At 39.5% G+C, this 60,948-nt stretch overlaps 3 protein-coding genes across 3 annotated transcripts; 2 read left to right on the top strand and 1 right to left on the bottom strand.

Annotated features, from left to right (window-relative positions):
- Positions 1-2,778: 2,778 nt before the first annotated feature.
- On the top strand, positions 2,779-7,165 carry irf1b (interferon regulatory factor 1b). The gene is made up of 10 exons (XM_079214573.1): positions 2,779-2,896; positions 3,576-3,669; positions 4,492-4,591; positions 4,678-4,845; positions 4,992-5,032; positions 5,220-5,346; positions 5,486-5,602; positions 5,733-5,761; positions 5,937-6,048; positions 6,448-7,165. Exons 2-10 carry the CDS (start codon positions 3,583-3,585, stop codon positions 6,537-6,539), a joined length of 873 nt encoding a protein of 290 aa, XP_079070699.1. The 5' UTR covers positions 2,779-2,896; positions 3,576-3,582; the 3' UTR covers positions 6,540-7,165.
- A 24,375-nt stretch (positions 7,166-31,540) lies between these two features.
- Positions 31,541-40,546, top strand: ube2b (ubiquitin-conjugating enzyme E2B (RAD6 homolog)). Its single transcript, XM_079213948.1, has 6 exons — positions 31,541-31,701; positions 34,735-34,815; positions 35,367-35,392; positions 36,134-36,223; positions 37,048-37,136; positions 39,107-40,546. Exons 1-6 carry the CDS (start codon positions 31,658-31,660, stop codon positions 39,233-39,235), a joined length of 459 nt encoding a protein of 152 aa, XP_079070074.1. The 5' UTR covers positions 31,541-31,657; the 3' UTR covers positions 39,236-40,546.
- Positions 40,547-40,688: 142 nt separating this feature from the next.
- Positions 40,689-42,662, bottom strand: cdkn2aipnl (CDKN2A interacting protein N-terminal like). Its single transcript, XM_079213949.1, has 3 exons — positions 42,445-42,662; positions 41,662-41,767; positions 40,689-40,915 (listed from the first exon to the last, which is right to left on the bottom strand). Exons 1-3 carry the CDS (start codon positions 42,654-42,656, stop codon positions 40,907-40,909), a joined length of 327 nt encoding a protein of 108 aa, XP_079070075.1. The 5' UTR covers positions 42,657-42,662; the 3' UTR covers positions 40,689-40,906.
- Positions 42,663-60,948: the final 18,286 nt, after the last annotated feature.

Genomic DNA, 60,948 nt, shown 5'->3' with positions numbered 1-60,948 from the left:
TTTGACTTTTAAGTTAATCAACTTTTGAGGCAATCGATTGCCTCTATTTTTTTAGTTATGGTAACTTATTCGGGTTTACAGTGCACCATTGAAGTAATTAAAGTGACCAAAGTGATTGAAGTTATTAAGTGTTTTTGTGGTCTTCTACGAGCTCAGCTAGTTGTGCAGCCTGACAGTAGCAGGAAGGAAGGACTTTGCGGTACCTCTCCCTCACACACCGAACATAAAAAACATAAAACACATCGAGAAAAAAACCCACACAAAACATCCAGAAAATAACTTGGTATTAAATTAAAGATATGCACAAAAAATTGTCAAAACTCAGATCTAATGGGGTGAAATATGTCATCTGAAGAGGTAGATAATGAACCACCATGAGCTCAGTGTGATGCTAACTAGCGGCGGCTTTGACTTGACCCGGTGTCCCTGACGTCATGCTGGTCTCCCCCCAGCCTCACATTGCTGAAATAAACAAGCTTTCGTGATACAAGCAGACAGTGAAATGCCTTTGAAATAATGTTATTTAACATATAGGTTAAGTATTCGTATTAACCTATAAATAACCTTGCAGCCATTTTGACAGATGTCTTTTGAGAGTAAACACAGCTGTAATAAATAACCTCAAATAAGGACTCTGGTCTTTGTGTTCGCTGCTCACTGGGTCGGATGTGACCCACTGAATAGAAAGTGACTTTAAATACTTTTAGTCCGTCAGTTAACCCTGTTGTGAAATGTCGAAATAGCTGCTTTGAAAATGAATGAATCAGCAGCTGGGTGGTGACCCAACCCCTCACAACCCCTTTTGGACCCCTTTGGACCCGCCATGATCAGCACAGCACTCTGTTTACATTACCCCAAACAAGCCAGAATTAAAAACCCAGCCATGTGCATAAACTACGTTTGTTTTCATTACAGAATTAAATGTTGTATAGAAAAACAGAAAAAGTGATATCGTTAAAGACATATATTTTAAATAAATAAATTAAAAGTGTGTGTGTTTTGCATCAGCCAATACAGTGAATTCTTATAATTCCCATGTTTTTCCCCACACTGCTGTGTTTCATCAACAGGGAATCGAGAACAATTAATGGGATGATGCCCCATCCAGATGTCAGCCTTCATTTGGAAAATCCCACAGATTGAACTGAAAACTCCACTGGAAAACTCCCTGCTCTTCCCTTCAGAGGCGCGCCCGAGCGCGCAGCCGGCGTGAGCGCGCAAACACCAACACGCGGGAAGCCCCTAGATGGACAGCGGCACCGGGAGCTGCGACGACATCTATGGGGGTTCCCAAAACCCCCATGGAGAGCACGTGAGCCACGAGTGCACCCATGATGTTTTACAACGGGAGTTGTTGGTTTTTCACTTGCAAAACGCGAGATAAACCGAGCAATTCTTAAGAAATAATGAAATATTAAAATAGTATGTGCTGTCAATTACATGTTGTGTGTGTGTGTGTGTGTGTGTGTGTGTGTGTGTGTGTGTGTGTGTGTGTGTGTGTGTGTGTGTGTGTGTGCACGCATTGGTTATTACACGAGCTCTTGGGCAATAATTATCACATATATGGATGATAAGGAGGTTTTATTGAGTCCACATAGCAGCTGCTGCTGCTGCTGCTGCTGCTCCTGCACCGTGCATGCGCAGTTTGCGTGCATGTCCCACATGCCACCAAGTCCTGCAGCGCCCCTGCCGGCCTCTAAAATCACTACATCATTTCTTGTAAATGCCCTATTTCTCAGTTGGGATGGTGTTTATACTAAAGGGCTTGTCCCCGCACATGCTTATCGTGCCTGGCGTGTGTTGCCTTTGGCATCTGGAGTATGAATGCTCGTGCATGTTTACGTGTAGTTGTAATTTGATAAGCATTTTTTTCCAAATTCTAATAAGGTACACAATCTGAAAACTACATATTTCTATCACATATTCTATCACAACTGGTTTAAACAAACGTAATTATCATATACATGTACTACAAGGCCTATACGACACATTAACATACAATATATAAAACTATTGCCTATATCATCCTTATATAAGCAATACAATACCTGCAAATGATAACATTTTTGCAATAGGCATGGCATTTTTCAGAGTCTGTATAACTATGCGGTTACATATAAAAGGGCTCTCGCTCATGTTGGAGGGTCTACGTGCTGCGAGCAGCCAGCAAGAGTTGTTATTGAACTTCCTCCTTGCGTTCAACAGCATGATTTCTCGGAAACCGATCTGCAGCTGAACGGGACAGGCAGCTGCGCATGCGCCGCTGTAAGAAATATCAACCTGAACTGTAACTTAATTTAGACACGTACACCAGTCTGTGTCTTATAATAAAATCACTTTGTTGTGTTTGACGTGTGTTTGACGTGTGTGTGTGTGTGTGTGTGTGTGTGTGTGTGTGTGTGTGTGTGTGTATGAGGGGGGGAGGGGGGGGCGTCTATATGCAGAGATGACATCATTTGTTTACAATGTGACTTGTTTTGGTTGAAAGATGTTTATGTTGCCGAATAAACAATAAGGAGTTTGTTGTCAACTGCAACTGATCTGATCTGTCTTCCTGTGTTCACAACGTGCATACGTAACAGAAGTTGCATGAGTATGAAGCACCAATTCAATAGGAATTCTTTGAAAACACAGAATGTGATTTGGATTTGTTGTTGTCTTCCGGGGTGAACATTTCTCACAGTGTGCGCGTCTCCTGGCCCAGCCCGGGGAAAACCCTCCAGATCGTCACACAAGCATATAAAGCGGGCGTCCTCTCCGTGAGCAGCAGTCAGTGACCGTCTCAAGTGGATAACTCACAGCGAGGAGAAGCTTCTTTAGGACAAACCTAAACCAACCGGACTGTCCTCGTGCATTCTTTGTCCTCTCTTTACGGATCACAGCACAAGCAGATTCTGTAAGTGAGCTGATATTTATCACTTCTGTTTGCACCAGATGTCTCATGATTACTTTTTTTTATTTTTGTTATTGCCGCTAGCTAATATTGAGACGTAGGACACCTTTAGCACACGAACAGGGATACAAAGATGCCTCTAACATCTGTTGGTTTTAGTTTTTAGTAATTGGCGCTTAGGTACAATTATTTGCACACCACGCGCTCAACAGTTAATTCAACTGAGAAGAAGTGACTTGTTTTATTTATTTCTAAACCTACATGTGTGCGCGCGGCCGTGCAGGAGAAGGAGGTGTGAGGTATTCGCGCGCGCATGGGGTCTTTTTGGCTCACGTCTCCAAATCGACCCCTCCCCCCCGCCCCCCCATACAAATACTTTTCAACTGTAAAATTAGTCCACGTGCATTTGAAAAACTGTCTTGAACGCTAAAGCCACAAAAGCCTAATCAGGAAACGTATTGAGTTTTTTTCTCCGGTCTTTTGTGACCTTCATAAGTAGCGCCGACTCCCACGCGTAAACGCCCCCCTGTTCGCCTTCTTGCCCCGGCCGTGAACTCCTCGCGTCCTCCCGCCTCGGCCAGCAGGCAGCAGTAAATCTACACTGCGGGAGGAGACTTCCTCTCGCGCACTATCTGTATATCTTGCATTCCTCATTTCCTCTTTTGTTCGCTGCATATTTCAGGTCCAACATGCCCGTGTCGAGGATGAGGATGAGGCCGTGGATCGAGAAACAGATCGAGTCCAACGCCATCTCGGGCTTGGGCTGGATGGACAGGGTGAGAGCTTTTTTTTATTTCCTGAAAAAAAGAAGAAAGAAAAAAGGCATTTACTGTGTGGTCATTATACCGACATGAGTACAGAAACAGATATCCCGAAATGTATTTGTTGTAGAACAAAAATATCATCTTGGCCAAGAAGGATGTGAGGGAAGGCTGCACGCTCGTTGTTGTTGTTTTTTAGTTTGATAATCACACAATATCGACATGTTAGCTTTAGCGTAGCAGCTTGACTGAAGTCGGGATGGATTTTGTGCTGTGCAGAAAGAAAAAAATCCAGTGTTATGGTGGAAAGTTTTAAGAAAAAAGGAAACCGTCTGAAACCAAACAGCTTCTGGTACTCCAAGATACACACTCACCAAGATACACACTCACCAAAATACTCACCAAGAGTTAGATGTGACCCAAAGCTTGGTCTCTATTTCACAGATATTACAGCATATTCTATTTCTACTTTATCTGCGGGTGAGAAATGGGACGAGCATGTCAAAGAGAATTGTAGACCCTCTTCCTAACATAGTATGCTGTGGTTCAAAATAGAGTGCTGTGTTTGGTGTGTGTGGGTGTGTGTGTGTGTGTGTGTGTGTGTGTGTGTGTGTGTGTGTGTGTGTGTGTGTGTCTCTGACCTCTCTGGCCACTATGTCTGCGATGCAAAGCATATTGTAACACAATTATGGCTTTGTAGTAGAAAACTGCCAACAGTAGCCAGAGTTAGATGCCCGGTTTGAATGGCAGCTTTGCAGTGTTTGAAGAAACGTTTTGGTTTGCTCCACGCCAAATTCCTCGATCCAACTCAGTATTTCCTTCCGTGTTCCTTTACAGGATAAGACGATGTTCTCCATCCCCTGGAAGCATGCAGCTCGCCACGGCTGGGAGATGGAGAAGGACGCGAATCTGTTCAAACAATGGGCCATTCACACAGGTGGGCAAGCGCGTAGATACAGGACTGTACTTCTATGGAGGGCGGGGTCAAAAGGATAGGGAGACTAAACAAAGTGCACCGTGCAGGCAAACATGTGGAGGGCCAGGTCTGTGACCCCAAGACGTGGAAAGCCAACTTCCGCTGTGCGATGAACTCGCTGCCCGACATCGAGGAGGTGAAAGACAAGAGCATCAACAAGGGCCACCAAGCCGTGCGCGTCTTCAGGATGCTGCCCGCCAGCCCCAAATCTAGAGGTGAGACAGGAAGCAAGCTTTTTTCTTAAAAAATATGAATCACCATTGTGCGTGCAGCAGCTGCCAGCTCTCTTTTTTTTACATATCAAATCAGTTTGTTCTTTGGTGAAAAATAAAATCTAAACGTCTTTCTTTCTTCTGCACAGACAAACGATGCAATGCAAAGGAAACGAAGCCGAGAAGGAAGGTAAAGATCTCTTTTGACCATTTTATATTTATGCTGACTTTAGTATTTTGTTACGCTTGTTACAGTCAGAAGTCGATTGACATAAAAAAACACATACTATATATTTTATTAAGCCCATTCAGCTGTTTGTATTTCCTCATGGTCGTGTCCTAAATCTCACCGGATGTGACTTTCTCTGCCTCCGCAGAACTCAATGATCAAGAGGGAGGAAGACGAGGACTCCAGCGACACGCCCATGCACGAGTCGATGCAGCAAGATGCTTCGTCCACTCAGGAGAACACAGTCGACAGCACGGTGCAAACTGAGAAGCCAGGTGAGGGGACAAAATATAAATACTGGATAGTGAAACACTGTCATTTCAGTCGTAACTGTGTACTTGAAGCCATTGGATCTGTCACTCAAACGCAGGAGCATCGAGTGTATTTAACGCTGACCGTCTGGCATCTTTCCAGATTTCTCGTTTGTGCCTCCGTCCGAAGTCCCCGAATGGAGTTTGTCGGTCGAGATCGACTCTGGCTTTTCAAACGACTTCAGCCAGAGATTCGAAGTTTCGCCCGAGCACAGCTCTGGTAAGACAACAATGCATGCGTGGCACGCTTTAATTGTTTAAATGAAAGCTCAGATAGATGATATCGAGGTGCCATACTCACTGTCCCCTCTTCTTCCTCCCCTCTCTCTCTCGTTGCTGTGATCTTCCAGACTACGACTATCCCGCCGACATGGTCCAGGTAAGCACAGGACTATCTACTGTGACCTGCATGCTTTTTCATTGACAGGAATACCCATGTTTGTCTTAGTCGGCCTGCTTGCCGTGTACATTAATACCCAAAATATTAAGACTGTTTGGGGTTGGCGGGGTGAGACAAAAAGATAGCCATACTCAGTCCAGTGTTGCTCTTTCAGATTTGTCAGCAACTGGAGAAAGACTGGATCATGAGCAGTTTTGACGGCACGGGGTTCCTGAGCAATGAAGCATGCACCAGTCCAGGCAGCCAGTGGAGTGAATCGTCCTCAGGTAAATGTCTCTCGTAGATGTAACAAGCTGTTACACACAGTACACAGCAGAGCGCTGTTCGGTCCTCGTGTGAAACGGTCCTCGTTATTTCAACTCAAAACAGCAATCTTTTCCTCAACCTAGCCAAGTAGTTTGGTTGCCTAAACCTAACCAAGTAGTTTTGAGTAGTTGTGTTGCCTCAACCTAACCAAGTAGTTGTGTTGCTAATAATGAATTATGAACGTGGTACTCCAGCGCTTATGTAGTATGGCACACACGGAGTCTGAGCAAACACTAGCTCCTACATTTCCCAGAATGCAGCAAAGTCCAACTTTTAAGGTCACTTCCTGAAATGTTTTAGTACTTAATAACATAACAACGTTCTGCTGACCTTTGATGTTTCTCCTTTTTGCTTTCCAGTCGACGAGCTAGAGGAAACACCGCAGTACACGACTCTGGGCACAGACAACCCAGCCGCCACAGACGACATATGGAAGAGCTTCTTCCAGTAGGCGTCCATCTTCTGAGATACCTTCAGGACAAAAGGACAGGAGAGTGCTTTTTGACACTTTTGGACTTTAAAAAAGGGCTCATCCTGTCCACCTCGTTTATTCCGAGACCCTCTTCCCAGCCGAATCAACCGTCAACCCGAAGATCCCCTAAACCTTTATGTGACGTTGGGAAGAGCTCTGCTGCATTTGAGGGACTCTAAACGCTGTTCATTGTCAATGTTTTTGGCTGGTTCAAGGCATTTTTGATGCTCAATTTCTTTTTGTGATTGTGGATTGTAATAAAACAGGAGTCGTTTTTTCGCTCAGGCAGAACATGCACAAGATAATACTCATAATTACGCACGAGGGAGACAATACTTACCTCGAAATGCCGGCTACATAAACAGTGCGCTCAACATTTGACATCTAGTTAATATGTAAAATACAGTAATTCACATTATCATTTTTTTTTCCGTTATGTGCATTGTGCTCAAGTATGTTTCAGTTTAGAAAAATGTCTTAACTTCTGGTAAAAGCTCTTATAAATCGTGCAGTTCTTTGCTTAAAGCAGTTGTAGCTAATGTTTGTAAATAGTTGTTTTTTTGTTTCTGTGTGGTTTTGTAAAATAAATCTAAATGTGAATGAATATTACTTTTTATTATACGTTTTTAAGTCCTACAGTGAAGTCAAATCAATGACTGACCTCATGATAAGATATTTGGTCCATAAAGATATATGGACATTTTTGATTAGGAATTACCCCTTGAGATGTACCATCTCGTTTTCAAGGGCGGTCCTCAACGACAATTACACAATAAAAGCAGAATTAGACAAAACATTTCACGAAACATAGCAAAATAATTAAACAATGCCAAAGAAATGTATGAATAAAAAAAATATAAATAACAAGTCAAGCAAAATTAGGAGATCAGTTATGGCATAAGGTAATAAAGTCACAACTGATCCTACAATAATATAAACAATAAACAATCGTTTGATGCAGAGAAAATATCATTTGTAAGTTTTAACGAAGGCGTAGTTGTAGAATCAATAATAAATTAGTTTTTCAATTATTTTTGCACTAGCACAAATTATAGAAATTGGTCAATAGTCGAGTATTCTCAAGTATGTGATTATTTAATCATAGAATGCTTAAAAAGCGACAAAAAAACGCATTAAAAATAACACATCTCTTTTCAATCGTGTATTTGTGACAAAACAGCATACAGGTGGTACACTGGTTTTAACGTTTCAAACCAGTGCAGTGAAAGAAAAAACCACAGCGCTGATGATTTATTAGATATAAAGTAAGTAGTTGCATCAGTTATCTTTCTTTCCCTTTTTGGGTTTTCTCCTGTAATCCCAACACTTTTTAAAGAAACAATGTCATTGCCCAACAAACTTCATTCATGCATGGTGAGTCTCAACAATAAACTCAACTACAAAACAAAAAGCAGAGAGGAATCTTAATTTGCAGCTGCTGTTTCCCTTCTTGATGAACCACAGAGCTGGCAGCACGCACGCACGCACGCACGCACGCACGCACGCACATATTCTTTTCATTCATCACATGAATCTTTACAGGTTTGACCAGGTTTCTTTTTTCTGCTGATGACCTTAAGCTGCATAAGACTTTGACTCGTTAGTCCACTTGAAAGATGAAAACAACGAGGCGACGATATCTGATAATGCTTCCAAAAACTACTTCAGGATTTACTGTTGCGTGAGATGGTGAATACGGTTTTTAAAAACTCAAGTCAAAGGTTTTTACAGAGGGGATTTGGGATATCTTTTTGTATCACTTTGTATCACTGAATCAGAAAATACTGTCAGCAGCCATAAAAAAACTATTTTTGCCATGTTTTTATTCGTAAAATGTTGTATGAATCAGGCTATGAATAATGTGTGAACAAACCCCTCTGCATAAACCCTCAGAATATATGTAGGAATGAAAGAGTAACGTTTGGTGGATGTAAGAGCTGCTGAAGTGGAGATTTCTGGATCAGAGTCTGAGAACAAACTCATTGAGAGAAAACGGACTTTAAAGAGATGTTTAGTTACATTACACACATTCTGAAGACTCTACAGGTGAATAGGGTCAAAACATTAACTCATAGATATCACCATGAAACGTAATCACTTCATTACTCACATTAAGAGGAGGATTTATTGTATTACAAATTTTATGAAATGTTACGTTTAAATATGCAAATTAGGCATCATATAACGCTAACCTTTGGTGATTTTAGGAGAAATCTACAGACGCAGACAAAAGTAGTAAAATAAACACCTGAATGTCTATTTTAGATGTTTTCTTTACTAGTCTGGAAGATGAAATGTCATGGAAGGAAAAAAGCTCAAAATCTTAAAATTGACCAGTGCATTAAAAACAATGTTGTCCGTGGATCAAAGTTCTGTGTATTTTTAGTTTTTTTTATCCCAAAGTACTTCATACTTTAATGTCTCATCCCCTCCTGAATAAACATCTTCAATTTTGGACCTCATTTTTTTGTGACCATATTCCCAAAAATGTCTTTCAACCATTAGATAAAAAGACAAGCTTGGGCAATAATTTACTGCGAACAATGACAGACGGATTATGGGGATTTAACACTGCAGCTTGCTAATCAAGTAGTTTGTGAACACCACAGAGTCTGTTATTGCAACTTTAGCCTTTGAAAACATAAACAGATGTTTTGCAGCTGCAGACGGGTGTCTCACCTTCACTTACAACCCTTTTTATTATTATTGACTTATTGACTTTTGGTGAAAAATGTTTTAAAGAAGCGCTTAAACTGCTTGTTTGTTTAAAAAAAAAGATTTATTTAGTTTTTTTGACAAATTATACAGACAAAAGTGTGAAACAGCAAATACACAGACATTGGCATAAAACGTTTATGAACCAGATGTTATGATTTGAGTATGGTCCAGAGTTGTGGTTGCTTTATATTTAGTGGGAGTATGCTTGTGTTCAGTATGAAAGTGTGTTGTCACGTATTCCGACCACAGAGGTATGACCGACGAGGAAGAAGAGGGAAATAAATATACAATATTATGTGTAGCTGTTAGCTTAAGCTTTAAGTACTTAAATTAGCAAAATTAAATATAAAAATGTATCCAGTCACAACACTTTGAGCCACTTTTGTTCAGTTTATTATGTCTTATTTCAGGTCTTCCACCATCAAGGATGAATATGTGTATTTATTGGTGGTTTAGGAGCTCATGTACTGAGTTTAGTCAACTGAAGACCGTAAGAAAAAAAAAAGGATGTGAAAGACTTCAGACATCGACTTCAGACCAAATGTTTACTGTCTGCCCATATTTTATTGCTGAATTCATATATTTGCACGATTCCCACGGTCTCTCTCCGTCTCAGTTTCAGACGTAGTTCCCTTCCAGACACTTTCTTCTTCCTCGTTCTGCTCCAGGCGTCGAGGTGGATGGCGACCGGACTGCTTCATCCATTGCTGTCCTGTCAGAAAAAGACCACAAAAACATCTCTGGCTTGTCATGTTGCAACTAGTCAAGCTTTTGGTGGCAACTAAAAAAGTGAAAATCAACAATGTGTAAGTTACGGTGCAAAGGGCTAGATATTTCTCCTTATGTCCTAATTTCCTCAAAGGTAGCACTCGATTGCCTCCATGCAGCTCTCAACATGGCGACGAGAATATAAAATAGAATATAGCCGGCCTTCTGTCGTGTTCACATCAAATGTAAAGCAACTAGTTTTCGCACACAATTTCATACAAATTAAATGTAAAGAACGGACGCAAATAGGGAAATGGAGGAAACAAATATTGTTATTATGTATGATGTGTATAAATGTATGTGTATAAACCACAGACTGATTTATGGTACAAACAAGGACGACAATGTCGTATTTACGCCGTTTATTTTGAGTGTTTATGGAGCAGCTACAATGTAGCAAAGCCTAGCACCCATCGATCTGAGCTCCTTTCAGAAAACAAGCATTTTAAAAGTTGTTTGCTCGTTGTCTTGTGGATAGACCAAACAAAGCACAAATTTCAACTTTTTACAAATCTGCATCATTATGTAGTAATTTCGGCATCCTTTTTTAAATCCAATTATTGCAATTAAGTCACAGCAAAATGGTTTATTTTGGTTCATACAGCACAACCGACATGTGACTCTCCGCGAGGCCACAAGCATTGCGATTAAACACAAATGATCCTACAATCAAACTCTTTGGTGTGAACTCGGCGTTATCCTTTAAATGCAACAGAAGTTAAAAAGATTACGGGTGTTACCAGGACTGAAGTGCCACGGTAATCTCTTCGAAAAAAAAAGGTGTGGTACTGTGGTGAAGATGCCAAAAAAAAAAAATGCGCAAAAGTGTTCCACCCTGTGCCATTAACAGACAAGATGGCAGCGAAAACACCTAGAACTAGACTGTGTGTGTGTGTGTGTGTGTGTGTGTGTGTGTGTGTGTGTGTGTGTGTGTGTGTGTGTGTGTGTCCGCGTGTCCGCGTGCGTCCGCGCGTGTGCGTGTGTAGAAGGGCACATAGAGAGAGATATCTCTGGTGCTTTCCATCTGGCTTGTCAGCTCATATCTACACTCTGATACACACACACACACACACACACAGTTTTTGTTCCTAAAACTGATGCTTTTATTGCCTAAATGTAACTTTCGTGGTTTTGTTGCCCAAACCTAACTGTTGGTTTAGTTTCCTAAACCTAACTGGTGGTTTTGTTGCCTAAACCTAACTGGAGGTGTTGTTGCATAACCCTAAATGTTGGTGTTGTTGCCTAAATGTAAGGGTTGGTGGTTTTGTTGCCAAAGCTAACTGTTGTTGCATACCCCTAACTGGTGGTTCTGTTGCCAAACCTAACTGTTGGTTTAGTTTCCTAAACCTAACTGGTGGTTTTGTTGCCTAAACCTAACTGGAGGTGTTGTTGCATAACCCTAAATGTTGGTGTTGTTGCCTAAATGTAAGGGTTGGTGGTTTTGTTGCCAAAGCTAACTGTTGTTGCATACCCCTAACTGGTGGTTCTGTTGCCAAACCTAACTGTTGGTTTAGTTTCCTAAACCTAACTGGTGGTTTTGTTGCCTAAACCTAACTGTTGGTACTGTTGCATAACCCTAAATGTTGGTGTTGTTGCCTAAATTTAAGTGTTGGTGGTTTTGTTGCCAAACCTAACTGTTGTTGCATAACCCTAATTGGTGGTTTTGTTGCCTAAACCTAACTTTTGGTTCTGATCCAGAAATCTCCACTTCAGCAGCTCTTATAAACCACAGACTGATTTATGGTACAAACAAGGACGACAATGTCGTATTTACGCCGTTTATTTTGAGTGTTGATGGAGCAGCTACAATGTAGCAAAGCCTAGCACCCATCGATCTGAGCTCCTTTCAGAAAACAAGCATTTTAAAAGTTGTTTGCTCGTTGTCTTGTGGATAGACCAAACAAAGCACAAATTTCAACTTTTTACAAATCTGCATCATTATGTAGTAATTTCGGCATCCTTTTTTAAATCCAATTATTGCAATTAAGTCACAGCAAAATGGTTTATTTTGGTTCATACAGCACAACCGACATGTGACTCTCCGCGAGGCCACAAGCATTGGGATTAAACACAAATGATCCTACAATCAAACTCTTTGGTGTGAACTCGGCGTTATCCTTTAAATGCAACAGAAGTTAAAAAGATTACGGGTGTTACCAGGACTGAAGTGCCACGGTAATCTCTTCGAAAAAAAAGGTGTGGTACTGTGGTGAAGATGCCAAAAAAAAAAAATGCGTAAAAGTGTTCCACCCTGTGCCATTAACAGACAAGATGGCAGCGAAAACACCTAGAACTAGACTGTGTGTGTGTGTGTGTGTGTGTGTGTGTGTGTGTGTGTCCGCGTGCGTCCGCGCGTGTGCGTGTGTAGAAGGGCACATAGAGAGAGATATCTCTGGTGCTTTCCATCTGGCTTGTCAGCTCATATCTACACTCTGATACACACACACACACACACACACAGTTTTTGTTCCTAAAACTGATGCTTTTATTGCCTAAATATAACTTTCGTGGTTTTGTTGCCCAAACCTAACTGTTGGTTTAGTTTCCTAAACCTAACTGGTGGTTTTGTTGCCTAAACCTAACTGGAGGTGTTGTTGCATAACCCTAAATGTTGGTGTTGTTGCCTAAATGTAAGGGTTGGTGGTTTTGTTGCCAAAGCTAACTGTTGTTGCATACCCCTAACTGGTGGTTCTGTTGCCAAACCTAACTGTTGGTTTAGTTTCCTAAACCTAACTGGTGGTTTTGTTGCCTAAACCTAACTGTTGGTACTGTTGCATAACCCTAAATGTTGGTGTTGTTGCCTAAATTTAAGTGTTGGTGGTTTTGTTGCCAAACCTAACTGTTGTTGCATAACCCTAATTGGTGGTTTTGTTGCCTAAACCTAACTTTTGGTTTTGTTGCCTGAAACTAACTGTTGGGTTTGTTGTAACATCGTCCTGAAAAAAAAAAGGTTGTGCCGAGAGACACAAGATAAAACCTGAATGTTGCAATTTATTTTCATTAACTGAAAACACATTTTTAAAGTTTTAAAGTTGTAAGACAAAAACACAGACAACTCCCAGAGGGAATAAATCAAGAGAGAAGTAGTCATTTTCTATATACTTCCATACAACCAGAGGAGTCGCCCCCTGGTGGACATTAGAAATAATGCATTATTGTGCATGTTTAGTTTAAACATGCACAAAAAAAAGTCTCAGATTTTACTTTAACACAAACATTTCTCCCATTTTGCTGGTAAGAGGTTCCATACACTTTAAAACCATGTGATTATCATGTCATCATTATGTGGCTCAGGATGTAAATGGTGTGATTTCATTAGAAAAATGCATTCACATTCATTAACTAACACAATAATGCTGAATGGCCAAATGAGATTAAAATGAGTGTGTCCAGCATTGACAATATTCATCTGGTTTACCAATACGTAGGCTTGCTTATAATGCATCATAAATCCAAATTAATATACCATATACTTCATGTACCCCACATGTGCTAGTATATCACTCACAGATGTGTAGGTTTGATACTTAACACTTCTTCCACCACTGCCCTTATTAAATAAACTATAAATAGACAGTCAAAACAAACATGGGTGTACCACTAATCTGTCTATCAATCATCAACATTCCTGGTTTAATAACTACGAACTCTCCAGATGAAGGAAGGAGCCACGTGTAACACCAGACAAGGAGGATTTTCAGGTTTGGAGATTCCTTCTCGTGTGATTTAATGAACTTGTTGAATTCAAATATCTGCAGCTGCACACACACACGTATGCTATACACACCAACACACATTAGCAGAATACACACACAGACAATAGCACTAAAGCAGTGACAATAAACGTTTGCATGCATGGCAGTTAAACAACAATTTGCTCTGAAACTATTTTAGTCAAAATTGGGGGAGACCAGTGGACAATGTTTATATTGTTTAGTTAAATTATCCTTTTTATGTGCTATTGAATAAAAGAAAAAAAAGAGGAGTGGCTGTCAGTTGGATTAAAGGTGTAGAAGAAGAAGTGGAAGGTTTCTTAAGGGGAAAATAGCTTTTGCATTTATTCGTGCTGCCTGCTGCCATTGTTGCTTTAAAACATTCCCTCTGAACCGACCTCTGAAATTAGTTAGTTTATTTATTATAAAAACAGAAACTCACAATCACAAATTCACTAAAAACCAACCGTTGACAAGACATTTCTCTGAATGTCAGTTTGAAGGTGGAAACAACACAGAAAAGGCCTGATTTATTTTTGGTGAATTGAGGGATGTGTTCACAAAATAATCCAGTTTATTTAATGTTTAATCTTATAATCTCGTAAATGTGTGAGTTTTTTTTGTTAATTTGAGAATAATACGTTTGTATTTTGTTTCCTCATACCTTTACTACTTAACCCCCTTCTCAGAATCTGTAATTATTAGTATATTTTTGTTTACCTACAATAGAACTATTGAAGGATTGACAAAGCTTGAAAACGTAAAAGTCAGCTACTCTGCTTTTCATTCAGAAACTCTCTTAATCACATATCTTGTCATAGAGGCCAAAAGAAAAGAGAGAGAGAGACAGAGAAAAGAGAGAGAGAAAGAGACACTGCCAATGTTCACCTACTTTACGATTTGATGACTGAACTAATTATTAAACTCTATGTTAACACCAAAACTAAAATCCTTTCAGTTACGTATTAGTTTCATTGTGACTCACAGCAGTACACTCACATCCACACACCGAGAAGCATATCATCATCTGATTTTGTACAAATACTAAGATGTTGAGAGGTTAACTTCCCATTTTAAAACCGTGGTTTTATGACTGTCGGAGATCTGGTTTCACATATATCATGTGAAACGGATCATTTACTACATCAGATGTTATGGGTTTTTCATCGCAGACGTTTTTGAGAAGCCAAGGTCTCCTCCAGTCTCACTACAGGAGAGACGTATGGCGGACGTTGTCATTTTTAAGAGACAGCCGAAAACAAAGGCAGGAAGCAGAATGCAGAAGTTGGCCAATTGGGGGGGTCTTATCTCAGTAATCTATGCGATAATCTGATACTAAACAAGTTGTTTGTTAAAAGTCAGATTTATGTAATTGCTTTCTGCTTCAGACAAAATCATCTATATCATCTTCCTATATTTTTAACTAGATTAATAAATATCAAGGTGTAACCGCTCTGCTGATCTAAAGGGAAGGCATATAAAAAAAATGTCTCTATTGCACATTTTAGGCTTTTTACATGTAATTTACTGCCACGACAGCGGTCATCTTTTAGCAAAAAAAACAAAAAACACGTAGTAATTTGGTGAAAAAAACATTATGCTTATTCTTAAAATACGCACCAAACTAAGTTTAATACGAACGTAAACAACGTACCAGGAAACACGTCAAAAACATCCCAAATTAAACTTAAAGGTGCAAGATCCGAGATTGGGAGCATTTTGATTTCCTCTAAACGGTTATAACAACTCAAACTACGGCGAAATTGCTTTGCGGCCGCCGTTATGTTGAGGCAGCAACACCAAGGTTTGGTAAAAACATCCTGGTTGGGCTGAAGATAACTCCGAGGTCTATGTGAAATAAGTAAGGAAAACAACTTAACGTGAAAACACGTCACAAACAAAATATAACTTGCCTCTTTGTTTGTTTCCACGCTCCTACAATATAGCATTTTTTTTACTCATTAATTACATTTTGCTTTGGGTGGTTATAAGGCTTTGCCTTTTGAGTATGTTTTTTAGTTGTCATGTGTTTTTTTATATCAAAAAGTTTGACAGAAATCAGCCTCACAATCAGGCAGTATGGTCATGTATCATCTCCAATAAACGGCTTCTGCCAGCCTTTGAAGGTGCAAGGTACGAGCCTGGGAGCATTTCGATTGCCTTTCTGGCGGCAAGCAGCTAACAGCGCAAACTACGGCGAACGTGCTGACAGAGCTAACGGTTTTAATCTGAGGGGGAGCCGGAGGGCGGGCGCTACACGTTCTCAAGGACGTAGTCGGTCAGGAAGGCCTAGCCGGCCGTATGAGAGCACTGCAGAACGGCGGCCGTGGGCTAACCAGTGGGGTTCGAACACGTCTCTGTCACATTTTAAACTACTGTTCCTTTACCTTTACATACCTTTACATTGCGGTCAGTCCAGACGACATGGCGTACAAATGACACGCACAATGCAAGAAAGGCGTTATTAGTGCACGCAAAAAATGCTGACACATCGACTTTTCAACACTTTTAATACACTGACACCAGCTGATGTGGGATAATAACTGAATCGTGCATGGAGACATGAATAATCATCAGTGTCATTATGGTATCTGAGGTCATGGGGTTTGAGCTGAGGAGAAGAAAAGAGTTGATTCAGACTCATTTAATGGGTGCATTTTTTTTTTTTACTTGTTTGTGTGTGAAAATATTTATGGGTGTGTGTCTGATAGAGATAAGGAGGCAGGAAAGGAGGAAGGAAGTGTGTGTGTGTGTGTGTGTGTGTGTGTGTGTGTGTGTGTGTGTGTGTGTGTGTCTGAGAAAGAGAGAGAGAGAGAGAGAGAGGTTAGTCAGCTGATTTACTGGAAACACCAGAGCTGTCTTTAGTTGTAAATTGTAAGATAGCGTCTGTCCACCTAAGATTAAACTTGTAATCCTAGAACCCTGCTTCAGTTGGGTTTAAGTGAGGTTTGTTACATCTGGATTTACAATTCACAGTTCAAAGTTATTTTAAAAAACAGAGCTGTTTGCCTCTGATATGGATCTTGTTTAGTAACCACCGTGACTGTAAATCAAAACAACCTGCAGTTCTTTTTTTTTTGTAAATTGAAAATGGTGGGAGAGCATGACAAATGGACCATAACATATGAAATGTATTTTTATTTTATTAATAAACAACATGGCGACAGACGTTTGCCCAACTCAAGTCTTCTAAACGTCGGTTCTTAAACCAATGGGGGAAGTCATGGCGCCTACGTCCACTTCTAAATCATGCAAAATGTAATGTTCAATGAAAACAAATTCTGTGAAACATCTGTAAACAGGAGTTTGCCGAACATGTGTGTGTGTGTGTGTGTGTGTGTGTGTGTGTGTGTGTGTGTGTGTGTGTGTGTGTGTGTGTGTGCAGGTGACTGTATTGTAGACCAGTGCATTCATTAATCATTAATATATTACAATCGTAATGTCGTGTTAATGTTGTGTCATTATTAATTTTAATGTTATAGTATACTTTTGGGTTTCAATGTTGCTTTGGCAACCTTGTCTTCTTGAGAAAAGTCAGCTGACTTCCTGGAAACACAGAGAAGGTTGTCTGGGTTTGTCTTGGTGGTGTAACCCTGCTGCGGGCACCGTGCCATCCCGCCAGTGAATACACCCACTCGATATGTGTTGGTAGTGGTGTATGTGTGTGTGTGTGTGTGTGTGTGTGTGTGTGTGTGTGTAGGGGAGGGCTGAGGAAGAGTTAGAAAGGGTGGATCACGGGAGAGAGAGAGAGAGAGAACGAGAGAAGAGAAACAGTTTACAAGATTTGGCTGACTTACCAGAAAGACCAGAACCCTCTCGGTCACTCTTACACACACACACACACACACACACACACACACACACACACACACACACACACACACACACACACACACACACACACACACATACACACACATACACACACACACACACACACACACACACACACACACACACACACACACACACACACAGACACACATAGGGTTGGGGGTCATGTTTTATAATCTTATGGTTTTTATTATTATTGCTTATCATCACAGTGTCTTATTAGTTTTTAGTATTTAAACATATTTTCTTCATATTTTTATTGTTTTACCTTGATCAATTTAATCTGTGTTCTATTTTATGTTTTTTTTCTTCTTAATTAATTTGGTGTGTAATAGTCTTGCCGTCTTCCCAATCATTTATAAAGCTTTTGATTTGTTAGTGATGCTTTATGAATAAAACTTGATTGATCGATTGAACCTGAAGACCACGCCAGAGAAACGGTGACACGTCACAACCTGTCAGGACTTCCTCCAGCCAAACATACACAACTGTCATTTTGGTGTTTTTCTGCTTCATCTGAATCCTTTTTTCATATCTGATGAGTACGTGCTCCTGCAGTTGGACTTCTGACTTCAACAATCTGGTGAATTCTGTTTATGAATCATGAGTTGAGGAAGTCTTTTGGTTCCGAGCGAACCAAAAACCCATTGAAAGCTTGTGAAACGACAAGTCGATGTTGATGTTTTTGTCACATAATTTGCTGTGGTTGTTTTCAACCTCACGACCATCTACTCCTGTCTATTGTCCCTAAACTTAACCGGGTAGTTCTGTCTCTGTGAAGATGGAAGTTTATTTTGAAAAGACTGCATACATGTAATGAGCGGAAATGTACACGTGTAAGAAAACCCACAAAAGATGAGTAACTCTTCGTAATCTACCTATATTTATGTTTAGCCAGAAGTGTTCTGTTTTTTTCTGAAATCTTATCTATGATTTATCTCCTGATGCTGTTTGTCTGCATTCTAGACTCGTCTTTTTTTGTATGTTGACTTTTTGTAAGCTCCTCCCACAATATGTAAATATTGACTCAACAGTATCCTTTAGTGTATCCTTTCCCTTTGCATTGCCTGTGCAGCTGTTTCTTTTCCTCTTCACCCTGAAGAAGACTATCGTGGTAAATCATCAAAATATCTTTTGCATTTATTTTCCTTTTTCACTTGTGCTTTCCCCGTGGTCAGCACATCTGCAACAACGGTGTGCATTCTCCACATCCACCCATCATTTCAATCAATCTACACGCATCTTAAAATTCCTTGCAGCAGCCAAGAGGTTTTAACGTTAATATCTATAAACCTGCTGTAAGTATTCAGCCAAATAGCTGCATGAAAAGTGATTGATGGAGGTGGATGTGGGTTTTTACACTTATTTGTTCATGACCGTCCTGTCCTCCTACAAGATCATGCAATCCTCCAACTGACCCCCCCTAACTATACAGGTTTTGTAAATGTAAGAGTACACCGAAGATGTCTCGGTATATCTAAGTGCAAAATGTTATCTGAGTCAGCAGATCTGGCAAAGCTGACCACACTGTAACTCAAAGAATGAGCTCCAGCTGTTTTCTAATTGAACAGAAATGACACTCTTGTCTTGCCAGGCAGGAAACACTGAAACATCCCAGTAAGTGTGTTAAAGCTAATTTTCAGATTAAAAAATAAACAAAATGGCATGGCGTGCCCTCCGTTTACCGTGAACGTCTTTGTGCTGCCGTGCCATCTGCTGTGGGTGCGGTCACAGGTGAGGATGGGCGAATTGCAAAGTCACAGAAATAAAAACAGAAGCAGAGAACAGGAAGAAGAGTGGAGCATGCAGGCTGCCAAACCTGTTCAAAAGCATACCGCAGATCTTTATTGATCGTTTTTTAGAAAAGCGCATTGGTGTGGTTTCTTCGTGCCTCAGTGTTTTTGTCAGCCGCTTATCTCGACCTGAGGTTTGTTGCCACAGTGGGAACTTTACCTCCTTTCAGCACCTTTTGCTGAATGGCCTCATTGTTGCTGAAGTCACCATATGTCACCTTGCAGGCGAATGTCTGATCTTCACTACAAATAAAAAAAGGAAATCAACATACAAAGATGGAGAATTAAAAAAAGAATCACGGAGACGAAACACAAATCACGTCTGTTTTAAGCAGCGTGTTCTCCGTCCCGGGGCGTCTGATGGCGACGCACACGGCACCCTTTGACCCCGACTACACTGTGACCAATCAAAAGGCTCCCAATAATCTGATCTAGTACCTTTAAGTTTAATTTGTGATGCTTGACATCGTACTTATTTTAAACCCAAACGCGGTGGTTTTCCTGAACCTAACTACGTTTTTTTTTGTGCTGACCCTGAGTGAGTGTTTTTGTTTGAGTTCACATAGTTAACCGCGTGTAAAGCAACGCCAACAAAGTGCCAGTTTGTGAGGAGTTGGAATGAGAACATTTGGGCCTTTCTAGCAAAACAAACCTTCTGTTTCCAGCCCAGCTGCAAAACTGCGAAGAGAATCTTTGATGGCACCTGACTTTATAAATATACCCCGATATGATGACACCATTGCCTTGGATTTAAATCACTGAAGTTAAAATTCTCTCCTGTAAGCAACACGGGGTCATGCATACAGGGCCAAATTTATCTAAGGAATCCACTCGTGCACTCACATATCCCACTTAAGGAAAACGTGCTATCGTCAGATAAGACAACCAAACACATGGTGCAATAAAAGGCCCTGCTGAGTCAAGAGCTTTGCAGTCTCTCTGCAGGCAGAGTGGCCCGCTCTGAACCAGAGGCTTGTTTCTGGTAAATCACGTGACTTTTATTTAGAGAAGGCTTTGCCGTGCAGTTCCACCATCTGACCAGAGGAGGCTGTCGCTGCTGGCGGGCGATGCTGAGGAGCCATTTCTTAGAAACCGGCCTTGAGGTGGGAAATCCAAATCTGGGTTTTGAACCCCTCCCTGCATGAATCACTCACTGGCTGAGCTGTTTGGGCACTGGTTTTTACAATAAGAAGCCACTGTAACAACAGCATTGAACCAAAAAATACAAAATAACCACAAAGTGTCATTGTGTTTTGTTCTCATAAATATTACTTTTTCTTCAGGGGAACTGAATCAGGCAGTTTATACTTGAATAACTACTTATTGTGTGAGTGGAAATACAGGAAAAGAGAGAAGCAGATTAGATTTGGATCAGATCAAACTCCAGAGAACCGGATTGGTTTAATTTATTGCATCATGTTAGATAAGTCATCAGAAAATTAACACAAAATCACCAGGATGCCAATACTAAACAAATAGATGTGACATTGCAGCATTGTTGTGACAGCGGCATCGACTCCGGGGGCAAATAGTCCACCGATTTATTGCCCTAATCAAGATTTGAATCAGGTTATGGTGCTCGTCGTATCAGACACACACACAACATGCTGGGAGAATGTCCTGTAAAACTAAAGCTGCACAGGACTTGGATCTTTGACAGTACAATGCCAGAATTAAGGATGATCACACAATGAGCTTGTGCAAAAAAAAGAAAAAGAAACAAGGTGGGCTTGTACTTTGCACATGCAAGGAATTTGACTCGGTGAAAGGTGCATAACAGTAAACATAGATATAGAATAAAACAATAAAATAATAAAAAAATGAAGTGAATGAAACCCGTCTGGTCCTCTGTCCTTCCCTTTTCTGTCTGATTAACTGTAACCAAACCTAACTACTTAACTATAATTGTACTTGTATTTTTACATTTATTATTTGTATTTCCTCTTATTTTTTACCTTATTTTTTGTTTGTTTGCTTTTCTTGTATGTCATATGGTGCATATTCATCAAATAATAAAATATAATACTAACAATACAAAGAAAAACAATACAAAGAAAAACAATCAACATAGTGCAATAATAGATAAATATGGTAAACAACGAGCCTTGATACTTTATGGATGGACCTGCGGCGGCTTGTTGCCTCGTTGTGTTAGATCATCAGACTAATGACAAACACAGAACACATTTCCATGGAAGGGACATGAATGCATTCCTGAGCCTCAAGCAGTCAAAGCTTTTCGTGCCACATAATTATCTTTTTGTCATCTTTGACTGCTTTGTGGCAGGTGCTTCTTTTTTTGTGGTTAAGTAAAGGCTGTGCCAGGTGACGGTATGAGGAAGTCCACGTTTGTGATATTGTCTAACACTGAGATACATGTTTGTTCAGCGCAGACGTGATGCGGTTATGTAAGAACTGGTTGAACTCAGAGGAGATCAAGTGTCACTGCTCCGGTTTAGAAACTGCATTTCCTGTTTTTACAGTAGGACTCTGGAGGGTGATTAGTGATAAAGAAGAAGAAGAAGAAGAAGAAGAAGAAGAAGAAGAAGAAGAAGAAGAAGAAGAAGAAGAAGAAGAAGAAGAAGAAGAAACATCTTCTTCACACACATGCAAATTCCAAATTCCAATATGTGTTTTAGGGTCAGAAGACAAGTTCACACAGACACACTATTAACAGAGAGTAAACACTTGTCAACTTCATGGTGGTTATATTTAAGGGCTTGGTCCCATCTAGTGGTGACTTAAGATACCATGTTTATTTAAAGCTGGGCTGTAGCTGCAGGGACATCTGGTGTTCATTTATAAAACTCTTCCTCTCCAATTATCGAAACAGTTTATCCTATTTAGGGTCGCGGGGCGCTGCAAGAGATCCCAGCTGAAGTCTGTTTAGTCAAGTCTCCTGAGCTGCATGTCTTTGGACTGTGTGAGGAAGCCGGAGAACCCGGAGGGAACCCATGCTGCCACGGGGAGAACCTGCAAACTCCACACAGCCCGGGGATCGAACCCATGGCCCTCTTGCTGTGAGGTGAAAGAGCTCCACTACTGCACGGCAATAAACAAAACTATTCCACAGTTAAATAAACAGTGTTGAAGTGCTCAGATTTTTACTTAAAGTGACAGTAAATAAAAATAAAATACATATTGGTACTCTCACCTGTCAAGCTTACCTATCAATCTAGATTGTTTTGGTGTGAGTTTCCTGGTCTTATTGGCATTATGAGTACTTTTATGTTGTATATTGATGATTGTTGATGTTATTTTCAGTGCAGGACCTGTACTTGTAATGGAGTATTTTTAATTTGCACTATCGCTACTTTTATTAGTAGCCTACCATTCGTTCATTACTTTTTTAAACTATCAAAACACTGAGATGTTCACATCCTTTAAAAACACTGGTTTCATATTTAACAACATGTTGTGAGTAAATAATACAATATGTTTTAAAATGTGGAGTAGAGGCATAAAGGAGCACAAGTAAAGACAAAAGTACAAAAAGGTTTCACCACCGTTTTTTGGATAACTTGCAAATTGCAGGTTTCAGAAAAGTACTGCTGAGAAGAAAAAAAAGTACAGCAAAAGTTAAAAAGACTCAAAAAAGATAAGGAACAAAACGCCATAAATGTGTTCTTATGTGAACTGAACCTCACAGTCTGGCATGCACACACTAACCCATCATATATATTATACTCTCTTCAAGATAGTTTTGTAAATAGATGGTTATGGCCCATTCGTTGGATATATCTCAATCAGAAGGGTCAAAGGGTTTCTTACTATTTATTTTGGAAAAAAAAACAAACGAGCAACAAATGAAAGAACAAAGAAATCTTTCCTGTTGCTGCCTCTCCTTCTTTGGAAATTAAAAAAAAAAAAAAATCTAGTCCCACACGCGTTGCATGCTGGTTCTATAACTGCCTACTCATTTAAATATGACCACTGGTTATAAATAAAACAAAAAAAACTGAATACTAAACAACAAAATAATTACATTTAAAATCTTCTCTAAAAAAAGCAAACATTTCAATAATTAAAGAATCAATAACCAACAACAAAGTGTGAACAGTCAACGTGCATGTAAAACGCTTAAAATACATATTGCGCATGCGCACAACGCATTTGGCGCCCTCTAGCAGTGCAGCGTTTGTCCACACCCAAACCAACTGCGCAGTCGTATTTAATAATGTGAAACGTACATGATAAAGGAATAAAGAAAGAAGCACTAAAGAGATAGACGTAAAGAGACAGAACATACAGAAGAAAGATGATCAGCTAGCTGATGCCGTCATTGTTTGAATTAAATGTCGTTTCACACTTTCACTTTCACAAGGGTTTGTTTAAAATAAGTATATTGTATAACCAGCCTCCATTCCCGAAGCACGATTGCATGTCGATGAAAGTGTCATTCAAATCACACCACATGAGGTTATTTCTTTCTTTCTGTTAAACATATCTCCATGTAAAACTGGGCGTAGCTCTGCAATAACAAATGTAATAAAAAACAACATGAAAGAGAAAAACACACCTTCGTTTTTGCAGCATTGGAATTATTCCACACGGAGCTGATGGTCTGCAGTACAATCCATCTCTAGACCTGGTGAACGGAGGAGCGTACAAAGAGGCAGACGGCTCGCTGCTTCTCACTGAGAGTAGTTTCACTTTCACTGGTGAGCTTCAGGGTGAACTCACACTGCACTGAGATCAGTTTACACTGCTGCTCCTTCACTTCACGGTGGAAGAGCACCAACAACATAATGCAGTTTTCTTAACAAGAGAAAACAGTGCAGCATTTATTATGTGTATAGCTTCCTGCTTGGTTGGAATTGAAAGTGAAATGAATGAAGACTTTCCATTGCATCAGAAGACACGTCTTATGGTGCTGCCCCACTTATATTTACTGGCTTTCACAAGTGGATCATAACTGAAAGTTTTTTTCATCCACTATATATATATATATATATATATATATATATATATATATATATATATATATATATATATATATATATATATATTTCACCATCTCAGATGTTAGCCATTGCGTAACAGCCATAATATTTGTATCTTTAAGAATCCAGGAACAAATGTAATAAACAAGACTGAACCCGTTTCACCGTGGCATTACAAATCAACCAGACTACTGTCAGAATTTTTTTTTACCACCTCACCGCCAGCGAGACCTGTATGCCACGTTACTTTAACACACTAATGCAGATGTACAGCAAATATTGATTAGCCATGATACGACTAACAAAGGTGGAAAGTATCCTAAAATAAGAGGTGTTTGGTGAATATGGTTAATGCCGATTGAGAAAGTGACTCACAATCATTCATTTAAGATAACACACCATGTTTTAATACAATTAGATGTTTGACAAAACAAAACGGCAGTATTTATTCATGACGCATGCGCGATGGCCAAGATTCTTGGCGACTTTCCGATTCTTGGTATCTCGCCAAAAGCTTTTTTTCTGCTTTTGCCTTTCTCAAAACAAAATACAGATCTGAACTCAACATTGAGCATGAATTTAGAGTGGCCATATCAAGTTTGCAACCCCGTTTAAAAAAGATTTGTAGTGAAAAGCAGGCTCATTGCAGCCACTAATACTGATAAAACTTGATGGCTCACAAAATCGGAAATTGGAACAAAAAAAAACATCTTTCACCCAGGAGACCGCAGTTCATGCTCGGTGTGTAACGAGTGCTTTAGTAACGCCACTATCATAGTCATTTCAACTAAAACTATCTTTTCCTATCCTAACCAAGTTATTTCCTCTGAAGACGGAAGATTCTTTTTGAAAGGACTGTTTGCATGTAACGAGCGGGAAATTGACATATGTTGCAAAACAAGAAAACCTTGGAAAAGGCAGTGGTGGGCCGTCAGGGCCTGGTAAAGCCTTCTCTGCTGGCCTAAACAGAATCACAAAGTTATAGATATTTTATAATTTAATTGTTTTTCACAAATACACAACACGTATTATAAATATTTTTCCCTATTAGCGCTGGGTGTATTCTTTGACGTGCCAGCTCCTGTGAAATGGCATGGATGTATGATTGGTCAGTGGCCCAGCGTGACCATTAACATGCGCTGTGATTGGTCAGTGGGGCAACATACGAAACAAGGAGAAGAAGAAGAAGCTAGAACCTAGAATCTCAGGTTGAAGCCTGAGAAACGGACTTGCTGGTGGATTTATTGATGACACCTTTCGCATAGAGGATTATGGAGGGTTATGTGCATGTGGTGAGTGAAAAATGACTTTTTGGCCATGTCATTATTACCTTGATTATATGTGTAAATTATACAATAAATGATTATTTCAGTCCTTTTACTTTAAAAAGTCACCTTTTATTTAATGTGTTACTTTGTGTTTGTTTGTAATTATGTAACCTTGTTTTGATAAGTAAGTTTGATCATTCACACCAAGTAATATTAACTAAACTACTGGATTGAATGTACAACCTGACACAACAAAGTAAAATGTATTCAATAATTTACTTAGTAATACAAGTGAACATGGCAACCTTGCACATACTCAGGGGGTGACTTCAGAGAAGAAGTTGCACTTTTCCTTTCAGCGAAACGACAACAGAAGAACTTATGAAAGGACGTCAAGGGTTAAACCTGTCCAGAGAAAGTTAAATGGATGGGAGCCACTGGGGTAGGTTATATGTTTAAATAACCCATTACATTCCTTTTTTACTCATCAGTGATAGTCTGTGTTTGAGCACTGAATACTTAACGCTAACAGCAACGTGACCGGGTCAGTTTAGGTTAGCTAGTGAGGCTATGGTGCTGGTTAACTTGCTTTACAGACGTGGCTCACACCGCTACGTTTTGTGGCAACGTTTTTTGGCAACGTTTTTGGCAACGTTTTTGGTTCACTTTAGCGCAGTGAGCTCTGTGCTGACAGTGCACAGCGCATCCCAGCGCATCCCAGCACAGCGCATCCCCAACAAACACACAGGTACAAACAGAGAAGTCATAGTTAACTGTAATGCTGTGTTCACACCAAACCTACGCCTGGTATGTGTACCTACGCCTGCTATAACAGCTGGGCGGCGCGCAACTCAGCATCACACAATTTCTTTTGCTAGAGTTGGAAAATGTCAACTCGCGCGAATTCGCCTCGCGTCGAACACTCTGTTCGCCCCTGATAATATAAATCGTTATATTCTGTAGATATTCTTCATTTCATTATTCTTATGTCTATAAGAGTTCAGGTTGTGTGAGGTCAGTTTAACAAATACTGTCTGTGAGAAACGTTCCACGCTTTGTAGAACAACACCCACACATGTTATCAGTATATTGACATTAGGGAAGCAGACTGGTCGTTGCACGTCCCATCCTTGTGAGAAAAGATGAGGACACGATTCTCCTCCTTCTATACTGGTTAGAGCCAATTAAATGTTAGATGTTCACGACGGGAAACCGTGTATTAAAGAGCCGAACTTCCGGCTGTTCGGGATGTTTTTTGGACGGTCAACCTGTGTGTTGACTGGACGACTCCCTGCCATCGCGATTGCAGCGCTTTTACTTTGCTTGTGATCAAGGAAAATAAATTCAGAGAATGAGAGAAGTTGTTTGGCTAAGTTCTTCCATAGGCTACACCAGGCATCCAATAATTAGTACGCGCTAACACACCACATCAAACGCGCTATTCGCGCGGCCTCAAACGCATCATTCGTGCTGCCCGGCGGAAAAAACGCTTTTTAGCAACCTGTTGCATCTGTGCATTGACTTTGCATGAAATCTGGTTGCGCGTCAAATTTGCATCGCGTTTGGTGTGAACGCAGCATAACGCTAACATCTTCATGGGTTTGTCTTAACGTTATATATTTTGTAAGCTGTTTCACAGAGGTATTGGTTTAAATATATTGTCATTTTGGAGGCTGTAATTTGTGTTGTTGCTCAATAGTACATATAACTGTGAGGACTACTGTATTAATTGTTTTAGCAAGGTGGATCATCGTGATTTTTTTTTTTCATCTTTTGTTTCAGATTCAGAAGAGGAGTTCAGAAGAATAAGGACAGTTCCTCTGGAGCGAAGCACTACCAAACTCTTGATGATATTTTGGACAAAAAAGAGGTTGCAGGGACTAAAATGAGGCCGATGCTGGATTCACTCAGCTTGATAAAGTTTAAAAATGAGATAATTGTGGTAAAATGATGTGTTACTGTTATGTAACATGAGCCCTGCTTTAAAGATATTTATTCATGTACAAGTCCATATGCCAGTTTAAACATTGTAGGATATCAGGAGGAATGTTAATTCAGACAAGCTAAATTCACTTTTGCCTGTTTAACAGCAATGTGTTGCAGGCAGAAGAGACGTCATCATCCGCTGCTGGATGGAGTTACTTTGAGAGTCTGGAGAGGAACTCCATCAATACCAGGTACATTCAGAAAATGTGGGGTGTTCTGATGATTATTCTGACCATAGTAAACTTATCTATGTAAAAGTAAATAAATCAGTAGATACCTAAATACTTACCCAGCATGTAACCAATGTCTTGCTGTGAGCATCTTATTTCTGTTGCATTATTGTTAATGTAGACTGTATTAATTGGCCACTTCAACCCAGTGAATAATCAGGAACTTAATAGAAAACATCTGTCATCTGTTGAACTCTGATTCACATGTTTTTGACAGGATGTCAGAGACGATGCCATCTAAGATGACTATGCTCATCATCTCTCAAAGATCTTTGTCCTACATGGAAATGCAGCCCATAAAGGCTTCCCCCTGTCCATGTGTCGGATGGACATAGAGGGAAAAGAAGTTCATGATGACTGTAAAAATGTGGAAAAGGCTTGCCTTCTGCTTTCTCTTTGCAATTAACTTGACTTTCCTACCAAAGTTGAAATACACATTTGAAATGTTTCAGAAGCTCTTTCTTCATGTTGCTTGATGCCCTGAAGATATCTCTCCAGACTATATAAGTTGTATTGGTGCCTGTCTGTAAACAGTTACCTCTTTCCATGTGTTGACAAATAAAGCAGCTTTCGTTTCATGTTTTGTGGAAACTTTACTGTTTTATTTAGCCCTGATTAATACATGCAATACATTTATGGATGACTTAAGTAAATATTATTTAATATTTTTCAATAGAAACAGTTAAGAAAAGCTAGTTATACCCATGAAATATTACATTATGTTTACAGGGGTTTTGTAATTAGATGCAAAGGTAGCCTGAGTAAAAATTACTATCGAGAGTACATTTTGGATAAAAGACAATTCTTACTAGTAAATGGCACTCCAAATGTTTTTCAGTGGAGCCTAAGTAAAGATTACTATCAAAGGCTGAGTAAATGTTATGTCTAAGGAAGTAATTTTCAAGTAGGGTCGAGGCACTCCCCCAAGAGCCTTGATAGTAGCGCATCATGTAAATGTCTTTTGCATTGCTTAAAGAGCATGCTTTTCATTCCTGGCTCTTGGGGGAGCCAGCAAAGACTAACGCCGCTACCCGGCCCTTTTGTCCGTCCGTGTGACCTACATTCTCTCAATTCCGAAACACTAACAGGGTAGCGGGTCTATTGATAGCCACTCTCTGGACTTGCTCGGGGGAAGCGGCCAAAAGAATGATTAAACTTAAATAGACAGTTATATTTGCTGCACCTTTGAGTGAGATTTTGCAGAAGCCCTGCAGAGGGACTGGCACTTTAAGCTCAGAGTGTAACTAAAAGTATTGAGCTGTGGTCTTGGTCGATGTCTGCAACAATCTCTGCTGTTTTTAAAAAGTCTAAGAGAAAGAGACAATTCTAGTCTGCAGTAACTTTACAATATGCTTATAATGTGATTACTGCCAATGAACCCACAAAACAGTGTAATGAAGCAGTTTGAATCCTTCTGTACGGTTGCATCTCCCGTTTTTTCTGCTTTAGTCATCGTATTTAATCAAGAGGAAAATGTAAAATTACAGCAGAACACATTCGGGCTGCAACTACTATTTTCAGTGATAAATATTGTATATAAAAGGGGAAAAATACAGAAGTAAAGAAATAAATAATTAAAAAATATGAAACATCGTGATTTTACTATCACAAAAGCAAATGAAAGCAGCAAATTCTCACAACCGAGAGGCTGGAATTAAGAACCTTTCACGATTTACATTTTATTGAAGAATCAATTATCAAAAAAGTTACTGTTTACTTTGTCTGACGATATATTAATCAGCTTCAGCTACAGAACTATGCATTTATAACTTCACATAATCTGTATAGATAGATATGCTCACTCGGGGACTCAACATGTTTTTTTTAAAAATTGATTTATGAAACCAACAAGGTAAACCAATTACAATGCCCAGGTCCCCGAACAAAAGAACGAAATGCAAGAAGAGCTGTTGAGCGGGAATTAAATGTAAAAAATATACATACAATAAAGATAAAGATGTAGATAAACGTATTATTATGACTGTGGGCATAATAGCACCGGAAGAGCATTGTGTTTCCAGTTAAGTATAGGCAATATTTGCAGTAAACATCCATTGTGGGAAACCCTGCAAAATATGTTTTGCCTTTTCTGAAAAGCACCTGAAAACTTCTTGCATTGAGGCCATGTGTTCAGGGATTTTTTTTGAGCTGAGGGAAAAGTAAAATATTAATTTAGAGTCAAATAGACCATACAGCAGGGGATGCTTTAGACCGGGGCTACAAGGTGATTGACAGGTCGCTACTACGACGTTGGGGAGTTGTCTGTGTTTTTTGTTTTACAACAAAAATGTCGGTGTTCTGTTGCACTTAGCTCCACCCTCTGGTGTCACTTCTGGTTGCAAAAACAAAAGGCTCGTTCGAGACGAGCCAGTTCTGCGCAGAATCGATCGGCGGTGATCGGCGCGCAATGCTTGCCGGTTAGATTTGCGGCCGACTTGCTCCCGACTTGCTCTGACGTCATGCACACGTGGTCAACGATACTCTCACGAGATCAAGTCGCCGTCGATTTCAGAGTCAGCCGCCGCAGTTGCTCTCAAATGACTGCTTGGCCCAGTGCATGATGGGAAGCACCTGGCTCTCGCCACATCAGAGAGCTGATTGGCTCTTCGATCTGACAGCAAACGCCACGTGTTGTAGAAAATCCTTATTTTATGTGTAGTTGTAATACTTAACCCTCGATTATTGACTATTCGTCTCATGTTTAATCTAAAAACACATCTTGTGTGGTTGATAATACAAAATCGTATTTTCATAACACATATCTAAACCAGTAGTAATGTATTTCACAGGCAGACATAAAAATACCAAAGGATGCAGCTACACAGTCATTTCTACATAAATATATATATTTATAAACACATATAATAAATCCAAACGTGATCTGTAAACTACAAGTAAACAAAAGTTCGGATCTAACAGGAAGTACTTTTTTCTGTGACTTCCTGTGTATACTTTGACGGCAGCTGACAACGACTTCATTGCAGTTTTTTGTCAACGCCTCCTGCTGCGGCCGCCTGCTCTCGTCTGGAGTCCAGGCGAGGCGCAGCTCTAACGAACGAGCCTAAAAACAAGATGGCGTCGGCTGAATTCTGAACTCGAGGCTTCAAAACATAAAAAAGGTTTTCTTTGCAGAAAGCCATGGAAAGCTCCTTGATTCTGAGGGCCTCAATTTATATTTGTGATCCTTTAGATTTCTGCCATCAAACTCTTCATCTTCATCGTTTGGATCATGCAGGCTGCAGAGCGTTTGTTGTTTACGTATCTTTGGTCATTACACATTATGTGGACAGACGGGAGGTTGTGTTTCCATATTTATTCATTTACAGTACCTTCAATTTCTTTTCCGACGCGTTCTTATTTTAACATGTTGCACTTTTAGTGAGTCTCTCTTAATTTGTTCCTGTTGTCTAGTAATTTTATTTGTCTTTTGTAAAGTCTTAATCACATTTAGCAAAAGTTGCAGAATAACAACAACAACAAATAACTAATAAACGACTAATAAACGATAATCATATATATATATATTTTTTGTTTTTGTTATATATGTAAAACAAATGATATATATATATATATTCATTTATATTTAGATATACTGTATAGTATAGTATATATATATATATATATAATATATATACTATTTTTTTTTTTTCGCCGACATGGTTCTGACGTTTAAAAAAAGGGGGCGGTACCTCCGCCGGCCAGCGTCGACGTCACCAGGAACAGCGAGCTAGCCAGTTGTTTTGGAAGAAGAAGAAGAATAAAAAGAAGTAGAAGAAGAAGAAACACCGGATTTTGATTTTGGTTTCTGGTCGTCTTTTGCTTTAGTTTGTTTAAACAATATATAATGTCGACACCGGCAAGGAGACGGCTTATGAGAGATTTTAAAAGGTATCGCAACGGTACACCCGTGTGTGTGTGTATGTTTGTGTGCGTTTCGGGTAGCTAGCTCAGTTAGCTTAGCATTAGCTCCTTTTCGGATAATGTTGTATTTAAAGCAGTGGCTCCGACTTATTGTGACATTAACTCGTTCGGTGTTATGTTGTGTCGCTGTACGGGAAGGTTGTGGGCTTGACAGGTGAGTTATTGTGCATTTTAAATCGTTTTTTGACGATATCCGATGAAGGCACTCAGAAAAATTACGTTTTGTTTGTTTGTGAGCTACCAATGGCTGGCTGAGGTATCTTAGGTGGCTTCACGGTACATGTGTCCGGATAAAAGACTCAACAATTAATGTTTTTGTCAAACGTGTGATTGTGAGGACAAGATGTGTCGCGGGAGAGTCACACCTGGCAAAGGGGTTGCTTGTAATACCTGCCATTCTCAATCTGTTGCCTGGCTCCATATGGCATCGTACTGTGTGTGTTATGCACACAAACACACACACACACACACACACACACACACACACACACACACACACACACACACACACACACACACACACACACCTGTCAGTGGAAAAAGAAGTTCCTAAGCTGTTCTTCTGAGAACAGTCGTTCAAGCAGGGTGAATAAGGTGTCGCTGGAGTGAAACCAACAACCGTTCGTCACCGTTTACTTTTTTTCTCTACTATTGCTCCTCGCACTACTTTAGGAAGGATATGGCTCTATAATGGCGTTTACTTTGTCTTTCTGTATCTGCAGATGTCTGGACTCGCTAAACTAGAGACCGTAGTCAACCAAGTTAACCAAGTTGTGTATGTTCGCTGACTTGACTGCTGGATATTTACCTTGATTACACCATTATTACAAACAGAAATTATTCTCTGGCTGCAACTGGCAAGTACATTTTGATTATCAATCCTTGTGTCATTGTGCACAATGTCAGAAAATATAATGAACATTTCCAAAGGTAGGTCCTCACAGTCCATAAACCCCCAATCTTAAATTTAAATGAATCAAATGAAAAACATGACAAATATTTTAATTATATAAAAAGAGAGAAAACCCACAAATATTCACGAGCGCCCACGTCACGTCACTACTTCCCCCAATCTGCCGTCTGTAGACTGATGGGTAATCCTCACGTTTCCCCAAGTCGAGTGAAGCAACCATCGGCAGAAAGCTCAGCCAGCAGAGAGCTCAGCCAGATTACAGTAAACAAGGTTAATTGCAGTGAGAGACTCGGACATGGATCCACGCACAGAGCGGCCTGCCTTTTTTATGGCTGCGAGTGATTAAACCAGCTTAAATCGCACGAGGAGTGGGGCTGTAAGCATAAATAGTCTGTGGTGATTCAGGACCTGCCCCACATGTGCTGTTGATGTGGGTTCCTTCTACTCTATTCTGAGTTTTACGGCTCAACACGCTGCCTTCATCTGTCATTTATAGGCTCCGCTGATCAATACTTTAACAAAGCGTAACGGCTGTTGACGGAAACTTAATTTAACAAATATGTTGTGTTTTTGATTTGTTGACGTCTTTGCTACTCGGCAGGTTGTTGCACTTCACCGAGTTTTCCTTTGTGGAGCTGGAGCTAATGATTGTTTTCATGAATGACTATTATTAGTTTATTATTAGTTGTGGTTATCCGATGATGAGTCATTTGTGCCGGACAAATCCTCATGCCGTGTTTCAAAATTGTCTTGGCTATTATGTCATCAATTAGAAACCCCAAAAGTATGAAGTATTTGAAACTGCCAAATAGTTAAAGGTCCTCAAAGACGACAACAGTGCTGACAGCTAACAGTGTTATTACCAACTATTTTTAATGATCAATTAATCGTTAATACCATTTTAAAAAGCCAGAGGTTTGCTTCCTCCAGTTCCTCCAATGCCTAATACTTTTCTCTGTTTCTATACACCAAGGTTTTGGACTGTTGTGTTCCTACTAAACTAATCATTTTAAGAATTCACCTCTTCACAGTTTTCACTATTTCTTTTTTTAGAATTTGTTTGCGAAATGTCAGAGCTGGATGATTTGGGGGGGGGGGGGGGGGGATATCTATGATTTGATTGATATTGCGCTACGATTCATGATGTCTGAGGAAATGAGGATGATTCTAATTTTCATTGAAAAAGAGAATAACTTGATTGGTTTGTGAGGATCTGAACCAAACAAAAGTCTGTAGAATACGATTTGTAGGATGGGACAAAAAGATTACAAAATATATTTTGCCTCTAACAACTAATTGACCTCCTACAATTTGGCTATCCCACGCGTCCACATTGTGATTTTCCGCCATAATCAACGCATCGATCTTCAGAACATTTCTTTGGGGTTTTCATGTTGTTGGGAGTTTGAGTTCCCGCTCAAGTACCCAGTTCATCTCTTTATTCCAAGCACACCGGCCTTTCTGCTGCTGCAGATGTAAAACGCATCCCATCCTCTGCACCAGATTTTTTTTTTCTGATGGCGAGTGTCCACAGCGTTTCGGAACTGGACTCCAGTTTCGGTCCTCTGTGTTTCGTTAAGATCAGCGACGAAGAGCAACAAAACACACATGCATCGAAGCAATCGGGAGCCTTTTATTGTCAAGATTCGGACATCTGTCTGTAATCCGGGTAGCCATAGGTGATCTCTGGTGAAGGTTGACCCTGTGGCTAAAGCTCTCTGGGCTCTGATCCTCCGGTCTCGTTTCTGCGGTTCTGCAGAGGAGTGTTAATGGTGCCACTCGTTAGGGCAGGATGGGCCGAGAGCAGCATTGTGTCGATACAGCAGCTCGTGTTTTGACTGATGATTATCCTGCAGTCAAGATGTTCATTAAAATCTTCACGCTCTCTCTCATCCTTGTTTCTCCCCCCTTGCCTCCCTTCTTCTTTCTCCCCATCTTTGTTTTTTCCCTACATCTGCTTCCATCCTCACTTTTACTTTTTTTTCTTTCCTCAATGTCTCACTTTCTTACTTCCTTCTTTTTTTTTTTACCACACCTCTCTCTCTCTTTGTCCATCTCCTGCATTTCTTTCTCTCCGTCCCTCCCAGACTTCAAGAAGATCCTCCCACCGGTGTGAGCGGAGCCCCGTCAGAGAACAACATCATGCTTTGGAACGCAGTTATTTTTGGGTGAGTCATGCTCTTAATCCGACTCCGCCCCGCTGTCTTTACTATGATTGTGATGCACGGATTCCAATATGATCGAGGCACAGAACAGTCTGGGGGGAAACGGCATGCTGGGAGACATTGTTGGGGATGGGAGTTTGTGTGTGTGACACATCTTGGGACACAATTTGAATTGCAATTGAAAGGAGAATGTTTTGTAATAAAAGCACACAAGTAGTATGACATTTTAAAAGTTAAAAGCAACACACAAAAAACGCATCAAGAGGACAAGCGATAGCAGAGTGATTGAAAGCTCAACTAGAAGCAACAACATCAAACCAGAGAGACACGCGCAGGTTTAAAATAGTTCCTCTGCTCATTCAAAGTCAAAGGGGAAGCTGCAGGAAACGTAAAACTGGTGAGCAGCTGTTTTAATTACACCGACGCTGAATGTGAGGAGTAAATACAGACTGTGGCTTCCCTGTAGGAAGGATCGTGTTTCCTACAGGGCTACGGCCTTATTCTAACGTTGGAGAGTTTTTGAATTTTGTAATAATTTCTCTCTCTCTCTGCAGGCCTGTGGCAACACCATTTGAAGACGGTAAGTTCTCTCAGTTTCATCCCAAAGCTCTGGATGTGATTCGGCTTCTCTCGTGCACTGATATTTTAGTGGAGTTTTGGTGGTTGTGTTGAGAAAAGTCCTAAACGATTACAAACCGTATTTCTGAGTGTGTTTAAGTCTGAAAACGGGTTTAAATCGTCTTCATTTAAGGCCATGTAGTACTTCAAATAGTTTGTTTATACGTGCAGTTTTCAGACTTAACCATTTTTCTAAAGTTATGGCCCTACACGCACATTTGAGGTTGACATCATCGTCGTCACAATCACTAAGGGTCTCTTCTAATATTCATATATGCAGAAGTACACAAAATCACATACAATAATTAAAAAATACAGTTTATTGCTCCTTGCTTTAAATAAACAGCTGACATCAGCAGCTGAACATCCATCAGAAGTGTCTCGTTGGTAATGAACTCTCAGTTCTGCTGTATAACCAGAGACCAGAGACGGCACACATTTATGCACACGCACACACTTTTCTTTTGTGTGTCTGTATTTATGACTCAAGTCCAGCAGGAGAAGCGCTCTATTAGTGTTCATTTTCTTCTCCTCGCGGGCTTCTTCGGCCTTTTATTCTTTTTATTCTCCCTCCGGTGAAGACTCGGTTTCTCTTTCCAGTCGAGGCGGCTGAATATTTTTAGGAACGCAATAGTTGTCTCTCACTCCGTCACATCTGTATTCTCCTCACAAAATGACCTGCTCCTCCTCTGTCTCTCTACAGGAACATTTAAGCTGCTGATAGAGTTTTCCGAGGAGTACCCAAACAAGCCTCCCACTGTTCGGTTTGTCTCCAGAATGTTTCACCCGAATGGTAAGCGGCACGGCTGTGGCCTTCTGAGTTTCTTTCCTCCTCCAAGCAGCTTCCTCCCCTTTGTCTCGTCCTCTGTCCATCATTTAAATTAATTCAGGAGGTCGCCTCTCACCGGTCGCTGAGGGAAGTGGACCTCCGTTTTAATTTTTTCACTTTTTTAATTCAGAGCAAAGATGACACAAGCTTCCGTACTTTCCCCTCAAACTTGTGATCATTATTTACTTATATTCTACTTCAGTGGTTCTCAAATGGGGTTACGTGGAGGCACTCCAGGGGGTACGTGAGATTTCTTTTTAAAATCTATTTAAAATTAGCATCCATTCAAAAATCCTTTTTAAAATTGTAATTGAATAAATATTCAATGAAGTGTAAGTTCATCAAATTATTTTTTTCAACCAAAAATGCTTTGTGTTTGTAAAAACCGACACGGCATCTTTTACAAAGCAACATAAAACAGATATGAGGGATGAATTATGAACTGTTTAACTTCCTCACATTAGCAACCACTTATGCTTTTTTCATCATAAATACAATTATTGTTTCCTATCATTTGAATCGTGTGACTAAAGTAAAAGGAAAACAAGACAACTAACTTCAGAGTGCTGGAAATTATTTTTGGGATGGCAAAATTGCCTAAAGCTGTGCAGCAATCTGCTATGAGAAATATGGATCACTTATGTGCTGTATTTGCTGCTTCCACCAGATCCTACGCTGTTTTTTATGTTTCATTTCAAATGTATTGCTTGCTTCAGACATTGTGATGAAACCCTCGTTGTCATCTTCACCGTCTTCTATGATTTCTTTTTCTTTCTCTCGTTCTCCAGTTTACGCAGACGGCAGTATATGTTTAGACATCCTTCAGAACCGCTGGAGCCCCACGTACGACGTGTCGTCCATACTCACCTCCATCCAGGTTGGTTTGATCACTTCTTTCTTGTCAGGACGTCGTCAGTTGGGGCGACTCAAGAAAGAGTTCTCCTGAGTTCTCATCAAACTGTGTCTTATTGGAGGTGGGTGTGTCTTATTGAAGGTAGGCGTGTCTCTGCTACAATCCCTGTTTTTTTCTGGCTGGCCAGCATTTCTGAGATTGGAGTGAGACACGGAGAAAAGTTGAGGTCATGCTCTTGGCAATAGAACATATTTGATGTGACGTGTCGAGTCTTGGTCAATCAGCGTTAAGATGTCTCCAGCGTCTTCATTTCCCTCAAACTTGTTTTTAATGGAAGCTAGTCAGCTTGCTATCACGCTAGCTAACGTGTTTGGGTTGTGTATTGTCGTTAGAGTTATGTAATGTTCTGTTACAGTTCAGTCTTGCTTGGAAAAAAACGTAACGTGGTGAAACATGCCGTAACCCCCCGGTCTGGTTCACTTCACGCTGTCACTCGTTAACGTTAAACCGGCACACCGACCGATCTGGCTGCAGTTTTTTTTTTTTAAATTTAAGTAGAATGAAGCAAATCACGTAGTTGGGCTTAGCCAACAACGTGATGTTGTGGTCATAAGAGGCCCAGATATTGATTAGATGATGTAGTCCATTTTTCAGAATGAAATGGTTTAAGGAAGAGGACTCTCTATATGTAGTGCAGCTAGATGCAGGGCTGAGATGAAGTGGAGGTGAAAACAGACGTGAGAGGAGCAGTACAGCTTCCCACTGTCCCAGGATTTCATACATATTGATAAAGCTATAAAGGGTATGCTAAATGCAGCCTCTGCTCCAGTAAAAAGGGCTCACATTTGGCAGATGTAAAGCAAACATGTGTATGTTTTTTGTGTTAGTCCATTTTTATTGTATTTTTTTTAATTAAGAGATGTTCAAGTGGCAACCCGTTTGTGCACTTTCTGAAGATGTTTTTCACTGAATTTGCACTGTCAGTTCTGTTTTTGAATAAAGGGTTGGAAATTAATGCATTTTTGTTTTTTTATCCGATTCATCGAAAAAAATAATCAATCAATTAATCAATTATTACAATAAGCGTTAGTTGCAGCCCTAATATGGGGTGAACATTTTTCGGGTGGACACAACCATTGAAGGGAGACATTTACTTCACAGGACGAGGCTCACATGTACTAGGAACATGTGGAAGTTCATAGCTCCATCATTTATATTTTTATTCGTGGTTTATTGACGATTCACTAATTTTTCACCAGATTTTGAGCCTTTTTTTTAGGATCCCACATGATAGCTGTTTTTCGTTTTATGAATTCTATAGGGGAAAATAAAATAACAGTACAATTTGCCTTGTATTGTTATATTTTAATGTATTTTGATGAGAATTATATTTTATCAAGTACATTATATCGGGTGAAATATACCCGACGTTAGTGATGGTGTTACTATTTGTAACGTTAGTGTTCTAGGGCTAAACACATCTGATGTTTTCTGTTCCCAAGACACCAGGGATGAGAGACGGAATAAATAAACAAATAATATATACAATAATAGTAATGAAGCTTTCCTCGTGAATACCCTGTAGAAACTTAAGCAGGAAAAAGCGGAGAGCCGATTAATCGCTGTTGGTGCATGTTATCGGGGGAGAGAGGATCCAATAGAGTGATTTTAATCTCATGAACGAGTGTTTAAGCGACAGGATTATGTAGAAGAGTATTCGTGCCGGATACGACACGAATACCCAGTTAATAGCCCACGTTCTCTAAACGCCATCCTTAGAATAATGCGTTTAAGGAAAAGAAAGTTCTCAAACTAAAACGTGTTTTTAAAGTCTTGTTGCGCTTTTGTGGATGAAGCGTCCTCGCACATAGGGACAGTTCTCAATATTCCACACCAAAAATAGAATGAATATGTAATGCTGATAAGACAAGTGGGTGTAAATATTGTTTCTGCTCATCCCAAATATTGTCATAACTTTAATTTTTCCCGTGCAGTCGCTGCTGGATGAGCCAAACCCCAACAGCCCGGCCAACAGTCAAGCAGCACAACTCTATCAGGAAAACAAGAGGGAGTACGAGAAGAGGGTGACGGCCATCGTGGAGCAGAGCTGGGTGGACGTCTGAGCTCCTCTTCCTCCTCCTCCTCTTATCATCCCTGTACTCCAGTCTTTCATTTTTACCTCATTGAGAAAGGAAAAAAAAACAGCAACTATATCAGAAGAACTCAAGTGCCACCCTAAAAAAAGACGACGACCCAGAATGGACATTAACATGCTTTCAATACATCTGAGGAAGACGAGTGAGGGTCAATCAAATCTTATGTTTGTATTTCTTGTCCTTAATTTCTTTTCTTTTTTTTATTGCATGATATGAAATAAGTTATTGCTAACAGAATTTGTAATATATCTTTGTTTTGTTGATGCAGTTAGTGTTTGGAGTTGTACAATTTTTATTTAATTTCTTTTCCTTTTTAGAAGTCTTCCTTTCCTTTCTTTTGGCGCGCACACAACTCGGCTGTTTGGAAAAGAGCAGGGCGACAACCGAACCAGCGTATTTTGGAAGAATAACTATCCCAAAAAGTAGTTTCTTGACGACCAATCGGGTCGTTTGCAGCACATCTGATATCTTTAGGAGTCGCGGTGGGTTCACAGACGTCACAGTCCGGTGCATCGTTTCGTTTATTAGAGAGGGAGCATTGAGAGTAAACATCCGCTGCGCTCGTCCTTCCTGCTTGTTGTCCCGTTGTCTCTTTTGTGTGTCATTATCAGCAGCAGAAGGAGCTCAGGGGTCCAGCGGAGTTTTGTGCGATTTCATGAGCTGTGTTCTATTATAGACCTTTTTTTATTGGTTTGTCACAGCTCACGGTTTAACTTTGGCGAACAGAAAGAAGATAAATGCAGAATGACAGTTGAATGTTGTCTGTGCTTTGGGTCCTCTTAAAACATGTTCTGATGTTTTTTTAACGACGGAAGACATTCAATCAAAAGCCTCAATCAAGTGGTCTTCGTACCGGCATTCGTCTCCTGTTTTATTTGTACGCGAAACCCAATTTTGAAAAGACCACACGAGCGTATTAAACCTCCGCTCCAGATCAATGACCCGATGGTCGTCACAAAATGGAGATTAGCTTTTCTGACGAAGTGAGCGGTTGTGTTGTGGCTCGAGATTTATTTCACAGGAAAAACAGACGGGATATGTTACAAAGATTTGGTGATTTAAACAAAACAAATTGTATACTTATAACAATATGCTGTATAAACATAATAAAATAAATTTTTCAGAGTTTTAAGTCAAGACTTAATTATTATCGTAACAGTTAGCCCTCATTTGTCCTGTTTTCTGACAAACTGTTCATTTATTTCCATTGTTTTCTTTGGTTATGATTAAAGTTGAAAAAATTCATTTTCAGAAGGAAAAAGATCAGCCTGCAGATGACTGAAAGTAATAATTAAAAAAGAAGCCCAAACAGAACTGTGCTGGAATGTTTTGCTTCAATGTTGTTACGACCAACTGAACACTGTGGCACTGTAGACTAGAGAAAAGTCCTTGATTGTTTATTTACTATGAAACAACGATCCCACAATAAGAAAGTATTTTATTTTACATCAGAAAAAGATCAAATGTCAACGACAAGTACGCTTTAAAAAACTAAGTAAAACACGGATGTACAAATGAGAGACAGACACACACAGCAACAGTCTTTCTGCTTTTGATAAAAGATTTGAGATGTTTACACATCCGGTGATTAAAAACGTGTAGAACCATGTGGTCCGAGCTCCGCTCCCACTGGGCCGGTCATCGACCCTGTGATGGAAAAGAAAAGACATCAAGGATGTTATCGTGCGTGTGCGTATAAAGACTAGGGATGGGTATCATTTGTTTTTTTTCCGATACCGGTGCTAAACCGATACTTTTAAAACGATACCGGTGCCTAAACCGCTACTTTTTTATTGCCAAGGCAATTTTTTTTTCTTCAAATTGAACAATATATTAACCTTTTAAAGTATACTATAAATACATACAAAACACTTGTCTTCAAACCTTTTAACTTCAAACTATAAACAATATATATTTAAAAAAAAAAGAACAGACAAGCATCAGGTGGCCTGATGGGACCGTGTGCAACAGAACTCAGAAACCGTTGGATTCTACAAACTGCTGCTTTACTGGACTACACGTCATCATTCTGTGTGTGCGCGCTGTGTGGTGTGTGAGCGCTGGAAGCCCCGCCCCCTCAAACCTCGCTCTGCATGCAGGCGGACAACAGAGAGCGGAGCAGAGAGTGTGCTCTGATCCGCCCTATTTTAATAGTATCGATACATCAAAATCCTATCGTTTTTAACGTGCGGGTACCGCGCTACCTTTTTAGTATCTATATACTGTGCAACATTATAGAGTAGTGTAAAAAAATAAAAATATTTAAATCGACTTAGGCACCGGAAAAAAGCACCGAAATCTGCGTTGCTTTTCGGTCCGGTAGGTACCGGACGTGTTGGAACCGGTGCCATATTGGCACCAATTCCCGGTACCCAACATTAATAAAGACAAACCTGCTGCTTCTTCATGATCTCGTCCCTCGTCTTGAAGACTGGTGCGTCCTCCACCACGACGCCTTCGCCCATGTCCTTCACTTTCTCCAGCAGCTCTGTGTTGTACCTGCCATTGGTGAAGAGAAATTTACATTATTATGTATTGTCTCTTAAGCGTTGCAGTAGCCAAAACTATCTTGAGTCTTCATTTTAATAGATTTTCTTTGTTTTACGTAGCAATGAATTCAAGTTTTCTGACATTGAATTGGCCAAAATATTAACCCAAGAAAACAATGAAGAAATTAATTAATGTTAAAAATATTTGGATTCTTTATATATATATGATAGAACATTTAAGTAAAGGGCGTGTATTATAAATGTATTAATTAGCTTTGTCAAATTCTATATTCACAAGTCTAAGTTTACAAGCCAAAGACCTATTTGGGTTTGTTTGTTTTTTACAAAGTTTGAAATGTATATAAAAACTCTGAAAGGCCATGAGAACAGTATCAGCATGCGTTGCCTGTGCTATGTTTCTAATTATACAATCACACTTTGTGCCGTTGTCTCCTTTTTTACTGTCTTTTTTTTTTTGCCGGCCATTTTGCTGTGTCGTCTTTCGGACACTGGGGGCAGCAGCGAGCACATCTACAGTTAAAATGAGACGAAGAAGAGCGCATAACCCGCAAAACACAGTTTTTAAACGTTGTATAAAATAATGTGTAACTTTTAGACACGACTTCAACCGTGATGAGTTTTTTACATTTTTTTCTAGGAAACAAATCAAGCCGCATGTTTACGCACCGACAGCCGAGGAAGACGTTGTTGGCCCAGACCATGGACAGGGAGACCAGCTGGTCCAGGTGCGGGTCCTCGAAGTCGCTGATGTTCCGCAGGATGAACTCCCGCCTCGCCTGCCAGTGCTTCTCGCTCTCCCAGTAGCCGCGAAACGTCTCCACTTGCTCCGCCAGGGCTCTGTTCTGCTGGATGAAATCCTCCACGTCTAGGTTCGCCATCTTTGATTCTTCCTTCTCAGGACGAGTCGACAAAAGGGTGACTTCCGGTCCGGTTCTTCGTTTTTTTTCAACAGCGCCACCCCACGGTGGAACCGAGCTGGACATGAAATACCTTCTGAACAGATTTGTTGTTGTTGGGTAAACAGCTGGATAAAACAAAAAGCACAATAAATAGAGAATTATAATAATATTTAATAAAATTAACTAACAATATTGTTTGCTTTGTTTTGTTAGTTAAATTAATTTAATATTATTCTATTACATTCTTCTGATATATTGTGCATTTGTGTTATTATTCAATTTTCTTGTATACATTTTTTACATTACATATATACATACATATATATAATTGTATAAAGGCTGCTGTTGCGAAGAATTGTCCCCTTGCAGGATTAATAAAGTGACTAACTATCTATCTTATATGGAGCTAAAAAGTCTTATCAACATCTCTGTACAAAATTCCAAATAATTAACCAAATCATTGTTTCTATTTATATTGTATATTCAGTGCATGTATTTAGCGTTTAAGTATTAACGACGTTACCATTCACAACACAGCAATGGCATACTACATCTGCAGGGCCCTATTTCTCGTACCTGGCTTACTGAGTTAGCGGGCTAATTTTCAGGATAAGATGACGTAGGTCAGGCTTTTCGGTTTCTCGAAGCAAGTTTAGATAAATCACCGTAGCAACACAGCCAAAAATGTAAACCTGCTCCCGAGCAGGCTTACTGAAATTCACTGGATAAGCTGGCCATTCCCACCGGACAAAAAAGGCAGCTCCCTTCCTCATTGATGAAGGAGCGATATTAGTTATCTTAGTTTTATAGGGAGAGAGTTCTTTCAGATCACCAGGATCCGTTCTCACATCAGGATGACTTCCTGTACGCAGCGCTATAGATTCTGCAGACAAGGAATCATTTATTTACGAGAGCTTCTCAAGCCGCTCAACACCACACGCCCATTGCCCGTCTCAAAGACATAGACTATCACCCACTGCATGTCGTGCTGTTCGTAGCGTTTATTTAGCGCTTAAGAAACTTATGGATGTGTTAAAGCACTCATAATTATATGACACTGTTATTAGTACACCATACATATCATTATTGGAGAAAATGATTAAGGTGATCGTGATAAGAATACAGAAAATCACACATAATTTCTTTTCACTGCTTCAATTGATTGAATTACTGATTATGAATAATACATACATACTGATCCGCCCATACACATATTCAAACTCCTAGTTACATGGTAATCTACACATACATGTATATACACATATATAGTACATGATACATACGCACATACAGTACATATACCTAGGGCTGCAACAACGAATCGATAAAATCGATAAAAATCGATTATCAAAAGTGTTGGCAACGAATTTCATTATCGATTCGTTGTGTCGCGCGATTATTACGCCGGGCAATAAGTCGCGGAGAAGAAAAAAAAGAGCGGAGCAGAGCAACTGGCCGGCCAGCGTTTCTGAGATTGGAGTGAGACACGAGAAAAGCTGAGGTTGTGATGTTCTCAAAAATAGAAGATCTTTGACAAGTCGAGTCTTGGCCATTCAGCGTCTTCATGTTCCTCAAACTTGTTTTTAATGGAAGCTAGTCAGCTTGCTATAACGTTAGCTAACGTGTTTGGGTTATGTATTGTCGTTAAAGTTCCGTTATGTTCCGTTACAGTTCAGTCTTGCTTGTAAAAAAACGTAACGTGATGAAACATGCCGTCACCCCCCCGGTCTGGTTCAGTTCACGCTGTCACTCGTTAACGTTAAACCGGCACACCGGCGGATCTGGCTGCAGGTTTTTTTGTTTTTTTTACTCAAAGTAGAATGAAGCAAATCACGTCGTTGGGCTTAGCCAACAACGTGACGTCGTGGTCATAAGAGACCCAGAATGAAAGAGTTTAAGGAAGAGGACGCTCTATATGTAGCAGTACAGCTTCCCTCTGTCCCAGTATTTCATACATATTGATAAAGCAGGGCATGCTAAATGCAGCCTCTGGAGGGATCAATTACAGTAAAAAGGGCTCACATTTGGCAGATGTACAGTATACATGTGTGTTTTTAGTGTTAGTCCATTTTGTTGTTTTAATTAACAGCTCAGGGATGTTCAAGGAGCAACCTGTTTGTGCACTTTCTGAAGATGTTTTGCACTGTCACTTCTGTTTTTGAATAAAGGGTTGGAAATGAACGCTTTTTTGATAAAAACATTTTTTTATCTGATTCATAGATTAATCGAAAAAATAATCAACCGATTAATCGATTATTAAAATAATCGTTAGTTGCAGCCCTACATATACCGTCATAAGTATATATTAATTGTATACTACTGCCAGCAGATACATTTAAATAAATATAATCTGATTGATTTTGGTGATGAAGCACTTAAAATTAGCCGATACATTTTCCCAACACTGACGCATTTAACTTGTCTGATATATTTGCGATGCTTGTGTCTCGCAGCGGGGGCGGTGTTAAGCTGCGTTCACACCAAAAACGTTGCAAACACGTTGCAAATATTCGCAACTCGTTTGCTGTGAATGATTAAGGTGATGAATTCCTCATATGCCTTCATGATCATCTCCTGCTTCTCAGCGGAGAAATAAAAAGAGGTTCCTTTGAGTTTATTTTCCATTGTACTGTTAGAACATCGTGATATCAGTGCTCGATTATTATCCCTTCTGAAGAAGAGCGGGCACGCGCATTTATCCAGATAACTGACGTCTGGTTAGAATTAACGAGACCATTTCAGCACGGATCAGCCGTGAAGAAACCGAGTTAGCCTGACGTCAATCATCTTGCTAATTCAAGATGGATTATAGGACATTTGCTCGACTTTGTTGAGCCAGGTACGAGAAATAGGGCCCAGAAGTTTGACAATAGCGTTTACGTTTTCCTTTTTCGACTTCACCTTGAATAAGGACGGTAGTAGCACCGTAGTAGCACCGTAGTATCACTTAAATGGCACTTACTAGCACTTTGTGGTTAAACTTTATTGAAAAAATTGTACTTTCTTGTTGTTCTGAGTTTGTACTCATTGTTGAATGCACTCATTGTAAGTCGCTTTGGATAAAAGGGTCAGCTAAATGAAATGTAAAAAAAAATAGTCTTTTCAAAATAAACTTCCGTCTTCACAGGAAGCAACTCAGTTAAGTTGAGGCAGCAGAACTACTTTGTTAGAAACAGAATGACATTTGTGTTAAAATAATGACGAAAGTGATAGAATAGCCTTTTAGTGTAACGTCAAACTGGTAAAGTGACAAAAAACATCAATCAAATACAAAAAGTAAGTAGCTTCTTTTTTTTTAAAGAGATCATAAGAGATGTGTGCGAGAAGAATGAGGAGTGCACATTATTATAAAATCACACATTTTGACTTTTCAGAGCAGCAAAAGCGCCCGTGGGGCTCAAACGACTTAACACAGGGCCTGAAGTGTCTCAGTGAGCGTGCACGTTACCGGGACCCTAAACGGAATTCAGCCGTCCATAATTACACCTGCGTGCGCTTTCCTGCTACGACACGTTGAAATGTCTGCTGGGAAAAATACCTCTTTGGATCGCGGGAGTCTGTTTTAAATGAAAGCAGTAGCAGCTTCTTCCTGCTCCCTTACAGCTTGATTAATTCACACACACTCTTACTTCTTCTTCTCTCTCTCTCTCTCTCTCTCTCTCTCTCTCTCTCTCTCTCTCTCTCTCTCTCTCTCTCTCTCTCTCTCTCCCTCTCTTTGCACTTGACCGGTCTGCCAAGAATATGATCAGAGAGAAACACTGGACTTTTCACTTCCAGCCATGTAAAGAGGCTTATGGTCATTCAGCCTCACACACACACACACACACACACGCACACACGCACACACACACACACACACACACACACACACACACACACACACACACACACACACACACACACACACACACAGAGGGATTTGGGGCTTGTTTTGACATGAAGTCATTGATATGCAGAGGGATCCAGAGGAAGGAAAGCCAACATGAAGCATTCGATTGGTTTTGTTTGCAGTAAAAACTGATTTAAATGATGTGGTTGTAAAGGCCGCAAAAACATTTGGGAGGAATACAATAAAGGGCGTGACCTCTTTGATAATTAATCAAGAAGAGAGGGTCTATGAAAAATGTATGAATTAAAAAAAAAAAAGTTATTGCACCGGCAGAATGGAAATTAAAATGACTTTATCACATGCACCTGATTGAGAAGATGGAAAAAATTATGTATTTGCTTTTCCACTGTAAAATCTTGAAAATATATGTAAATTATTAGAATAAACACACACACACACACACACACACACACACACACACACACACACACACACCTCCTGCATACCAGGTGGATTATGCCAACACATTTGGTTTAAAAGAGAATATTGAGATTTGTAAACCGTCCGACTTTTCATAAAATCTCTTAAGGAACACCTGAAATTTGGCGCCTCGGAAGCGGAGTGGTTGCTGTGCGTGCCGTATAACCACTGCACAGATGCACACACACGCGCGCACACACACACACACACACACACACACACACACACACACACACACACACACACACACACACACACACACACACACCATGCGTTTCTATACTCTCGTGTCAAAAAAAGGAAACACAGCCAAAGGAAAGCAGCAGGTCGGAACAACAGCCGAACACTCTCTAACAATTGAGAGCCCTAAAATCTTCTCCCCTCAGACATTTCCCCCCCTGAGTCAATAGAAGGGCAAGAAGTCGTAAAAACCCACTTTCAACTCTTCCCTCACAGAAAAACCACCGTTGACACTCTTGAGTACTTGAGTGTGTTATATTTATATTTATATATTTTGGGCGGCTTCCAAGTCATACAAGTCGCCGCTTTATTGCGTAAACCAACAATTCCATTAGGTTTATGGCCTCCCCCTCACTCGGCCTGAAATACACACTGATGCTGAAATAATGCTTAAATAATACACTGATGCTGAAATAATACACTGATGCCGAAATACACTGCGCTCCAGAGAGTCGCTCTTGATGAGTCACCTAATGTATGCTTACTCAGGAGAAAACTATCATTGGGAAACGCTGAGACAACAAGTAGCCCTTTCAGCCGGCGTCCTCTGGGAGGGGAACTAGTCATAGATCATTGTGAACCTGTTCAGAGGGAGGATGGCAGACTCCTTCAAAAGCGTACTCATCAATGTCATGCTTTAAAATCTTAAACTGCTTAAAATTATTTTACCCCCAAAAAATGTGTCACAAAGTCCGCAGCTGAGTGTGCCGCTCCTTGTCTGTCTACGGCTATATCTCGCATCTGGCATCATATTTCCGAGGCTGCATGCTCAAAGACCTCCCGTGGGTTTCGGTGACTCAAGCTTTCACCAAAAACATCTTTTATTGTTCATAAATTCATAATTCATTGAATTCCTGCTGACTCCGCCCGCCAGGCGTACTCTCTTGTTGAGTGATCGAGGAAAAATATGAAAGTAAAAAAGTCAAACTATTATAAACGTATAATCATTTTCTTTTTCTTTATAGTATAGTATAATTTTCTGTATAGTATGTATATGTTTGTGATCCACATAAAATGCATAGGATGCTATAAGTTGCTATGTTTTATAATCTTTTCTATAATATGGGTATTGTAAAAAGCTCTCCTGCGTAATAGGATACAGCAGCCAGTGTTACCATATTAGGCAACAAACCCTCAGTGGTTGACCTTAGAGACAGGATCTAGGATTGACCCTTGAAGAAAAGGAGGAGGGGTTAAGTGTGTCTGTGAGGTACAAGAGCTGATGCACATGAGAGAGTAAAAAAGGAATTTCACCAGATCTCGGTCTGAATAGGGATTGCACCAGATTCTGAGAGAACTGGACTTAATAAGCATCTTTACTAGAAAAAGAGAAAAATCAGATTCGACCTGTCCCAGTCCTTAAGGGTTGGGACAGGGCTCCAGCTTTAGAGTCTAGAAGAAACTTTCTACTATCAGGAAGGGGGTGCCTGGCAATTCTGTGCAGAAGGAGAGAAGAGAGAAGAGGTGTTTATTCACCAGCTCTGAACTTAACCATTTCTCTTAGTTACTTCTGACACTGGAACTGTTTGATTTAATTTAAATTTTTGTATGTAAGATAAACTTTAAATAAAACTCGGCCTTGCCATTTGTAAGAGACTGAAACCAAACAAAGGATTCTGGTTCTTTAAAACAATTTGAACCCTCTTTCCCTGTCCATCCACCGTGGGATACAGAAGTGACGACTGAATCTACCAAAGAATCTTTAAAGCCCCGAATGGACCTATATAGGTCCTTTTTTTTATTTTAATTAAACTGTGTAAAACATTACAATAATCATGAACAAATATATTGATGCTACACATCAAATTAAACAAAAGAACCTGGGCTACAATAATTAGTCAGCCATTTTAACCCAACTCAAACACCAACTAAAATAATTATTAAAATAAAATAGTTATAATTTTGTCACGAGTCAGCCCACTCTGCATGTTTCTGGAACTAGCAGCCCATAGCTTGGTGCTATCAGAAAAAGACAAATAGCAAAAAGCAAGACAATTCCACACAGATTCCAAATATATTCACCAAATCCCTGTGCTGCAAAGCATCACCGAGATATGAACCAAAGAACACAGCAACATAAATCGCTGAGTCAGCACATTTTGAAATTTTATTTATTTTTTGTTGAAAAAATGCATTTCCCCCAGTAAATTCACACTGATACAAGTTTATTCAACACCATAAGTCATATGAAAGTGAAATTTAAGGTTTGCTACATGAAAAAATTCAAATGTCACAGATGTGCGAAAATATGCACAAATGTGCCGAAATGCAAATTTTGGAAACCTCGCCTGAATTCTCTCTGTACTTTACCCAATCTGACTTTGTTCTGCTTCACTTTTTCAAGTGAAAACATTGCAGAGAGACTGTTCACATATTGTGCTATGATTTGGGAGAGCTTCAGTGCTTAGTGAAGCATCATTTCAAGGAGATAATCATCCTGAAAGTGCTTTTTTCTATAGGCGGACCTGGAACTTCTATTTGTTCTGTGTTTCAATCTTTATTTACTCTTAGCCAGCAACATATATACTAATAGTTACACATCTGACCAAAAGCTCACAAGGGTTGCCTTTATTATAACACCAGAATTATTCAAATAGCCCTTGTGGTTGCAGAGATCCACCCTTTTTAGTTTGGGTATGCCATTTCGAGCTAAATCCTAAAAAATGCCTTGGGGCTTTAAAGGTTAAGGTAAGTGTCTTTGGTAGATTCAGTGAATAGCAGTATGCGCTACACAGTGCAGCCTGTACGCAGGTGTTTAACAGCGTATCCAGCCTGGTTCCTGCTACTCTCACAAGACAGGGGATAATTTTTTTTACCAATAAAAACACTGCAATAAATGACTTCTCTCCAGTTCCTGGAGGAGTCGGAACTGTGTGTGCGGATAATATTATGAACCCAGACACGAGGGGGGCATTTGATGTTCATAACAAGTATAAAGCAGAACCAGTGGTTATTTCAATGGTGGATGGCAGAAATGGTAACTGTTTTTACGGAGTTAAGCCACAGAGATAAGCCACGCCCCCGTTTCTACCGCGAATGACGCAAATTAACCACATATAGTCGAGTGAGTAAACTCACGCGAAAAAGCGTTGCGCAACAGCTTTTGGTGTGAACGCAGCATTAGTATGCAGGAGTTGAAGCAGGAATAGTAGCCAATTTGCCACCTTGAGACAAAACATTTGCACAAAAATAAAAGGAAAGCGCACAAACATCTCTGAAACCTTTGAGAAGATTTTTCTGCTTGTTGTTTTCTGCGGGACTCTCAGTAGGCTGCACTTGACATTGCATTGAATTAAGCCTCCAACAAAGTAGAGGGTGCTAAAAAAAACAGTATTTTTAGACTTGGGACCCGAGTGATAAAAGTAGCCCATCACTCTGGGACCCAGACTAATTAAAACTAGGGACTGGAGAAGATGCTGCAGCAGCCGGGCCCGCCAGCTACTCAGGTCCTGAATCCTGACCTATTGTTTCAAATAAAACGCGCCCCATGTGCCCAACACAGCAACGCGCCCCACACAGCTGCCTCTGGGTGAATACTGTCGTCTCTGTGCTTACATATTGATCCTATTTCCTGGAATGTGTGGTTATGGAAATCAAATGCATCTCATGTCATGGAAAAATAGCGTAATGTTGGCCGTCGCTGCACGTGTGTGTGTGTGTGTGTGTGTGTTTGTGTGTGTGTGTGTGTGTGTGTGTGTGTGTGTGTGTGTGCGTGTGTGTGTTGTTAGCGGTGGTTATTTGCGGCGCTGGGAAAGTGATTGCGAGTTGCCACATTTGTTACCACAGCTCCTTGTTGCTTCACTGACGTCCACATGCAGCGCTCGTGTGCTTTGTTGTTGTTGTTGTTGTTGTTGTGTACCTGTTGGAATAGTGATTAAATAATACCACAAATACATTGCATATGGTCCATAAATATCTATACGATCAAAACTACACAACATTTGACAACTGTGGCAACACGGCATCAGGCATTTATTAATGTATTTGCATTTTTGCACTTTCTGTATTATTATTATTGTTGAATTTCCCAAATGAATACACTCTGCTGTGTTTGCTCTTAACATTCCTGTAAAATTTGACGAAAAACGCCTATCCAGGTATACCCAAAGTAAATTGCAAGCTGTACTTGAACTATGTGGAGTAAATGCATGGTCTTTGTCTCTTTTGAAAGGTAACAATCTGAAGCTTTTTTCCCTCAATAGTCAGAATCACTTTAAGTGCTGCTGACACTGAGTTATATGAGTTTGAACACACTAAAGTATAAGGTTTTTATTTCCGCCTGAACATTTCTTTGTAAATAGATGCCTGTAGATGACTATAAATGGGACTTATGGACTGGAAAACACAATGGGACCATATCCTGAAGCCTTTTCTAGTCTAAGTAAAAAGCAGATAACAATATCACAGAAAATTAATATTTTACACATGTTTTTCTAATGAAATGTCTAGGCGTTTTTTCATTTTGAGACTGAAAATATTCCTGATATATACACTATATACCTATTAAAAAGGTGTACATGTGTAGATTACATTATATATATAAATTATGTAGTTCTGACACATGCAGAGGAGGAGGAGGAGGAGGAGGAGGAGGAGGAGCAGACTGCTTCTTGTGTGTATTTAAATGGCTTCTCAGGACAGAAGTTTCAGATTTCCTAGACTCTTGGAGACTAGACTGAGATCTGCCAGTTGTTTAGAGACTGTAAGAAAAAACAAACAAAAACAAGTCCCTTTGAATTACAAAGGATAAGACTTCACTGACAAGTGCCTTCACCAACAGAGGATTAAGACTTGACTTTCAAGTCTCCTCTACCTACGAAGGATGCAGCTTGAGATGGGAACTACACATGTAGAAGATCCCTAATCACTTTTTGTGTGTGTGACAATGGAACCAAACAACTAAAGACTCTAATTCTTTAGAAATGTAAACCTTCTTCCCCTGTCCTGAACAAGTGTGATACTGAGGTGACGACCGACGCGGCCAGAGGACCTTAAGGTAAGAACCCTGGTCGAAAACTGTGCAGTGTGTCTAAAATCTGAGTGTTCAAAATAGGCAATAGTAAACTACAGACAAAGTAAATGACTATTCATACTGGGTGTTAGGGTTACATCCTACTGAAAGCGCCTAGGGCTTATAGCCGTAAAAGACTTCTAGAAAGACAAATAATTCCGAAAAACCTAACGATCAAAGGCCGAGGCATTAAACTCAAATCGGTGAGTATTATTAAATGCTCCTGGATCACTGAGATAACAGCTGAGGAGTGACCACCGCATTAGGGGCAGAATCCACCCCCCTCCCTCTCCTCTTCCTGGAGCAGGACCTCTGCATACGTTACTCTATCTATCTATCTATCTATCTATCTATCTATCTATCTATCTATCTATCTATCTATCTATCTATCTATCTATTTTCTTTATTGCTTTTATTGTGTGTTTTATTTTACCTCTTGTAATGTTTTGGCCCCTTGTGGTCACGTTGTTCAGCACTTTGTGACCTTTGTCTGTAATAAGTGTGATATATGTATTATTCATAATGAGAAATTCAATCAATTGAGTTAGTGAAAAGAAATTGTGTGTGATTCTCTGTATTCTTATCACGATCACCTTAATCATGTTCAACAATAATGATATGTATGGTGTACTAATAACACTGTCATATAATTATGAGTGCTTTCAACACATCCATAAGTTTCTTAAGAGCTAAATAAACTTAAGAACAGCACGCCATGCAGGGGCTTTCCCGATGTTCTCCACATCGCGGACACTACAAACATGTACCACTTGCAAAAAAGCTCAAGGCTGTGATCCAGTCTGCATACAGTAGTGAGACGGTCGATGCTCTGCTGCGCCTGTAGTGTTTAATGTACGGCTCCAGAAGGTCTCGTAAATACATGATTCCTTGTCGGCAGAATCCATAGCGCTCGTACAGGAAGTCATGATGATGTGAGAACGGATCTTGGCCATCTGGAAGAACTCTCTCCCTATAAAACTAATATAACTAATATCGCTCCTTCATCAATGAGGAAGGGAGCTGCCTTTTTTGTCTGGTGGGAGTGGCCAGCTTATCCAGTGAATTTCAGTAAACCTGCCTTGGAGCAGGTTAAGGGATTTCAATGTGTTGCTATGGTGATTTATCCAAACTTGCTTTGTGGAACCGAAAAGCCTGACATGCGTCATCTTATCCTGAAAATGATCCAGCTAACTCAGTAAGCCAGGTACGAGGAATAGGGCCCAGGTCTTGTGCAGACCGGCCGACACACAAAGAGACAACAACATTAGAAACACCTACCAGTGCAACACATAGACACCACTTAGACTTAGTAATTGTTTTGTTTGTTTTGTTTGTCTCTGTCCTATGTAAAGCATCTTTGAGCATTTTGAAAAGCGCTATATAAAATTAAAGTATAATTATTATTATAAAGAACAGCGTTATCTCTGTAAAGGTGGAATTGACTCAGTAAACACAAGTTTATTCATCTCTGGGACTGATGTTGAGGATTTTTTACGACTTCTGGAAAAAAAAAATGTCCTGTCAAGCCACAAAATTTAAAAAAAGAATATGTGGCTCAAAACTTCATAAAGTCACGACATATGTGTTAGTATGTGTTATTAGCCAGCTGTTCGTGACCAGTGGACTTGTTTTCCTGCAGCGTTCCAGACCAGATTCCCCCAAATCACAACTTTAAAAAAGGGCCCAATTCAATAAAAAACAGCCTGGATCATAAACATGTGCAGAAACACGTGTTGTTAAACCATAACACGCACAGTAGAAAACACACCATGAGCCGACAAAGCTGTACTGTATAATTTAATGCACAAAGAGTGCAATCAGACCATCAAATGCAAATATTCTCATGTTAATGGAGGATGAATGATTGAATACAACTCATATCTATCAAATATTTCCCACATTAAATGAATACATAATATGAATGAATCATAATAACAAAGGACAATACAAAAATTAACTATATTTTGATAGTACTTGTAAAACATGTTACTACTGTCACCGAGTTAAATACTGTTTTGAGGTATAATATGATGATATAATGCTTAGAGGTTTTCATTATCCATTATCTTCACTACTGAGATTCTGCTGCCGCTACAATACAATGAAGGTGAATGCAATTTAGTTAATAACAATATATTAACCGTGACTGTAGGTATTTCAACTTTCACTCACTCAATTATACTAGTGTTGTATACAAGTATTTCAAATACAACCCCGGGTCTCCAGGAGCTGATGGACAGCTGATAAGGGCCCCTCAAACTATTTCAAGTATGTATATGACATGTTTGTGCGTTTGCACAGAAAGACAAAGAGCAAAACACCAGAAGGACTGAGGAGCCGGAGCTCGTTCCTGTTTTGTAAAAACAAAATCATCCAGGTTTTGCTGAAAATCGAGATTATATCATCCAAAAATATTCTGAAATGAACCCCACCTCCTTGACTCAATAGGTATTCATGCTAATAAACAAATACTAAACTAATACTCTTAAAGTACCTTTAACCATGCATCAATAACAATGCGGCTCTAAACTCCAAATAAAGACAATAAAAACAGAATACTGCAGCTATTATTTAACCCACATCTGGATCTGCTTCCTAAATAAACAATGTGTGCATCTATCAGACAGTAAATTGCATTACCTCGCATTAGAGGCGACCATGGCGAGAGTCACAGGCTGCTCCCTCTGGGGGGATGAAGGGGGCGGGGGGGCTCACCACCTGCGCTGTGTGGAGGGAGGACACACTGGGACGCTGGAGTTGCATTTGAATGTGTGCCAGAGAACTCTCCTCCTCTGTGTCCTTCACCGCCTCATTTCACTTTGTGCAAAACAGCTTTTCTCTCTCTCTCTGAGTGACACCTGATAAAGCTGAAATGAGCATTCGGAGCACCCTGACATCCTTTGGTTCTGCATCTTTGATACGATTCATCCCCTCCCTTTCTATGTTCATCCTGAATGACCGTAATGGTTTTAATGGGGCCCTTCTGGCCCCCGGCCTCCACGTGTGTTCACTCAGACATTATAAATGCAAAAAAGAATAGAAGAAAGTTGAGATGATCTGCTGCAGAGATGCAGAGCTAAAATCTGCTCTACACTCACAAGAGAAAGTAGTCCGGCTGGATACCGGGCAGAGGACAGTGATTTAGAGACCGTGCATGGCAGTAGTTACGCATTGATCAAAACACCCTCCTCCCTTTTTTAAATATGGATTTTTTTTGAGTAAATGTGAAGGAAGGTAATTTACTTGCTAACTATTCCCTTTTGGATCACCGAGAGGGGCCAAAATCAATCCCGGGCCCAGAGATGTTATCACTTACAGGAAAGTGCAACGACAGGCCTTCTCTTTGAACTTCTGCACACTATTTAGAGCGCAGTGATGGTGAGAACGCTAAACAAATAATAAACACATAAAATACTGCACTGTAAAATCTAATTAGTTGACCTTACTTAAAAAAAGTATGCAAACCTCAAAAACATTAAGCAAAGTAACCTTAAAATTAGTGAGTTAGAAAAGCTTGATTATTTTAAGTGTGCAGTACTAAATTAAGTAGCAATACTAAATAAATAAAATTAAGTTCATGTAGCTTAATAACCATGCTTAGTGTTAAGTTAATTTTTTCAATTTGTGTAAACTGCTTGGTACAAATTTAACCCCACTTAGAATTACTAAATAACTGCAACTTACTACTCACTAATTTTTCGAGTTCACTTAAATTAAACAAACTAATTTCCTTGAATGGGTCCATGTTCTCGCTCTCTCTCTCTCTCTCCAGCTGTTGTTACCTTATAAAGGCAAAAACACCACAAAGATATACTTTAAAAGAACACTCATTGGGTTGATTCAGCTGCATTACAACATTTATTCAAATAAATAAATAATTGCAACATTGACAGATCTAGGCCGAACAATAAACATTTGATATTGTTATTACTTTTAATTCCAATTTTCCCAATATAAAAGTTGTATTACTCATATAATAACCTTACAATAATCAATAAAATTACTGTTCTCCATCCTCTTGTTATATTACATTTATTTTTAAATCTAATTGTAAAATTGCTCATAGTGTGATCTATGTTAGGCTATTGTAATAACAATGTGCATTAAATCTATTTACAGCCTCAAGTGTTCTGTTCCCAAGTATCACTTTCTTGTACATTCAAATACAAAACAGCAGCTAAACAACAAACACGTGGTTTGATCGGACTGTTTACCATGACAAGGACGAGTCAAAAATAAACCTACATTTTTGTGAACTAATTCTATGCATGTAACAGTCTTACAATATTAAACAGGTAAACACCTGATAACTACAGGACTTCAGTGCATCAAAATTATTGCATTTCTGATCAAAACTGAAAGTACAACAAATGCTTTTGTGTCCCAAAGCGAGCATCAGTCCAAGGTTTAAACAAGGTTAAAGAAAAAATCACTCTTTGGGGTTTGTATTTGTACTACATTAAAGTTCTCCCAAAACACAAATATAAACAGGTCCACCTTGCTACAACAACTCTTTGTAACACAACGTGGCACTATTTCCACCATTAGCATACCAGCATAACATGGTACAGACTTGAATGTATTTTTTATTTTTTATTGAGATCGTAAACAAGCCAGCTCAGTTGCATGAAAGCATCAAACTTTATTTGAGAACATGAGAACATTATTATAACTTGCAAATTGCTGACAGCTGATGGCTCTTTACTAGTCTAATCCAGGAGACTGTTCTTCAAAGTTAACAGTTTTGGTGGGAGGTTTTTCTTTGCCAGTCCAAGCATCACATCTCATCTGAATGAAGTTGAGTGTATTTGCCATGCATTTTGGGTAATCCAAATGCAAAGCATATGTAAGCCCAAACAACATACAAACTGCCTGAAGCAAGTTTTTAATACGATCCATGACGATACCTCCCTCCAGAATGATGGTAGTGGAGATGGGCTGGAGGTCCACTGAACTTGGACCCTCGTGAGGACTATCTTCACTGACAACTGTCAGCACACCAACAGTGATGCATTCTAGGGCCTCGTCTCTTGCTCTATCCTACACACACACACACACACACACACACACACACACACACACACACACACACACACACACACACACACACACACACATCCTTCAGTATTGGCAATGTATGCTTTTCTAAAACATTAATTTTTAGTGTTGAAAGCATTTGCTAGATAATATGGTTTTAAATGTGTTCACATGGATTGTCAAACAGAAAAATTTGGTATGGTTAAACTGAAGCTATGGTCCACAAGGTCCATATATTCCTGAACAGTGACACCGACCTTTCAACCTAGACTTTTGCTCCTTAGATTTAAAATGAATTAATGTACATTTTTATGTACAGGCTATTTAAATAGCTCTCATATTGGCTGTGGAGTACAAAATGTACGTTGTATATTGTGCAGACAAAATTACATCTTCTGTCAGCACAGGTATAGTTTTATATTAATAAACACCAAACACCAAGTAACCAAGTCGTCACCAAGTAAAATCGGAATGCCTTTGAGGACAACAGAGCGAAGTACTGTCACGTCTGGTGTCTAATGATACAGAGAGAGAGAAAAGACTAGTTAACAGAGTTATTTGGCACACGCACAGGTCAGACAGAAAATAGAACAGGTTGGTCTGGATCATCTCATTTAGAACTTGATTGATAAACTATTATACAGATCAAAAGCAAAGTGAACCTACTTACCATCCAGCTCATGTGCTGCATCAGCTCACTGAGTTTCCGGCCAACAGTTCCCTCTTTTGTTTTGAAAATTTCGATGAACTGGGTGTATTGGTTCAGAGCCTCAAAGAAGTCTCCCTCAAGATTCTTACTGGCGATTCTGTTGAACTCGATGTGCCCAGGCACTCCTTTATTATGAAGGCACGGTAGTGGTGATATTCGGGTGTGGCACCCATGTTTTAAGTGGTAATGCTTAAGTAAGTGGCCTCTCTTTTCAGCACAAAATGTGCAGTACTTACACGTCCACTGCATAGGAAGTTTTTTGTCTTCTTAAATATCTGAAAGAAAAGAAAAGATAAGTTTAGCATCAAGGCCAGCAAAATAGAAAGAAAAAAACATTAACATGCAGTATCAGATTTGAAATACCAGAGCTATAAAATTAAAAAAAATCCTTGCAAAAATGTATCTAATTGTCAAGCTTTTAATCATTGAACTTCTTTAAGACAAGAACACCTACCAAATGAACACAGCAGTACAAAAGGTAAATGATAAACAACTCACTGATGTGGCTAGACATCAAGGGAACTGTGGATTGATCACTTTCTGCCTGAGCCTGTAAGGGGACAGTCATAAAGAATACAACAATTTAACACAACCAAAGCTCACCACAACTCACAAACATCTTGAGTCTAGTACAAGTAAAAATTGTATCATCGGCCTATTACCCACAAAGACAGTATTATAATGTACATATTCTAGACAACATGACCTTAAAGAATAACTTAGGCCACTGAGTATGCCAGCAAATACTTTGCCTATGATAAACTGGGTGTTAAAATCTTTTCAGATCGGGAGACACTTTTGTCTGTACCAAGTCTGATCTGTGGGCTCTCACTGCGTTCCCTCGTTTAATCAGACAAGCACTGAGCGAAGGTAAGCATGGAAACGGCACAGCTACAATTATTAACTAGTGTTAAGTGAGCAGGGTTAAATAAAATAAGATTAAGTGAGTTGACTGCGGTGATATCCCCAGTCACACACCTGTCTTTGACAAGCACAGACTAATATTGTTGGTGGCTAGGCTGCTAACCAAATTTAGCAGCCTAGCTTAAACTAGAGTGACCAGGCATCCTCTTTTTCCCAGGCATGTCCTCTTTTTGAGACCTAAATCATGTGTCCGGCAGGGATTCCAAAAAGATTTTGCCTCGTTGGATATTTGTGTTTCTCTGGGTCTTTCACAAACTAGTTATTACGCCCTTACAAGTTTTGGAAACGGTATCTTACGTTTACCTGCATTACGTGCATGTGACGAGCACGCCCTCGACCGTTCCACTAAAGTTTCTCCTCAACTTTAACGTGACAGTCTTTAATGTTCCCTATTTACAACACTGATGAAGAAATATAGAAACAAGATTAAAGCATTGACCAAGCTTCATCCAACGTTACGACCCACGTTATGTTTAACGTTAATATAGTGCAGCTAGCGTTAGCCGACATTACTACACACATCATTAGGCTACTAGCAAGCACGAAACATGGCGCTTACTTACAGAAAGAAAACGGTCAAAACAAGGGTAAAATATTACTCACCAAATGAGTGTGCCAAGCACAAGAATGCTGATGAACACGAGTGCTGTTGCAGCGATTAGGTGCAGCTCAATGCGGTCCAGCTCCATACAGTTCAGCTACACGTCGTGCGTTGCGTGAAATTACTGTTACAATACAAGTACATGTCCTGGAGTGAACATTTCAATTAAGTAAAAAAAGGAAATATTAAAAGTAAAAAGTAACATACTCAATAGAGGTAAATGGCTTGTGGTTATTATTATATATCACATATATTATTACATATGCAGTGAAGTAAAACATATAATGTTTCCCTCTGAAATGTAGTGGAGTAAAAGTACAAAGTAATATGAAAAGAACTTTGTTCTTAAGTGCAGTATTGAGTAAATGTATGTAGCTACATTCCAACACAGAAAAAAAACACAATTATCAAAAACTTACTTTTTCTAAATGAATCCAGCTCAAGCAGACTGAGCTGGTGAGATTTTACAACGACTAATTACAAGTAACTTACTAAAATTGAGTGTTAATAGCAATTTGATGAAACTGATTTAAGTCAATTTACTATTTTTAATTAAATACCATGTTTGCATTTATAGTGTGGTTGATGGATTGCGGTTGAAATGTAAAAAGATATGTACATTTTAAGTTGTGGACGAGTGAAAAATTTGAACACAAAAAGTCACATGTCAGTCAAAGGAAACAAGGTTCACTGTGATTTATTTATTCATGAAGACATTACTGTAATATTTCACAATAAATAAGATTATTCTAAATACAACACAGGTGTTTACTGTGATGTTTACTGTAGTCTGTGGATATGTAACAGTATAATTCAGCTTTCAGAGCTTATTTTAAGTCCCTTCTTAAAACCCATTTTTATAGAATTGCTTTTATGCAGTTATTTTAACTTATTTATTGATTTTATTTGTTGTTTTCTATTCCATTTGCTCTTTTTGGTTATTTGTTTGGTTTTGTTGTATTAATTTTCTTTATGCTCTTTTTTTGCCTCCTGTTTTCCTAAATGTTTATTATTATTATTATTATAGTGATTTTTAAGTTTTTTTTTTTACAGTAGTTTAACTTAACATAAAGCCTTTTACTCTTTTTTTTAAGTTGACATATTTTTGGGAGAAACCTTTAACAATAACTTGTATAATATGCAGATATTTCTCAAATTAATTCACTTTTTTATTTGTGTAAATTTGATTCTAACTAATATAAATTTTAAACATTATATATATATATATATATATATATATATATATATATATATATATATATATATATATATATATACAGTATACATGTATATTTATATATTTATTTATGTATATATACCTATATTTATGTGTATGTATGAATATATATATGTAGAAATATATAAATATACATCTCATGATTGAGTTCTCCATTAATAAATAAACCTATTATTTGTTTTCATTTCACTATTATCTTTTAT

The sequence above is a fragment of the Taurulus bubalis genome (assembly GCF_910589615.1).
Source record: "Taurulus bubalis genome assembly, chromosome: 2".
Classification (NCBI taxonomy): domain Eukaryota; kingdom Metazoa; phylum Chordata; class Actinopteri; order Perciformes; family Cottidae; genus Taurulus; species Taurulus bubalis.
The sequence above is the reverse complement of the archived record's forward strand: the minus strand, read 5'-3'. Positions and strand labels throughout refer to the sequence as shown.

Excerpts from the sequence above, each read along its gene's own strand:
- irf1b (XM_079214573.1), top strand. The coding sequence starts at position 3,583 with ATGCCCGTGTCGAGGATGAGGATGAGGCCGTGGATCGAGAAACAGATC. Across the intron at positions 3,670-4,491 it reads GCTTGGGCTGGATGGACAGG|GATAAGACGATGTTCTCCAT; the intron begins GTGAGAGCTTTT and ends GTTCCTTTACAG. Across the intron at positions 5,762-5,936 it reads ATCCCGCCGACATGGTCCAG|ATTTGTCAGCAACTGGAGAA; the intron begins GTAAGCACAGGA and ends TTGCTCTTTCAG.
- ube2b (XM_079213948.1), top strand. The coding sequence starts at position 31,658 with ATGTCGACACCGGCAAGGAGACGGCTTATGAGAGATTTTAAAAG. Across the intron at positions 31,702-34,734 it reads CTTATGAGAGATTTTAAAAG|ACTTCAAGAAGATCCTCCCA; the intron begins GTATCGCAACGG and ends CGTCCCTCCCAG. Across the intron at positions 36,224-37,047 it reads CAGAATGTTTCACCCGAATG|TTTACGCAGACGGCAGTATA; the intron begins GTAAGCGGCACG and ends CTCGTTCTCCAG.
- cdkn2aipnl (XM_079213949.1), bottom strand. The coding sequence starts at position 42,656 with ATGGCGAACCTAGACGTGGAGGATTTCATCCAGCAGAACAGAGCCCTG. Across the intron at positions 41,768-42,444 it reads AACGTCTTCCTCGGCTGTCG|GTACAACACAGAGCTGCTGG; the intron begins GTGCGTAAACAT and ends CACCAATGGCAG.